General features: G+C 35.5%; 2 protein-coding genes across 2 annotated transcripts in view; both read right to left on the bottom strand.

Moving 5' to 3' along the window:
* LOC141438033 (facilitated trehalose transporter Tret1-like) overlaps positions 1-1,564 on the bottom strand; it is a 25,304-nt gene extending 23,740 nt beyond the window's left edge. The window contains exon 1 of the mRNA XM_074101671.1: positions 1,154-1,564. Coding sequence (XP_073957772.1) covers positions 1,154-1,205 — 52 coding nt within the window. The 5' untranslated portion in view covers positions 1,206-1,564. The remainder of the gene's footprint in view (positions 1-1,153) is intronic.
* A 21,006-nt stretch (positions 1,565-22,570) lies between these two features.
* Positions 22,571-50,714, bottom strand: LOC141437664 (facilitated trehalose transporter Tret1-like). Its single transcript, XM_074101115.1, has 4 exons — positions 50,365-50,714; positions 28,898-29,038; positions 27,332-27,588; positions 22,571-27,206 (listed from the first exon to the last, which is right to left on the bottom strand). Exons 1-4 carry the CDS (start codon positions 50,408-50,410, stop codon positions 26,238-26,240), a joined length of 1,413 nt encoding a protein of 470 aa, XP_073957216.1. The 5' UTR covers positions 50,411-50,714; the 3' UTR covers positions 22,571-26,237.
* Positions 50,715-72,089: the final 21,375 nt, after the last annotated feature.

The raw sequence follows: 72,089 nt of genomic DNA, 5'->3' as shown, positions 1-72,089 counted from the left end.
ATGTGCAGAGGACTTGTGTGCTTAAGTCTTTTTATAACAGTTTTATGAAAGTCATTTAAAAAGCTGTTTATTTCTTTTCATCAGTTGTAAATTATGTATGTCAAGTCTATTCGCTACAGGTTAGTATGTAGACAGGTCTATTTAGAATTCCTCTATCAACTATATGATAGGTGGCCCAAGTTGTTTATTATGCTTCAGTAAAGTTTAAGTATGTTTCAATATCTTAAATTATAATGAGTACAGAACTAAAGTAAGTTCCTTTTATGACACTAGATCACGCCAGTAAAAAGTTGGGCTAAAAGCGTGTGAAATCTTTCAAGTTGCTGAAATTTTACTTGAATTCAGGATGTGGCAAAATGATTGGTTCACCAACACATTTATGTTTCTTTCATTGAAAATAAGGAAGCCTTAAAATGTAATAAAGTAACGAGGAAAAGATCAAAACTGTTCAGTTGTTTATGGAATACATATGTATAACTAGGACAAGTACCTAGGTAGGTAAATGCGAACGCATTTTGCAAAAATAATGATGTACGTTAGCAAGATTATGTATCTAAATAAGTAATCGTTATGCTTGATTTTACAACATCATCTGTGCTTTTAAATGTCGGTATATATCTAGGTTAACTTTGTACATCATGTCGTAGTGAGTCGATCGATAACCTCTTCTAACCCTCATTAAAACGCCAAAACCGAAAGAGTTTGACGAATGTTAATAAAATAAGTATCATAGATGGCATAAGTAGCACAACCAAAAATTACCGCGTAAAGTGAAATAGGTACCAATAGCGAAGCGTCCATAGGACCCTACTCCCACCGGCTTGCCCAATATTTACAAAATAGGACAACAGGACATTCAGTATTTGTGAAAAATGTAAGCGATCTTTGTTTCGGCTTTACCACGGAAATATCTGACGCTACACCACTGATGGTACCTACCATGTTGATCTCAGTAGGGTAGTCAATGTATAGTTAAATTACAAGAAGCTTGTTAGTATTATACTTAAATAAGATTAGAAACGCGATTTTGTATTAAGGGCTTGGAACAATGTAATTACAAATGGAGCATCAATAAGCGACAACACGAGCCCCCTGCGTGGCGTGGCGAAAACACCGATAGGTTAGGTTAAGTATTAAGAATAAAACGACTTACCACATAGTGCTGTTGCATATTCCTTCCAATGTGAACGAGTTTTGGCTGTCATCGCGAATGAATTACTTAATATTTCTTGACTATTAATGTATTACTGGACGTTTTGGAATGAGATTATCTTGAGCACTGATATATAAATATATAATATATGTAAGTATAATAAGTATATTAATAATTTGCATCCATTTTGGGGTTATTAAATATATAATTATATTAACGGAAACTAGCTAAATATCACAATATTATGTTTTCGAACTAAAAATTAAATTTGTTTTGAAAGAGGAACGTTATAACTTATTAGGCTTCATTTTGGATGTTTTATGTGTTGGCTTGCTGGCTCATAGCGCGACGAGAAGACGTGTCGTGGTAACGCGACGGTGGCTTGTGAGCGACTGAGCGAGTCGTACAACGTAACGCGGCGCGGCGAGTCCTATGGAATGAGGTAAATCGGCGCGGGCGCACACTTTTGCTCCTCGTTTATCGCTTGACTTGGTAGTCAGTGGGTGGAGTAGCTCTTGTGCTGATAATGAGAAGGTCGATATCGGCTCGCGGCGCCGCGGCGGCGCTCGCCGGCCGCCGCACGCTGCCGCACTCCGCGGCGCCGCGCCGCGCACGTTGCTCGCTGGTGGAACGACCGTGCCTCCGAATGTTTGTGGAGACACTAGTATTTTTAGACATTAGTCCAAAAATAATACTGACAATAGTTTGAACTGTATACTGCACGAGACCCGCTTCATTGGCACATGCATGCAATAATTAAGCAACGGGAATGCCCTAATAACGGGGACGTGCACGACGAGAAGGCTACGTTTTGCGTAAGTACTTTGTAATGGGCAAGGAGCCCATTATTTTATTAATTGAGACTATTTTTTATTTATTTTACTATTGCACCACTAGTAACGTTTTTTGTTTTAAAAACCTTTGCCAGTTCACTAGAAGTACATCACCAACTGAGCACGCATGTTTACATAAAGCATTATGTTATTACTAGGTCATTGAATGTATCATAATAAGTAACCAACGTTGTGGTACAGTTTTAGGCAAGAAAGAATAACAGGCAAGGCCAACTCACGAAAGTGATCAGAAGCATAACTACTTACACGAAGCGTAAATGGAAATGACAGGTGAACACAAGACACAAACAACGCTTGCCAAGACCGATTTGTGTCGTCCTACCCTTACACCTACTTATATTAATTCAAATCTTTATTACCCTTGGAAGGTTGACATTAGCGCAGTGCATCGTAGGTACAACTCTTGACGAATGTTTGCTTGAGTGTTAAATTTCATTTACTTACTATGTAAAATGTAAATTGCAGGCGAAGAATGTCCCTAGATAAATAATGATATTGTACTGAAACTGGGATTAATATTACTTACAGATGTTTTGGCAAATATATTTAAATTTAGGCAGTAGGAAAAACAATTTAAGAAATATCAGGAAACTATTTCTGTCGATATTCTGAGTTTTGGAGTTTCTAGGGGCGCATTTAAGAAGTGAAGAAAGGTTTGATTGAGACGATCAAAGCGATAGATTGTAGATCGTTTTGACTCTGGAATCATTAGCGATTGGGGACATAAACTAATTATGTGATATTGAGTAAACTTATTGCTTTCTAATACGAATGGTAAACGGGCCCGGGGTAGATCTCCTACCATACCGCTCAAATAAAGGACTTCCGAGTCCCCGAAGTTTAGCTTTGTCGTTAGGGCCACGATGGACAGAAACCGATGGAACGAATAATCATTGACATCTATGTACCTTACGGCACATAGATAGATAGATGTCGATGCAAATAATCCATCCCATAGATCGATCCTCAGTCATGAGGGATCAACACAGAGATTGCTTTCTAAATGTGTATTGGTCATGCTTAAATTTTTTTCATCACGCTTCCGGGTTCAGTAAAAGTAGAAAAAAACAAGTTGCAACAATATTTATTACGGCAATTCCAATTCTTATTATAAATTACACAACTAAAATTATCGCAACAGTAATTAATTACACATTAATTCCCGTACATTACTGTTTTTGCCGTTGTCCGCGTGAAAATCATCCAAAAGAATCATGACTGTAGATATATAACGTCAGTGGGCGTTGTTTTCCACAACACTTTTGATTGGTCGGCCGATAACGACCTTTGTCCTAAAATATGTATTTTTATAGATTGAATGATTATGCAATATTTGCGTATGTTTTATAAATTATATTTTATATAGATTCTAATTGCATTTTTTAATTTATTTAAGCTAAGGAGATGAGATGAAATAAGAATAAGTACCACCTTAAATATTTCTCAACAGCAGGTTTTCTTATCAATACGAGTAAAAGTAATAATAATTGAATATCGCCAAAACCAAAATGAGCACCAAAAAATATTATCATTTAAATATGACTGTATTAATATCTTTTAAATACCATGGTTGCAATTAATAAATGAATATGTATATGAATAAAAAGTCATGTACCTTATTGACTGGGTTGGGCCCATATTCTGTGGGCCAAATCAACGAACTATTCTAATTTACTTCGCTTTTACGCTACTAAATGACTCGTGTCCTGCTATGTCTGTGCAACACATATATTATGTTATGTACTTTCCTACTAGCTTTTGTCAGTGGCTTCGTTTGCCATGAATTCGCATATCGCAATCCATTTCCATATGCAATTTTCCGGGATTAAACTATTCTAAGGATATAATATAAATTTGTTATGCTGTAAAATGCACGAGTTACTACTAAATATATCTAATTTACCATAGGTGTCCCTACAATATTTGAAGAGTTCCCTCGGTTTCCTTAAGATCCAATCATCAGATCCTAATTTGATGCTTATGGGACCTAATTGAAAGCATTCCTAGACGAACGCAAAAAAAAAATCAAATCGGTTCATAAACGACGGAGTTCTGAGGTAACAAACATAAAAAAAATACAACCGATTGGTAACCTCCTCCTTTTTTTGAAGTCGGTTGAAAATTACTACACTGCGAGTAGAAGCTCAAAACGCACATTCCTCGTAAGCTATGTATTATTCAAGGCGTAATTTAGGGCTCTATAGTCGCCCTATCTATAGCAATATGTCTCAGCACCCCACCCGCCCTATGCTATACTTCACTGCATCTCAAATATATGCACGACATAAGTAGAATTGCACTCTCTCAGTCCTTGTCGTTTTTGACTTTAGTTAGCCTGAAATCACTCAGATAGCTTGGATTGTGCTAGGTTAAGAATCTGGGTCTTGTTAAGAATTATTAAAATAAGCAACTACATATTATAATTATTTTTTGAGGTGTTGAGTAAGTAATTATTAGTAAGATTCTTTTTGGATGAATACTCGTACTGACGTGAAGATTTTTTTTTTTTTTTTTATTACAGTAAAAGTAAAATTCATAAAATAAAAAAATAAAATCTCTTAAAGAACGTTTAACGTTAAACCGAATAAATAAACAAAGGGTTTTTCCACCAGTTGAACCATTCTCTACCGGAAAAGAACCCTAAATACTCCGCAGCAGCGTGGAACATGATTATAAATTTCCGAAATGTCGATAATAATCCACTCAATAACAAAACCTTACGGAATATTACTGGATATTATCACAATAAATGAAATTAATCCAAGATACCATCATGTTTACACCCCTTGTAAAATGTACGTCATCATCATCGGTCTATCTTAGTCCACTGCTGGACATAGGCCTCTCCAATTGCACGCCACTGAGCACGATCCTCGGCCACTCTCATCCAGTTACTGCCAGCCATCTTGCGAAGATCATCGCTACACCTAGTCTGAGGGCGTGCCATGCCACGCTTGCCGATTCGCGGTCTCCAGTCAAGAACTCGTTGAAATAATTGAAGAAATGTACGTAGGTACTCTTAATTAAAATATTACATGATTCCTACTATTAAAAGCTACATTTTATCTCTGATATTTTAAAAGATGTTTCTTGAATTTCCTGAATTCAGCCTGTTGGTTTGGATTTAATTTAACAGCTATCCCCAGATTACCTATGTCCTTACAATAAAAAAAATGACGCGACATTAGGGTGTATTATGGATTAGGCCGCTTCCAGCTAAATTAAATTATGTATGGAGCCTTTTAGAACAAATGTCTTAAGGACATGGAAGATAGTGCACACTTTACAGAAAGTTAACTTTGAGAATCGACTAGACGAAAAATGCGGAGCGTGGATGCCAAAACCATCTGGTGTGAAATTGTTGATTTTCCTTCTTTTATTTCTGTTAATTATTGTATATATATCTTGCTTGTTTATAAATAAATTTATACCTACTGATTTTCCTCACTCGTTGAACAACTTACAAGCATGATATTGAATATTTTTGACTAGGTAGCTGACGCAATGTGAAATGATAGTAATGTTGTACTACTATGTAAAAAGGTGTACCACATGTCATTATTTCAAGTTGGATTGGGGCTTGTTTCGCATTAAAGGATACTTTGATTTGTTAATATTTTTGATATAATTATAGGTTAATTTAGTTTCCTTAGATTTATGTAAAAAGGTTTTTTTGGGACAATTATGCCTAGGTTTACTTATTGCTCTTAACAATGTGGAATTTTTTGGCGCATTATCAGCCGATTTAAGTAGCTTACGCGGGCATTTTGGCTAGATTTAAATAATACTGGTATTTATACCTAATCAAAACGCACAACATGAACTAAATATTTTGTCACTTAAGTATATGTAAATTAAGTGTTGTCGTCTAAAATGTATACTTCAATGACTAGGTACCATATTGTAGCTCGATTACCTACTACGCATTAGCATTCAGTACTAATTTAGATTACATTAAATAATTTAAGATTCTTATGTCACCTTGCCGAAAAATATGATGTTATCTACTGTCAAGCAGGATATGATACCTACACTTTACTTTGCTTTTAACTGCATAAGAGCACCGCTTTGCACTGTCCGCTATGTTTATTCTCCGCTACGACTACATAAGTAAACAAATAAAACCAGCATAAATATTATGAGACTAGTTCGCGAAAGTTTAATTTCTAAATGATACAAACTGCAAAAAGATATTCAAGTCTGCCGCTTCTAAGTTATACATGTATACTTTCTCTAGCATGGCTATTTGCTGTGAATAATTTATAAACTTCATGCATGATAAACTACGGTACGAAGAAATTTTGACTTCGTTAAGAAAATAATAACATTCATAACTTATGGAAACTCATTAAGCTGAACGCAAGTCCTTGGGAGGTAATTTTGAACCCTAATCCTAAGATATTTGCAATTTCATAAAGTAATAAAGTGTAAATCTGAACACAACCGCGTTACCCAGGTGACTATTAAGCATAAATTTACTGTTATCATAAATAATATGTAACTGTTTACAGTAATGACAATACAAATGGAAAAATTCTTTGACAATTTCAGAAACAGAAGACGGAAAGTCGACTTTAGCCTTGTTTGTTCGCAACGCTTTATTTTAGAAATGTTTGTTCATTTTTATTAGAGTAGGTGTAATTCTTACTTAGTAATGGTAATGGTAGGTGTTTTCTTGGTAAAGGAAACATCACTGGAAAATCTTCAGCTTATACCTTTATTGTAGATATACGATGGTAGGTACTTCGTCGTCATCGTAGTTATCATCAAAATTTTAAAAGTGTACTCTTGTCGGTGGAGATATTACCATCCTTTTCTTCTGCCAGTCTTTTCACTTCTTGATAATAAAATGACCTGGCGTTAAAATTTTCTTTAATTTGGTTGTAATAACTTAATCTTGGCCTTCGCCTCTTCCTCTCCTCCTCCCTATAACTTTTTCCTCCAAAACATTTGTAAAAAAAACTGTTAGGGCCGAATTAGGTTTGTTATCATCTGTCCTCTTCTTATTCTAAAAACTTTTAACAAGTATCTCCTTTCCCCAACAAATCACAATCCTCCTCATTGCTTTTTCTTTTGTTCAACTTATCCAGTCCATTCTCCTTTCAGCACCACATCTCAAAAGCTTCCAACCTATCTCTATATCTTTGTGCCAGTGTTCATATTGTTCAGTGTTGTTGTGACATCCAATATTCCTCTTATATTTTCTCGGTGCTCTCGCAGCTCTTTGACTGAGCCCGACTGCTCGTTGGGGAATAGAAGACTATGTTGAAATGAAGCAATTACAACGAGAGATTTGTGCTCAGGAGTAGAGCGGACAAAGCCCGCAAGAAGATAGTGATGATGAATGTTATCATACCAATTTAGAATAGAATACACAGTAGTAAAGACACTGAGCTGCACCCCAAAAGGCGAATCGCTGTAAAGAGAAGCAAAGACTGCTTAGTTAAAGCGGGGCTGGGCAGGACATGTTCTGTCGAATGAATCAGGAGCAATGGACTGTATAGCAAGCACAAGTGTGCCATGGGAAAACGTGCCACAAAATAGGGAATAAGATTGCCACAGTAAAAAAGCAGCTTGTAAAAACTATATGATTGGTCTTCTGATTAAACTTATAGAATCAGTTACTTATTACTTTCCGAAGCTCAAAGGTCCACATTTGAAAACTCCGTGATACTAAGTGCAAGATGTCTGTGCGACAAATGCATTCCATTAAATCACATGTACCTATATGATAGATGGATTTATTTATTATCTTCTGAAAAAATACATTATTAATAGATGTCAGGTAATTTTAAGAAATTCACAAAGGACCGTCAAATGTATACAAAAAAAATATGATAGGTAGACGAATTACAATAAAATGTCAGCCAAAAATAAAATTCACAACGTCAAATTTGAATTAAATTACAAAATAATAATAACAATATTTAAAAGTAAAACCATGAATATAAAATTAAAATGACAACACGAAACTCTGATTGTATCGTGTAAAGTGTCTTACTGTGTTTCAGCCTTAAGCGCGAAAACGTGACAGACATACGGCCAGACAAACGTAGACTAAAACGTACTTTCAGCAAGGATTTAGTGCATGTTTATAACAAATAATAAAAAAAAACTTCAATCTTGTTAATGTGTTCAAAGCTCAGTACAATGCACTAACTTTTTTTTAGTAGTATTTTATAATATAGGTACCTATTGAGTCCATACTTTGAGTTTGTGATTTAATTTCAACATGGTACATATGAAAAATCTTTCGAAAGAAAATAATTTCATCTTACTAATTTAAGCAATTAAAGCCGCGGGTTCACGGTGGATGCAGGCCGCTTCCAACCCCAGCAACTGGAGGCCTATGATCCTAACGTGGACGTCCTACGGCTGATAGTTGATGACATGCATTCTACAGTCCATTAACAGCAAAAACCGGCCAAGAGCGTATCGGACACGCCCGAAGTAGGATTCCGTAGCCATTACGAAAAAAATCAGTCATATTTTTCTAAGGATTTCGTATATTGTACGGAATATTCCAAGTTTAAGTACCTATATTATATACCTTAGGCTGCTATTTACTCACTACTAATAATTCTCAACAAAACTTCACCGTTATAGTTTTCCTTGTAAGTTTGATATACTTTCTACCATCCTGATTTTTTTTTATTTTTTCCACCCACCAGTTTAGATTTTAGAGGGGACGACGACGCTCGATTTTAATGAAAATTTGCACTTTCATGTTTAATATTTCGCAATCGAATCACTGAATCGAAAAATTATCTTAGCAAACCCCTAATAGTTTTAAAAGACCTATCCAACGATACCCCACACTACAAGGTTGGATGAGAAAAGAAAATCACCCCCACTTTACGTCTATGGGAGGTACTCTAAAAAAATGCTTTCTAGCATTGATAGTCCCTGAGCAAAGCCGCGGACGGACAGACAGACAGACAGACATGGCGAAACTATAAGAATTCCGTTTTTGCAATTTTGGCTACGGAACCTAAAAAGGGAGAAAAAATAAGGTTAGTTTGGTTTAATCAGGTGTGAGAAGAGATACTGCTTCAGAAATAAAACACATTAGGTACCTATAAAGAATGAAAATTAGTAGCAAATTATACATTCTCAAAAAAATAATTGTATCAGTCAATATAGGTCCCTATAATTTACATAGAGTAGATTGGTACAGAAAGCAAATCATGTACACCGCTCGCATCATAAATATTTTTTCAATGATAAATTTTTAGAACTGTCGCATGAAAAATGAAATGCAAAGTCTTCGGTACAGCAGTTTGAAGCACGTTGGAATGTCGACATGTGATCAGCAGGCCATCGCGTGAAGGCGCACACAGGCTCACTTTTACATGTGGGCCAAGCCGTGTAAACGCGTTGGCAGCAGCACAAGTGTGAAACATTTTATAGAGGCTCGAACGCACTACACACTAACGAACGTGTAGTGAGGACGAGCCGCGATTCTCAAACTCAAAACTAGTCGAGATAAATATATCAACCAATTAGTATGGATTAATTGTCGCTCCTCCATTTTAAATGAACGTAAATCTCGCCCGAGGAATAGGTTTAAGAATTTGTTGAGCAAAATTAATAGCTCCACTTTGGATTTATTGATTTACTTACTTTTAAAGCGGTCTTAACGCCTCTGTATTATGTGTCTACAGTTCTTGCCAACAATTAACTGTTTTGTGACCTTAAGAAAGACGAGTTATGCAATTATTATGATGTGTAGGTACGTCACTATATACGAGTATGCCACAGGATACAAATATATAGAGCTAGGTATTCGAGGGACATTAACAAGTGTTTATTATCCTAAAAGGGACTGGATTAATTTTACCCTTGTCTAGGCCACAATGGTGGGAACCAGGCTCATCTTATGCCTGGTGTAAGCCCGGGTTCGAACCCACGACCCTTTGCTTGAAAGGTCAACAGGCTATCACGACGAGTAGGAATTGCTGGCTGTGTATTGGACGGTGACGTCCTTGTGAGTCATTTTAAATACTAAGCCAACAATTTTTGTTTCTACAATTAAGCCGAGGCCTTTCCAATAATCGAAAAAAGATCATAAATGAAAAAAAAACAAAGAAAAAATAACTGTAATTGTAATTGACGTAAGTAAATATAAAGTATCCAGTAACTAGCCATCTGTCGCTTTTTTTATCAATTTCATTTCAAGAGGTGTATTTTCTAGCCTGATATGTATTAAAACGTTGTCGTACTAACTTTTTTTTTTTCAAAAATTGGTAGGTGTAAAAAATCATATGCTAGCATTTACGTTGATGTTTTTTAATTTTTTAAAATAAAGTAGTTGTTAACTAGACCGCAATGGGATTTTAGATGCGACATTTCTGAATAGTTTTTCAGCAATATCTTTTTAAATTTTAGATTGACCGTTAACAATGCAATTCGCCTTCCGATATACATATATAGTTAACAATGACTACTTTGTCGGACCTTTCTTAGCGAAAGACTTTAAAAACGACCGCTAAACTTTCAAAATTTATGTGCACTACCTACTTAGCACGTTGACGTCATTTACCGTTATTGATAGTTTAACCGAGAAAATAAAAATTATGGCAAGCTAGCCTTTCAGGGCAATCCGTACTACGCAATATATATTTACTCTACGAAGCTAGCAAGGCAAGTTGTGTGCAAAATACGGACATAAATTTCATTGATTGCAAAGAGGACGGTGAATCCTGCCCTTCCGTGATACAGTTTTAACTAGTATTTACCTACGGAGGGCAGAGTACGCTTACTTGGTGTAGGTAGTCGGCCTGTATTTATCTTGATAAGCATACTACTCAATACTGTTAGTTTTTGATTGACATAATGAGCTATCATTTGACTCAGATAACATCTAACGAGTCACGTAGATCATTATTTATCTTGTTAATATACATTGTCAAAACTGTGTCTAATACTTGCCTAGCTCTATTTCATTTAGATTTTTTTTCCCCTGCATTGAATGTGGTTATTCGTTTGTATTTTTATTTATTTCTACACTGTTCCCCATTTTACACTATCTATTTTCCTACTTTCCACGGAGTAATAAACATACTCATACTGATTAACTACAATTTTAACTTCTTTACTTGTTTATTTTAATTGACCGTCATGACTGTCTCCACTCTTTATACTCGTGTCGTTCATGTAGTGCGCGTATCCTTTCCCTTTATCTTTATTGTTTTTCCTCAATTTATGCATATATCTATATACCTACTCTGTTTCGTCTATACGTGTTCCACAGGTCTGCCTCAGTTGGTTCTGGCAGAATATCCGCAGCTATATGCTGAGTCAGCACCTTTTTTATCATGACACTTGGCTTGATAGCTTAGATACAGCAATTTTTTTTACATTATTTCACTTGTTTGTATCTGTGTGTGCATGTGTTGTGAAAAAATAAAGTTTTTATCTATCTATCTACTCTTATAAAAAGCATGTATTCAAAAATATATTGAAGTGTCTTCGTTAAAATAAAAACATTATTTTTTGCATAATACTTAACATTAGTTTGTAAGGCGAAAATGTTACTAATTACTACAGGAACCCCCATCTCAGCCCTCTAGGTTGGCAACGCATCTGCAAAACCCCTGCTGTTGTAGATGTTTATGGGCGGTGGTGATCTCTTACCATCAGAAGACCCACTTGCTCGTTTGCCATCCAGTCGAATAAAAAAAAGGAATTGTTTTGAAATAAAATTTTACTATTATTATTTTTATTATACTGTGACGCTAAAAATGTCGATCAATGGAATACGAATAGTCTCCTTTGAATTCTCGATACTCTACGCTTACTGCTGAACACATCGACGCAAATAAAACTTAAATGTATGTGTGCCATATTTACATACATGAATGAGTGTTTGTGTGTGTACGTGTTGATAAACGTAGACGCTTATCTAGACACAAGTACAAACGATGTTAAACAATCATGACGTTCATGGTACACACCCACAGCTCACAGTATTAAAGATACTCGGACAGGGGTTCGGATAAAATAGGCGTGTGGTAGTGATTATCATTCTTTATTGTCATATGTCCTTACAGCGAATATTTTAATTAATTATATCAGTTAATTATATCACTTTGATAGCCGCTGTAACCAATGGAATTGTTGCATTTGCGAAAACTATTTTTCTCCACGTGGCGTATTCACTAATAAAGAGAATGCGATTGTGTTCGTTTATTTTATTTATTAATTGTTTGTTCTACTAACCGGCTTCAGAGACAGCCAACTTCCAATGCAAAGGAAAGTTACCGATTAATTTTATGGAAATTGTAATAAGAAAGTTAATATTTTACAGGCAGGTATGCTAAAGGAAAATGCTACCATTTAATGGATTTTACAGTATTTTAATTCCATGCGCACACAGTTTAACGATAAGATCTCAAGGCGTCGTTTACGGAAATATCTTTTTTAGGGTTCCGGAGCCCAAATGGCAAAAACGGAACCCTTATAGTTTCGCCATGTCTGTCTGTCCGTCCGTTCGTCCATCCGCGGCTTTGCTCAGGGACTATCAATGCTAGAAAGCTGTAATTTTGCACGGATATATAGGTATGTAAACTATGCCAACAAAATGGTAAAATAAAAAAAAAAATTTTTAGGATACCTCCCATAGACGTAAAGTGGGGGTGATTTTCTTTTTCTCATCCAACCCTATAGTGTGGGGTATCGTTGGATACTTAGGTCTTTTAAAATCATTGGGGGGTTGATAAAACGATTTTTCGATTTAGTGATTTGTTTGCAAAATATTTAACTTTAAAGTGCAAATTTTCATTAAAATCGAGCGTCCCCGTGCTCTAAAATCTAAACCGCTGGTTGGAAAATTAAAAAAAAAATCAGAATATATCAAACTTTCAAGGAAAACTATAATGGCTAAGTTTGCTTTAGAATTATTAGTAGTTTAAGAGTAAATAGCAGCCTAAGGTATAAAATATTAGGTGCGTGTTGCGGCAGCCGCCGATTCGCGTGCTCCTGAGAAGAAGGGCTACGAAATAGCCCGAAACATGTCGAGCTAAACTCGGTTTAAGACGTGAGTTATCCGTTACAATATCATTTAATATGAGTGAGTCTCACGGTAGTTTCATGTTCAAAATACGAAATCCTTAGAAAAATATTACTTATTTTTTTCGTAATGGCTACGGAACCCTATTTTGGGCGTGTCCGATACGCTCTTGGCCGGTTTTTTTATTTTAAAATTCAAGTACTTAAAAGTAAAATCCACGTGCACAGCTACGAGTAGTGTATTGTAGACTTCATCCAAAACACAAACGGAGACATGGATGCACAGAAAAACCAGAAAAAGAGACCGGCAATGGGAATCGAACCCAGGTCCTCAGCATTCCGTGCTGCGTGCTATAACCCCTACACCCCTACACCACTGTTGGACAGGAATCTAGACACGAAATTTCGGAACCAACCGCTCACCTAGACAGTCTCAGTTGGTATTTTCGATATGGTCGAGAAAAAAAAAAAAAAAAAGTAACAAATTTGGAGTTGAAATAAGAAATACAAAAAGACCCCAAAAAACAAATCATAATTTTAGACTTCGTCGCACCTGCGCGTCAATGTTGTCGTGGTCATATTGTGAAATACCTACGTAGATGTTATCATTATTCTCGCGAGCATATTTTGTTTACATTAATATCATCGATAAATGTATTAGAGTTTAGTGATAGAGTACTTATTTTAGGGCTGTGATTCAACTACACGAAATCATCGTCAAGATATAACTGTGACAAGAACTGACATATTTATCAAGCTGACAGGGACAGGTGAAATTGCGCGTGACCACGCGTGACCATTTCGATCACATTTCACATTACAGCATGATTTAGCAAAAGTTATTTCTTAATCCTTATTGCACAATTTTACATCATTAAAACCAGAAATTCTATTTTAATTAGATAGTAATATCCAGCAGAATGCAGAAAAGATTAATTAACCTGTCCTCTCCCAGAGGCACAAATTTGTGCCCAAATTCCTTTGATCCTGTTATCCTGGGAGATGACAGATTAAGTGACTTTTATGATGTTTCATGCTATGATACCAGCGGAGTCTCAAGCTTGACGTCATTCATTTACATTGTGGTGTTTCCACAATTATAACATTATTAAACCAACTAAACATTATTTTTTTATTATAACCGAAATTTTATTTCATTTATGTTAGTTAAAAGTATAAGTAAGTATGGATTACTATAATAAATTAAAATTAGACTAATTAAAAAATATTAATAGAAGTAAAAGAAACTTATTTTTATAATTTTGATGATGATGGTAATAATAATAATATTGTTGAGTAATTGTGACGCGCCACCACACCTCCACAGGTGACTATGACTTCAAGATATGGTTTCGGTAGAATGGGTGTGGCTGCCACTCACCGCTCACATGATTATCATGCTCCACTGCAACTAATAAAACAATAAATGATTTCACTTTGAAATGCACTAAGGACAGATAGGCTGTTGGAAAGTTCCATAAACGTGATGATATACAAATATTAAGCCCTCGGCCACGTGACTAAGAGGCTCTACTCGCAAGTTAGAGATTTCCAGATGTTCTTCAACTAATTTATTGAGTAACTAGCTTTTTCACGCGACTTCGCCCGTGTGGAAGTCGATTATCGCGCGCTGTTCCCACAGGGATTGTGCATGTTTCCGGGATAAAAAGTAGCCTATGTCACTCTCTAGCCCATAAACTATATCCTAAAATCACGTCGATCCGTCGCTCGACGTGAAAGACTGACAAACATACAAACAACTTTCGCATTTATAATATTACTATGGACTATTTATGGATCTAAAAATAAAAAAAGTTTTAGTGTTTGTATGGGGATAAGAAATAACTATTAAATGATTTTAAACTGAAGATGTTTAGCGTAGAAAGTGATGTCTGTGATAACTTTCAAGTAACATAATGTAGAGACAAAGCAGCAGAGGCATATCTACGAGAAGAAGCAGATTGTTATGATTCTTAGGATTATAGTTAAATAACGTGGTTGACCGGTTGCACACCATGGATACCAGGCATGGATATAGGCATAAAGAAACATCTTAAGTATACTTCATTAGCGCGGTGTCAGCAATATTGAAGTTTTGTAACTATACATAAAATGTGGCGTTATCTGGGAAAAGGTACCTTGTTGTCGGTATTGAGTTATTGATATCCCCATAATCTACATACATTTAGCTATCAAACCATGTAAGAAACATGCATGTAGGTTTAATAGATATTTAAAAAAAAAATGTTGCACCTCAAAAGCCAGAAAAGGTGATTATGAGAAAATTGAATTCAAACTTATACGCCCAATAAAAATCTGTTGTTGTTGGAAGTTACATAGATAACATGCTATTTGAGGAGTAGATTGTACGGGCTTTCAGGTTTCAAGAAAAATTTTGTAATTGGACAACTGTTTTCATATAGTTTACCTTGCCAAAGTGCATAAAGTAAAAAAAAAGGTTGATCGATTTACTTAATTTTCTATTTATATTATATTTCCATTAGATTTTATCGAAGGAAAAAATATTATGCGTAATTGGACACTAAATAAGAACTACGCCTGTTTTAATTAACGTTGTTTATTATATAAAAACAATACTTTAACAAAAATAACTTTGTGGTTTACAAATGTAATTAAACAGTCAAAATCAACAAACGTTTATATTTAGTACGCTAAAACATAGCCCAATAAGACCAAATTAACTCAACAAATCTTAAAAAACTAGTTTTTTTAGTCTCAAAATCCAAGGTAAAGTTTAGTAAAAAGTTGATATAATCACTATATATTTTCGAAAAAGTACCTTATCGTCGGTGGTAAAATATTTAGTGATTATGAAGTGATATAACTAAATTTTGAACAGTTTTTCACAAACCTCGATGGCCCGCCATTTGAAGAGCACATTTTGAACCAACGTCGTTATGTTATTCGTACATTCGGTTACTCGACTCGGTAAACGAGAGCTGCAATACTTCGGTCACAATGGTGGTAAAACGTCCAAAAATTGGGAAAATGGATGGTGATGGGTATATTGTAAGGTAAATAACCCAGAGGGAGTAGCCCGATGATATGGTCTGACCAGATCTCCGAAAATTTAGAGATGTTAATCGGTGCAGCGATCCACTGCGCAGAAAATCAGAGCATGTGGAAACAGTCTGTGCATGAAAGTTTTTAGGGCTACGATCCTGCAAGTACGAAGATCATAGAAACGTAAGCACTTTAAGTGAGCGTGCCTAACAGCTATAAAATATAGAACCATAGAGGAACTAGGTCAATGTGAAAATGTATAGGTACTCGACGAGTTTTCAAACCAATGATATAGACGCAACGCTTACTAGGTAAGTATATTTTCCATCTCGTCTCTTGATAACATTTTAGAGCAACCTTACAGCCGTTTTCAATATCTCTGAAATTAACAAAGAAATAAAGATTGCTTAGATACCTACTTCATTGTTTAGATATTTATTTGACATCAGAGTTCGCAGTTTAAGTCAGACACAAAAAATATTACGAATGCCTTCAGACAGAATTAATTTAATGTCACGCGAGCTAACAACGCATACACTGAAGCTAATAGGGTTTCTTGATAGGCCAACTACCACTAGATGGCGTTAGTGTCGAGACGTCCATTTGACGTTACACATTTTCTCGCGACTGGTTCATTTAGTTATTTAACCAATTAAGGCCGCCATTGAGGGAATAATAATAATAATATTTAACCAATGACATACGTGACACAGATGTCAAAGGTATCAAAGTACCTCACGTTACTAGCGCCGACTAGCCTGTCACAGAACAGAAACCCTCAGAACTTTTGGTTCAAAAAAACTAGGACTCGAAACGTATAACGAGGGTTGAAACTGACTAGGTCTAGGTACCTGTTTAAGTTCATGAAGTACCTATACTATACAGCCTTTGACAGCCAAATTACAAAGTAAATCCGTTTCCGAGAAAAATTAAAACTTAGTAGTTTTTAATTTTCTCTCAGAATGAGAGGGCTTGGGCCATAATTTCCACGCGGGCCCAGTGCGGATTGAAAACTTCACACACACCATTGAATAGCTTCGCTTGTTTGTGCAGGTTTTCTCACGACAGAATATTTTGAAATTTCCACTGCCTATAATATATAAAAGACTAAGTATTTATAACGTAATTGACTAGCTATTATTATGGAGACTTGGTAATTGGCATATATTTGTCATCCTTTAGGATTATAGAGGTGCTCTAAGAAGGGATTCTAGGAATGTCCTACGTATGTAAGAGAACGGGAGTTGACCATAAATTTTATCTCAACGCAAACGAGGTCGCGGGCAAAAGCTAGTGTTCATGAATTCCAGAACGAAGAACTGTCTTTCATGATAATGTCCAACTTTGTGTGTCGTTTTTCACATGACTTAAATCATTCATTGAATATGCCATATAAAAAGCAAGAGAACCAGTTAGGTCAAAAGGATATCACATGGATGTTGGTATGTGTCGCTGTGAGAGGTCTCCTTAATGATTAATTAAATTGAAGTAATGCGTAGAAGTTTGAGAATATTTTGATAAGTAAACAGAGTAAACAACATATTTATTTATCTGACTGCGAAGAAGGAGGGTTATGTGTTTGACGCGTATGTATGTATGTATGTAAGTATGTATGTATGTCTATTCCTATGTCTTCTCGTAACTACTCAACGGCTGAACCGATTTTGATAAATGATACGTCACTGGATTCGTCTTAATGACGCGAGTGACACTGGGTACACGAAATTCTGAAAAACATCAAAATGGCGGATTTTTGCCGCCAAAAATTAGTTTTCAAAAAATGGTTTTTATTCAAACCTATCAAGTGGGGCATCAAATGAAAGCTAATAATTATCCCATTCTAAATATATATGGGTTATAATCGTTTTAGTATACCATTTTCACAGAGAAGTGTGAAATAAAACAATAAATTTAAAAAATAAAAAAACCTGACTGCTTTAAAAAATACTAAAAAGTAGAAAACAAGTCTAGTGGGCTAGAACTTTGTTAAGTAGCTAACTGTAACTAACAGTCGGGACCCATTTAAATCGTGACGCTCAAAAATTCTTACCTACTGGGTAATTCTTATCTAAGTACTTAACAAAGTTCTAGCCCACTAGACTTGTTTTCTTCTTTATAGTATTTTTTAAGACAGTCGGGGGTTTTTTATTTTTTTATTTTAATCGACAATAAATTGGCAAGCACTTTACATCTGTATAAAACACAATTAACTGCAGCAAAAAATCTAGTTTTAGTCAGCACGTACGGCACAGTCTTTTACCTTGCTACTTTGCCACTCCAAGTGGAAGACAGCTACATACGTGTGTGCAATGGTCCGTCCTCCACTGCCACATAAATCGTCATAGTCTCACAGACTGAACTATGACGAACAGTACACAAGGCGCTAACGGGTTTCTTCAAGAAAACATAAATATGATTAACAGCTGTTGTAAAACACATAAGCTCTAAGTCAACGTAATCAAAAGACACAGTCATCAATAGAAGTGCTTCCGTATAAATTACCGAGGAATCAAATCTATCGGGTACTTTTAGTTGACCTACAAACTTGAAATTTCGTATGAAGGCAGCTTTCATAACACATCCCATAAGAAATATCTAAAAATGTTAATTTTTTATTCTATACCTATTGTATGGAACCCTCGGTGCGCAAGTCCGACTCGCACTTCGTAAGTCGCCTTTGAGCCTACGGTGAATACCTTTTGTAGGTATCCACGCGGGTTCGATTTCCGGTTCAAACAGGTGATTATTCATAAATCATTGAATGCAGTTAGCATTCTTTTTAAAATCAAAATGAAGTCGCCTTTCAGTAAAATTATCTGTTTATAATATTTAAGATACTTTCCCTCCACATGACATTTTCTTCGGACATATAATACTTTATCAGCCTTACAAAATAGGTCATTACCTTCTTCTAAATTAATGAAAATTACCACTTACTTAATTAATAAATTGTGATATGCAGATCATTTCGCTATCACTCTTAATCGAACCAATCTTTTAAATTATCTACAAATTATGTTTCGAGAAGGTTTCCCGGACGCGTAAGTAAACATTGATACTACTGTAAGCTAAGGATCCCGATAAGCTATCAAATGTGAAGAATTTTCCATTAGCGGAAGTGTACCTATTCTCCAACTATGTACAGTCACGATCATTAATATAAATATACACATTAATTCAAAATACCTTAAGCTAAAGTGAATATAATTTGCTTATTTTTAACCAATTATTATTTACATATAAATATTAGACCCCCTCATTGTCTCAATTATAATTGTAACTAAGCTTTGAGCATTTCCACTATGATAGCATAGATAAATTAAGTAAGTATTGGATAGCTGTTATTGGCATTTCTTTATATACGAGTATTAAAGATTGTGCGTGACCGTATACATACATGACGACCGAACAGCCAAGCTAGTCTTTCAAAAGTTACATTTACAAACAGTATTATAATTGAAAACACACTATTGAGGACCACTGATGGTTTGGCCTAGTGGTTATGACCCAAATGATTCGAAATCCCTGTTAGCAGACATTTGAATAAGATAGTGTTTTGTTTGATTTGAGCCATGGATGTCATAATAGGTATGTATTTTTAATTATAGCTTTATCCGTTGTCTAGCACCTATAGGGCGAGGTCGATTGGCGTAAATGGTCCGAAGATATTTACCTGCTTTTTTATATTGATTATAAAAAGTTTCAAACATAATCATATCATGTTATGTCTATGTCTAGTAAAGGCAAGTCTGTAAGTGACCGATAAGGACAAACGAATATTTAGTTGCCATAAGCTTAACAATCATTTAAGAATAGGGGAAGCAGATAATAAAAATAAAGCTTTGCTACATTGTTGGAGCTGCAATTAATTGTACCACAGCAGATTGAAATGATTTATGAATTTATGAGTATGTACCTTGATCCATGTAAAACTAATATTTTTATGTAGCGGATTCATTCCTGTACTTGAGCGGTATGATTTACCTAATGCAAAATTACCAGGCTCTAGATTAAACAACATCCTGTAGATTTTAATGTGCGAGTGAGTCAGTTGCAATAGAAATCATTTTTGGCAATAAGTCAACGTTTTCTATGATACAGTGAGTCGCATTCTCACTCCGTGAGGAAAGTAACTTTTTAATTATTTTTTTAAATGAGAGTACAGTATACATGAATTCCAAATATTTGAACTTTTTTGATCTGTCATTTCACTTCAAAAAACAAGAGATAGGATCAAATTTGTCGATTTTTTAAATTTTTGGTATTAAAAATATATCAATTATTTCCAATTTGTAAATTTTCCCGATCTTTTAATAATGTATGCAACCTCTTGCCGAAAGCCCTTCTCTTATTTTTTTTTTGTATTAAAAAAAATCCTATACTGCCTCTAAGTATAATTATTAGTAAATTGAATTATTTTTTAAAAATCATTTATTTTATGTAATGAAATCTTATAAATCATATTTAAAGGTTTAATTGTCAACCACAATTATCCCAGATGAGGCTTGCAGTATTAAAAAATAAGTGTGACATTAGTTGAAGTTAAATTATGCTTGAGTATGCATTTGTATTTAGCTACTGGACTCAGGAAATCCTAAATAATGAAAATAATCTCTGCATCGGAAAAAGCAATCTTTCATAAAAGGTGACGAGCAGTTGATATTAAACTATTGTATCTTAGATTATTTATTCTTATTATTTATTATGGGGGAGGCCTTTGTCCAATAGTAGACGTCCTACGGCTGAGATGATGATGATGATGATCTTAGATTATTTACACTAAAAAGCGTGAAAAAAAATATTACAAAAAATTGAACCAACTACAAAAAAACATGAAAATATTTTTTTACCAATCTGAAGTCGATCGGTGCCTCAGCACGAGCCAGCAGAAGTGATTGAAGTCCAATATAAAGTGCGTAGGTGAAGTAGATGACTATAGGTCCACTCCTGCTGGCTCGTGCTGAGGCACCGACCGACTTCAGACTCACAGAGTACATTATTATAACTGAAATAGAGTTGTCACTCACGGTACTTGAATTGCGCCATCTATATAGTTATGTTCAAACTATGAGCCCAAAGTATAAATGCATAGCTATAGATAGATGTGCGCTGTCGTGATTTTTAGTACTTTTGTAGTATAGTGGTTAGTTTGATATTATGGGCGTAAAAAAAAAACATTTACATTTAAATCATATTTAATACTTTAAACCGTACCATAAAACATCGAGCATGCCACAGTGTTGCGCAGTCCCGTTTTGTTCGGAAAAAAGGGAGGGTTTCCGAAAGACAAAACTGTCTCAAAACACAGACATTCATTTCCCCGTAACGCATATTTGCCATAATTAATTTCAGGTAGGCGCGTAGCTCACCCAAAAACAATGATATTTGACATTTCGGAGACCTCTCGCTACACTAGCGCCTCTAGCGGCGAATTCATACGCGATAGCCCTCATTGGTATGCAATGCGGTATGCAACATTGCTGGAGAGTTTAGCGGTCTATCAATTTTTATTTTGTTTTCATCACACTTCCTCGTCAATGACGTTATTCCAGGCCTATGTACAAAAGGACAATGGCCTCTATTGTTCCCGCGGGAATTATGGATTTACGTATAGTTTTCCTACCCGAAGGAAGAACAAAGAAATTTAATTTTCATCATTTTTTCCCTCGCAATGTAATGAAAATCATTGTGTGTATCACGGGCCGTAAGGGGATTACAAACTCGGGTCATTAAAACCCCTCCGACTCCGGTGTCGGGCTTCTAATAGACTCCCGTTAGTAATCCCCTTCTTACGCCCCTTAATGCACAATGTACTATTATCTACACCCATGTAATACATCCTCCAGTATGCGTGCAATAACTATAGATAATGACCAGCATTACGACATTGGATTCTATTATGAACACGGCTGTATCATAATGGTCATTACTTACATTACGATACAGAAATCTATATCGTAATGAGATTTCATACATCAGTACAGTACCGGGGCGCGCACAAACCGGCGCACTAGGCGCAGGTCGTCGGGCGCGTACCGGGCGCAGGTCGGGGGCCAGACATAGTTCTCGTTGCAATGCAGGTCACTCTTAATGGTTCGCGGAACACATGATAGAGATGGAAATGGATGCAGATTAAATATTGTATGCAACTGTACGTAATTAGGCCTTAAAACACTCATGTGACCCTCTCGTGTTTTAAGTACCCCTATTACCATACAGTTGCATAATAGTATTTTTTCTAATCGCGTAGCACAATGTGCTACCTACTAACGATAGCGCTATCGGTAATCCAATGACGATGCACTGCAAATGCGGGGAATTAAAAAAAAAAACTTCACCGGTATATTGTCTAATGGCCAACAGTCATCTTACTTTACTTACCTAATTGTTGTTCTTACGAGATAACATTGCGAGTAACTTACAGGGGTCATGATATAATGACTTAATGACTCTACCACAAAGGAAACGTTGAATTTGCGTGGGTGACAGAAAAATAAATAAATATAAAATTAATAAAACACCAGTAAAGTAGGTATAACTTTTTTAATATTCAAGGCACTTTGTTTACGAATTATTTTGACACCATTTGCAACTAAACAAATTGCTTTAGTAATTTATCCGTTTCCTTTACATTTGAACGTTTCGTTTACAGAACAGGATCATTGTATAAATTACAGGAATGTTTCAAGATTGACATCACAGCATTAAATGCTCTTAAAACTGTTAAGACATCAAATGATTTTCAAAAACTAAGCTTTAACCTATGTATATATCAGTAAGTACAGTTAACAAGAGATTGGAGAGTTAAGGACTCTGTAACTTTAGAGTCTAAAGTGACGGTGTATTAATCATTAGTGTATTATTACTTTTTTTTATTCGTTTTATCGTAAGGCACACAATTTAATTTAAAAACAAGCTTATATTATGGTCCATTTCGCCGCAATTATGGTTACCTAAGCTCTTATACATTGCAGTAATTTATTGAACGAATAGAGTTATCATTAAACCGCGATGAGACAAGGAATGGAAGTGAGAGTTATTATATACGCTTACATCAAATAAATGAAGTTATAATCTTTGAATCCTACTCACATTGCGGTTTGGTAATAGTACCAGGGCGACTAAGGTTTATGTTGGACTAAAACTCAAAAAACAGAGATAAGACCAAGCTAGATCGATTGTTCGCCCCTTAAAACCCTCATAGCAAATTTTGCCAAAATCGATACAGCCGTTTCCGAGATCCTTAAAATTAATAAAGATACAAGAATTGTTCGTTTAAAGGTTATTAGGTTATTAGATAAATTGATAGATATACAGATTTAAAAGACTTCGAGACTGATTAACACTCGGGAGAAATTATTTAGTGTTTCAGTCATGTAGATAATTTAATATTGATTATATAAACCTAGCACAATTGGAAAATTCCTCTCAAATTTAAGTGTGAGAACAGTAATAAAATAATAACAATTTCGAATACTGAAACAAAACAGGTTCCATAATAAATGCAGGAATTGAGTCGTGGGTTTTATACTACCCATTCGTTTATGCGAAATCGGCCGTGTTACCAAGCAAGTATGATTACCGTACCTCGTACAGCATCACGTGATATTACTATATTCCATGGGTAGGTATATTTCATATTTATAAATTTCCAACGCGTGTGAGGACCTTTGAACTTGGAATGATTTAAATTATCGGCATTATCTGTAAGGGGGACTCGTGACGTCATTAACACTAGTGAATATGGTAGGTACAGAACTGTAGCAAAACGGCCACAATTTACGACCGGCGGTTAGAAAGCCGTTTTCGTTGTTCATTGCGCGGCCGAGACACTCGTTGTACAGTGTTTACCTGGCAGTAGAAGCAATGAAGAAAGAAACGCTAGCGTCATAGTAAATAAAATTCAATCATCAACCACTTATCTAGATTAGGTCCATAATAGTGTTGTATTCTGAATAGCAACGCAGACTATAATAAAACACAATTGTATCTTTTGTAAGTCCTTGAGTAATTCAGACTGTTATAAAATGGTCTCATTTCTTCGTGCTCTAAAGTATACTCGTAATACAGCTCGTTATTCGAATCTATTAAGCCAAATAAAAAGTTCCATAGGTACTCTTGAAACGCGAGAGGTCGATGAACTTGCGTAAAAACGGACCACGAGCTCGGAGCGTGAGTAATATAATCACACGTACCTATACAAAGGTGGACATTACAGATTTTTGGTACATTTCACAAACCTAAAACTCTCAAGTCACTGATATTAGTAATGTCGATATCAATGAGAGTTAATTTCTACCTACCTTATTAAGACCAAATTAGTCGCCAGTCATCATTATCTAGATGGAGGTCAAAGAGTTGCATTTTCACACCGGTTTTTAGAAATATTTCGAAACATTCTGTCGTGAAACCATACCATACATTTTTCCGCCCGTCGTCACTTTTTGAACTCCATCCATTTGCCTTTGCTATTTAACGGGTCACAACTGGCTCATATATTTCATACAACTTAAAAACATAAAACTATATCAAATAATTATTTATAAATTGCAATAGTTAAATTATGTATCTTAATGTAAGTACATAATTACTGGTAAGTACAAAATAATTATTATTCTTTAAATTCGTATCGGATGAAGAGATTCGAGATTTGTTCGTCAGCATAACTGAATTGAAAATTGCAATCTAGTGAATTCTATGTAGTATATTTAAATAGTAGTATCTAGTGTATTTAAATCTGTAATCATTTATTTATAGTGCCATACGAGGTATTATAATATAAGTAGGTATAATATATGTAAATTTAAAATACTTACAGTTCGAAACAAAGTTAAAATGCTGAAACTGGAAATATATAATGTCTAAAGCTCCTCATTAATCTCGAGGGATTAAGAGCGTTTATACCTGCTGAGCTGACAACGTTGCATTTTTGTTAGTTTTTCTCGATTATCTCATAAAAAATTGAATGAAAAATAATAATGTTGTCTGATAGAACACTTCTTAATATATATACGTTAATGTGTCTACACCAATAATTATTCGTTATAGACTTTTATTTTCTTTATAAACCGGTCATAAACATTAATTCGTTTTTAAGGAATGTAAAAGTCTATCACGAATAATTATTGGAGTATACACATTAACTTATATATTAAGAAGTGTTCTATCAGAAAATATTTTTAATTTTCATTCAATTTTTATGGAATAATCGAGAAAAACTAACAAAATGCAACGTTGCCAGCTCAGCAGGTATAAACGCTCTTAAAGTATTTTTTTTAATGTACTTTGGAAACCCCTAAACAGCCAATCACGGTGTTTCTGAATGGAGGCGTCATTTTCAGTGATTGTGTAGGTATAGAAAAATTTTAGGGTGTGGAAATAACCTCATAATGACAACTGTGCGAACATATTAAAAAAACACGATTTAATTTCGTGAAACACAATGATTATATGGTATATAAACATCTCGTGTCGTTATGGCTTATTTTAGTTCCTTGTTGAACAATCTACTATTATTATTAGTAGGTATATTTTCCTACTTTTATGAATTAACGAGGTTTGTAAAATTTGCTGTTCAACTATTCTCACCCTAATTTAGGACTTCGTGCCTAAAATTATTTATTAAAACACAAGTAAGTATTGAAATGTAATCTTAAATATCACACTTGCTGAGAACGCCTTTATTAAAATTATATTTTAATAATGAGTACCTAAATACTGACGAAAACTAATTTAAGTAATTAGCTAGTGGCGATGGTTTCGCCTTCATTGGGAAACTCCCTATCACGTGAGATTTTTCAAAACTCATCTTTAGTGCTCGTCTGCATGACAATATGGATAAATAAAATAAAGCTTTGTGTAAAATTTCCAGCTCTGGGCTTTTCGATTAGCCCGTGCCTCGATATCCCAGTCAGTCAATTGTTCAGCATCTTTTTTTATACAAACAGGTTAACAACAATGATTTGATTTGTTATGTTCTGAAATACAACATTTTATTTCTTGTAATTTTGTGACATTACACAAATATATTTCTTGATAATTAAAGCAAGCCTGCAAGCGAAGAGTGTTGTTGAATTTTGATGCAAAATCGCTAATACTATTCACTTGTATTATTTTATGTTACTGGGCTCTGGTCTTGAATGAAAATTAATTAAGTATATGTTTTAGTAACAAATTATGTATACAATTAAGGTAATTTAAATGCTCAGCCTTACTCTATCGAAGTGATTGTCTCGCTTTTCATAAACAACTTTTTCACTCTTGTACAACCTATCTTGAATGGCGGCGAACGATTGGCCCTTGGTTTCAGGAAGTAGCACAAGAATGAACACCACTCCAGCCACTGACAACGCTCCGAAAGCCCAGAATACTACGTACAACCCCAATGAATCCTCGACCACTTGATACAACTTTGTAACTGCGAATGTCATTAAAGCAACAAATATTTGTATCGCACACGTAGCCTTGGATTTTATATTCGTGGGAAATATTTCCGACGTTATAGCGAAAGGCACTGTAGCTAACCCTATAGTGTATGAAAATATAAATATAGGTATCACAACAATAGGAATGAATTTAATATTAACGACATACTCACTGTTTTCCTGTTTCATGAAAAAGTATGCCCCTATAATAATGTTAGCTAAGCCAACGCCACACGAGGACACAAGAAGGAGAGGTTTTCTCCCTAATCTATCGACTAGCTGTGAAGAAATTGCAGATGTTAACAACTGCACGGCACCGAAGAGAATACAAGACTCCTTCGCTCCCAAACCACCTTCGGCAGCTCCGAAGATTTGCTGAGTGTATGATATAATCGCAGTGCTCCCGCAAAACTGTTGCGTGAAGTATATCCCGTATAGAATTATAAGACCTTTTCTATTCCCACCAACTGTCAACAAGTCCAGCCACCGACTTTTATCTTTCATGTTCTCGTTCACCAGATGTGTCATACTGTCCAGTTCTCCTCTCATATATCCTCTACCACGGAGTTTCTTGAGTGATCTCTCGGCTTGATCAGGTTGTCCTGACTTCAAAAAATAATACGGAGATTCTGGCATGGTACTGAATGTTACCACAAATAGTATTGGTATAGCGATATTGAAGCTCGCTAGTCCCAGTATAGAAACGTATGGTCCAATGGCGTACTGCGATAGGATTCCGAACTGAAAAAAAAATATTTTTTTTTTAGTTATTAATGGTTATTTGTTTAAAATAAACAAACTATACGCACAAATTATTGTCAGAAAAAATGAATATATATATATATGAATGTAACGTCGTTAGGTACCTTTGACATGACAGTGATGAGAGTGGTCATTGCGCCTCGGACCTCATCGGAGGCTATTTCTCCCAAGTACATAGGAGCGGCGGTATACGCGATACCATAGCCCAGGCCGGAGATGAGGCGCGACACGTAGATCGTGGGTATGTTCCCCGCGAACATCACCAGGACCCAGCCGATGATATACGGAACAGCTGCCAGTAGGAGCGTCTTCTTCGTGCCGATTCGGTCGGCCAGGTATGAAGCAGGGATCGGACTCACCGCTGAAATTAGAAATAGCAAAATAGTTTATATTTACTTACTTGATGCGAATCCATGACTATTCTACCTATCACATTACTGACTACCGTAACAAATTTCATGTTCACGTGGTGCGTGCATATTTGATCAGCCTTTGTATTTTTATGGTTTATTTGGGGAACTCATGCGTGTGCCGTAGTGTGACACTTATAAATAGAACAGGGTTTTTCATAACACGCTTGTACAAGCATCCGGGTAAAGTTTGGCGTTTGCAAGCGAGATCGAAATTAGCATTAGGTATGTGGTCCTAAATATTTAAGTACCTACTAGGTAGTTCTTTGTAAGCTGAAAAAGGTCACGATCCTTGGATACGTATAGTTTCTTGAAACTATTAGCCTTGCTATGGAAGGGCTACGGATTAGCCCGAAACATGTCAAGCTAAACTCGATTTAAGACGTGAGTTATCCGGTTCAATATATTTAATACTATTAGCCTTCTTCAATATCGGCATAAAGATGTGTAAAACTTATGCAGACTCACTCAACGTGTAAATAAGAACATAGATATAATGCAATACCAAATTGATTAACGTAATAAGGTAGAATTACAAACGAAATGATATGAAAAACTTTAGTGGCCTAAAGATCACGTCTACTGATAGTGATAGGATTAATAACTCTTGATTGTGATTATTAGTTTCATTAACTACATACAATTTTAGTGTCATTTTCAGAATAAATTGTGAAATCGATGAGATGCTTCTGAATTTAGATTTGTCTGGCGAAATATGACTCGCAGATTTTGTAGGCACGCGAGTTGTTTGTTGCGACTAATGGGCTAGTTACAAAATGTGTCAGAGTTTATTGTTCTAATTATATCTTCAATACCTACTTATGAAGCATAAATTACATTGATCACTGGTATATTGTGTGTGAGACAATATGTGAACTGCATGTAATTTTTGGCGAGAATACATAAACTTAAAACAAAATTTTCCGTTTTCGGAATTCAAAATTGATCTTGCATTTCTAAAAAAATATTCTATATGTGGTGCTTTCTTCTGACAAATCTGCTTTTATTTATTTTATTTTATTTGTAAAAACATACTAGCATTGATAGGTATATTCAAGGATAGAGTGAGAAGGCAGTTATGGAACCAGTAGGTTACATCTTCGGCGGCTTTATTTGTATTTACCAGCGAGATAGGAGGTATGATTTATACCTATTCTACCTTATGGAAATTACATTTGCAAAAACATAATTCTGAGTAGATATTTTTTATTTTCCGAAAAAACAGCGAACTTCGCTCGGCGCATCAGTATATTGCTGTACCTGAACAGAGGATCATAATCGAGGCGATCCATGAGCTCTGGTCGCGGGAGGTCTCGATGGGCGAGTCGGGCGCCAGCAGGATGGGCAGCGTCGGTGACGTCCAGCCCACCGTCGTCCCCGCCGCCGCCGTGATCAAAGTCGCTGGAAGATGCAAAGTGTAAATTTAAATAACATTTTTTGACGTTTTTTGTTAATGTCTAATGAATGTTGTATAGATGGTACGGAACCCTTCGTGTGCGAGTCCGACTCGCACTTGGCCGGTTTATTTTAAACATGATTATCATTCATATAAATATCATGAGCTGTTTTTACCATAACAATACCATGTGAAGTATTCTCAAGGACCGTAAACAGTAAAATATTGTTTTATTTTTCAGTTTAAAAGAAACCGAAGAACAATGGGTATTAGAATTTCAATTTCCAGGTGTAAAGAATCCTTCGTTTATTTGTTTCTTGTGTATGACGTGAGGTAAGCGAAAAATTAATTTCACAGTAGTACGAGTAAATAAGGAGCTTGTACGCATAAATCACTGAAATAGACGTAGGTATTTTTGTTATTGTTGCGGTACGATAAATACGTGGAATTAAGTACCTAACATGTAATTTGTGAAATTTGCTGTTTACAAGTTTGTTCATAAAATTATATGCTATAATTATTGTCTTTGTGTTACTTTACCTGCTCATAATTGGTGATGTGGTGACAACATCAATCGACTACGGGGTTACCAGAGTGTAAACATAGTATTCCGAAGAAAGAAAACTAAGTGAGTCATGCCATGCACAATGAGAACATCCCCATACTACAAAGATTTTAAATTCCTTTGGGCAGCAGGTACCTAAGAGTGCACTGTGCTCAGGTAAATGTTGAGATAACATTGTCACAAGAGCAAATAATCGAGCTCACAGTACACGGAATTGGAGCAGTAGAATTATGAAGGTTATTTATTCGTAAAAGTTTCTAATGTGACGACATGCACCAGCCCAGGATATTTAGCGGGTCATACATACGTGATAAATTGGCAATTTAAAAATACAAGAATAAACGACGGGCGTTATAGATTGAGATTATAAAAGTTGGACCAGCTTAACGGGTTAGTTAACTACACAAAGCGACTGATTGTATTTTTTCGAACTGCTCTTTTGACTGTATCAAAAGCATAATCATCATCATCATGTCAGCTGTAGGACGTCCACAGTTGGCCATAGCTAGGCCTCCCCTATATACCCCAGTTGCTTTGGTTAGAAGCAGCCTGCATCCACCGAGAAACCGCGGCTTTAACCAGGTCATCCGTTAATCTTGTTCGTGGACGCCCTGCGCTGAGCTGGCCGATCCGCGGTCTCCATTCGAGAACATTTCGGCCCCAACGGCCGGATAATCCCACTATCTAATATTATAAATGCGAAAGTTTGTAAGTCTATTTGTTTGTTTCTTACCTACAGCACGTCTTAACCGATTAAAAACCAATTTAGATGAAATTCGGTATACTAGAAGGACATAGGATATTTTTCCCGGAAAATTGCATAGTTCCTGCGGGATAGCGGTAACCGAATTCTATGCGGACGGAGTCGCGAGTAATGGGTATAAAAATAAAATAAAAATAAAAAAGGCTTTATTTCTTCCAGAATCTAAGTTTACAAAGAAGTGGTGTTAGTTAAAAAAAAAAATACTTAATTAATTTTAAATTTAGTGTTAGTATGTTTTCTTGTTTTTTTTAACAAGATAATATTTAAACAAGATTAATTTTATTCATGCTAATTATTCTGCAAGAACCCCTCTGCAGGTAAAGGCCTCCTCCAAGGTAAGCCAGTCTTCTCTGGATTTTGCTGTATCCATCCAATTTAGACCCGCTGTGCGTTTTATTTAATGGGCAGTGGGTATATTAAATTAAAATTTAAACTAAATAACTGATTTTCACTACCACCACTGGCGCACTAACTCTGATTGCTTGCATTATTGCATGCACATTTGAGCCTATGCTTGCTTGATCTGCTATGTGCCTGCTTGCTTACATGCTTGATTGCCTGCTTCTTTGAAATGTTTATGGTACACGCGAGCGAACTAAGCTCACTTGCAAGCTTGCTTAGATGCTTGCATGTTTAAATACAGGCTTGAATGCAAGGTTGCTTACACTTTTACTTGCATAATTACATGCTTACTTACATGCTCACTTACATGCTTGCTTGATTGCTTGCTTCTTTGTAATGTTTATGGTTTACGCCAGCGAAGCAGCGGGTAAAAGCTAGTATTTATTAATTATTTCTATTTTTACAATTTATCTTTCAACCTGGACGTGTATCATAAGTAAAATGCAGAAAGTAACAAGTCGTTAACATAACTATATACAGTGACTTACTGTTATAAACTCTACCAATGTACCAGTTCCCGGATTGTCGCATTATTTCTCACTCAAAACAAAACCATTGTCAACTTATCTATTGAGAACAACAATTGTTGACAATTTAACACAGTAATGCCAATGTAGAAACACGGGCATTTTTTTTCGCTTTTTACAATTACAGAAGGACATTGTCATCGAAGCTACAGTTATGTGTGTGTAGAACCGCAAACGTTAACGGACTAGGATAAATAATAATAATAATAGTTAGGTATATTATTTATGAAAGGAAATGATTATAGTAACTTGATATTAAAACTAGAAAAAACTCAAAAAACGAGTGCAACATAAACTACGTAAATTAAAATTTCACAGGAATGATAAAATCCATTCCATTTGCATTAATTCTTTAACCACTAATCACTTTGACAGGATGGCCCCGAAAACCCTATCATGCTATCGACATTAAAAGTATAGCAAGGATACAAAAAAAAATGTTAAAGCTCTTGGCTTTAGAACTGGCCACTCACTGTAGCTATGAGGATTCATTGGCATTACCATAAACTTCATATAGGTACGCACAGCGATCGTCGGGATTGCGTAGATTCAGTTTTACTCTTTAAAATGTTGCACAACAAATTGGATATCCCCTCATTATTTCATCAAATTGGCTTCAGAGTCCCTCGTAAATGTCAGCGCCAGTGCCGAAAAAAAGACTTGTTTTTCCCTCCTCGAAGTAGGACGTGCTATGCACAAAATGCATTCATAAAGCGTGCTTGCGAATTATTCAATGAAAATGAAAAAGTTAAGGACGTAGATTTATTTAATTGTACTATTAACTCGTTAAAACGTGCTTTTTGATAATCACTAATGTATAATTTTTGTTTATTAATGTATGTGTAGATTGTTCAGTCGAGGTCATGGATGTACGTAAGTTATCACGGTGTCAAAAATGCCCATACACGTATTTGACGCGATAGCCGCATGTATGTATATATTTGTGCGAGATTTGTGCCCTCGATTGTTCTTTGACGCGTATTAGTAGGTCATAGTTCCATTCTTGTACAATCACAAAATGTTAGTAAGTAGTATTATAACTTTATAAGTAGGTACTTATGTAAGTATTCCAAATTATTTCAGCCTAAATGTAAAAAAAAAGATTGTTATCTCAGGGCATGTGGTTTCGTTAGATATACACTGCAATTTAATGTAAAGGAAACTCTAGGTCTAAACTATATTTAAGTCATAGTTTAAAAAATGAATGTTTGTAAACGACTGTGTTCTGAATAAAATAAATAAAATAAATGAAGAATATTCTTCATCTGAAGTATCTTATTCGTATTCATTACATGTATTTATCTGTTGTGAAAATGGAACACGTACCTAACCTTAGTACCTATTTGCCTGGTATACCTAGGTACTATTCTAGAAATATGTGATAAATAAAATTGTGTCCGTAATTGATTTCTTGCATTTCAGCTTCGCGTCGGTGACATTTGCATCACTCATTTCGGCTGGCTATTTATTCTGAGGTATTTATCGACCTACAAGGTCAATCAAACAACACTAAGTGGCTATTGTTTCAAGAAAAAATGGGTGGCCTACGGTGATAATATTAAGTAATAGTCTTAGTTCTGAAGATACCTAGTTACATGCATAAAAATCTCATATTGGGCCAGAATACGTTTGTTTGTCGGTTCAATTAATAATCTGGTAGGTATTTGTTATTTTTCTTTTGTATAAAATTTTATATTGTGTTTTTATTCCTATAATAATTTAGCAATCAAGGCTTTTTGGTGTAGGTAAACCTCATACTGTGCACTGATTAAATAAATAAACAAATATTTGGCGTTCTATTCTAACTAACATTAAAAATGCAAAATTTTGACGGATTCTGGCGAAAATTAATTTATGTATGTATGTATGTAGCTGGAACTCTGAAATAACACACAGGCTACTTTTTTAGGGTTCTGGAGCCAAAATGGCAAAAACGGAACCCTTATAGTTTCGCCATGTCTGTCTGTCTGTCCGTCCGTACGCGGCTTTGCTCAGGGACTATCAATGCTAGAAAGCTATAATTATGCACGGATATATTATATGTAAACTATGCCGACCAAATGGTACAATAAAAAACAAAAAAAAACAATTTTTATGGTACCTCCCATAGACGTAAAGTCGAGTGATTTTTTTTCTCATCAACCCTATAGTGTGGGGTATCGTTGGATAGGTTTTTTAAAATTATTAGCGGTTTGCTAAGACGATTTTTCGATTCATTGATTTTTTTGCGAAATATTTATATTTAAAGTTCAAATTTTAATTACCTAAAATCGAGCGTCCCCCCCTCTAAAATCTAAACCGGTTGGTGGAAAAAATTTAAAAATTCAGGATGGTAGTAAGTATATCAAACTTTCAAGGAAAACTATAACGGCTAAGTTTGCTTGAGAATTATTAGTAGTTTTACTCTTAAATAGCAGCCTAAGGTATAAAATATAAAATATACCTAAACTTGGAAGATTCCGTATAAAACACGAAATCCTTAGAAAAATATTACTCATTTTTTTTGTAATCGCTACGGAACCCTATTTTGGGCGTGTCCGACACGCTCTTGGCCGGTTTTTTATTAATTTCAATATTTCCACCGGATCAGTTTTTGCACATGTACAAGAATTAGTAATAAATAGTGTTTAGTTTCATAAAATTTGATGGTGTCGGCATTAAGTACAGTCGCTAACACTCTTTACTCGAAAGAAGGAGACGTCGCGTTACTATGTATCCTCAGTACCTAACCTGCGCTGAGTCGTAATGATTCATACATTCGCTTAATAATGATGATTTTCACTTGTGGTGAGGTGAGACCCAATGCATAGGGCAGGGCGTACCTAAAAATAAAATAACTTTCATGTTGCACGGAAGAATTCATAGTAAATCACATTTTTGATGTTAAATAAATAATTGATTATCATGATTACTGTTGTATAAAAAATACTACATATTTACCTATATAATGATTTCTGTTCGGTGTATGCTGGTAACTCAGAGCCTAGCAAAAACTGTTTACGAATAGCCGCTTTTTTGTTGGAATGACCAATTACAAATTCATCAGAACAATTTACCTTGATCGTATTTGTATTGTTGTTCTCAAAAGGGATTAATGCGTGTTGAAACATTTTTAAATAAAAATGTTTTTATTACACACTTCTATAATACTTATCAACAAACATTCAGGTCATAGTAATAACAATTCATTATCATATTCGTTTTGGTAAACTTGATCTTCCATTTGAAAATTATCTGTATGTATAATCTATACTTATAGACGCCTACTTAGGCGTGAATGTAATTTAATATAGGTATCAATAAGTATGAGTTTTGCATTGTGTTAACAAAAAATAAATATAAATATGATACCTAAAAGATCGACGGATGACAATGGAAAATGATTACGATTAAATGACAATAGAAGCACGAGCCTTTTGCATACAAAGCATTCTGTTCCGCTAGCAAATTTACTATTACATCAAAGTAAATCACAAAGCATCATATACGAGCGTCGTAGGTAGGTATAATATAATTCTGAGTATATCAATGCTGTTTTCTGTAATATCATGTTACACACCATGATGTTTATATAAATATGGGAATACTGATAAGAACATAAGAACCATACATTTAGCAGTCCCACGAGTGATAAATGTGGAATATTCTTGCGGTAAGGTCTAGTTATATGTAAGTTAAAGATGATAAAATGCGTAAGTAGATTATGATTGTAGCCTAGGCTAGGGTCAGGAGCGTTAATGATGATGTTACGACATTGGAATCAAGGGTGTCACCTGTCAACCTCGAAACTGTAGAAGTTGACCTTAACCGATGCAATTCAAAATGGATTGAAGGGTGCGCCTGCCCGTGGGCGAATGCACAAAAAATAACAGTTATGCATAATAATAGTATTTTATGCAACAGTTGTGGGTTCAAAAAAGGCGAGTGGCGTGAGTTACGATGTGAGCTTTAGCGAACATCGTAAGAAAAAGACGCCACGAGCTTTTTTTGTCTTACTTATACAACGTTGCATACAATACTTTTTCTTCGACTTGGGTACTTATTAATTATAATACAAAATTACAGAAAAAGTAAACTTGAAATGTTTTCATACTTTAGTAAAAAGTATCGCAACCGCAAAGAGAAAGTAAACAACAATTAACAAGTGAGAAATATGAAAACGTCAAAATATGTCTAAGTTAAATTTTGTTTTTGATTAACGTTTATTTGCCTGTGTCGATGTTAAAAATACGCATTACTTAAATGTTGGCAGGCTATGGATTAGTAGGTTCGGAAAGTTTTTATCTGTATAAAAACCATATAAAATATGTAACTGGCACCTTAGCGTATCCGAACGTACGAATTAAGAAAAAAAAAGTAAGTGATTGCAGCATGGCTACTACGAAAGTCCGTCTGACACTTATACTATTTAATATGAGAGCGAGAGGGACGGTACGATACGAACTTCAATTTTTGAACTTCAGAGTAGGCCCTCAGTATCGTTTTAGCAACATTACGATACAGCGCTGTTATGGGGAATAGACAATATAGACTTTTCCAGAACCTTGTTATGTATGTTGTTATATTACTGTTCGTGATTAAGTAAATCACATTAAGTAAATCACATATTACAGTATAGGAGTAGAAAAACATAATAACAAGTTCGTCTTAAAAGAGACGTTGGTAGCACTATGTTTCTAGGAATTGGCACAAAATAAATATTGGTTAACAATATTGACTGGTAGTTAATATCGGTTATAAGGATGGGTTATTATAAATTTAACAACTTGGTTAGTATGTGACAGATAGAAATTGAAACGCAATATTCTTAACAATATTATAAATGTGTAAGTGAGTGTCTTTGTTTGATTGTTACGCTTTTACACCAAAGTACCTACTTAACTGATCGTGATGAAATTTGATTTGGAGATAAGTGCATAGTTTGAAACCCTGAGAAGGGCATAGGGTAACAAGAATGAAAGCTCATGAAGAAACAAAGGATGAAAGATCATCCTGTTTTAAAATTAAAAAAATCAAAAATCCCGACAGCCTTAAAAACTAAAAGGAAGAAAATAAGTCTAGTGGTCTAGAACTCTCTTAAGTAGCTAATTTAAAGTTCAACAGTGGGGACCCATTACTAAGATTTTTTGAGCTGGTCACGATTTAAATAAGTCCCGAATGTTGAACAAAACATAACCCTCCTTTGGGCATAAAAAGTCAACTTACTAATACTCTGATCAAGGTTCACATTATTATGTATTATAATTTAGACAAAAATGTAATATGTAAAATGAGTCAAAACAAAAAAAACAATCCGTATTTTGATTGGGGTTCTAAATACCGTTTTGTATGTCACAAAGTAACTACAGTAATTCAATATACAATGCAACCAAGCAAGCTTGAAAGTGAGCATGTAAATTTGCAAGCAAGTATTCAGGCAAACATGCAAGCCAAAATGCAAGCAAGCATGCTTTTTAACACATTATTGAAAAAACGTTTGTGTAATTCTACATTTATAGCGGTCGGTCAGCGGTTAGAATACAAAACACAAGGCACAAGGTTGCCTGGAAGAGATCGCTCATAAGCGATAAGGCCGCCTATTGCTCACCTTGTAATATTTTTTTTCTGTGTATCTGTTTTCTGTATCGCTTACTATGTCTGGTGTACAATAAAGAGTCTTTGTATTGTATTGTATTGTAAAACGAACTTTTGGTCATCCCTTGGGAACGGCAATTTTTTCGGGATAAAAAATATTCTATTGTTTATTCTGGACTTTAAAAAAAATTGTAAGGATATATAAGGAGATTCACTTTGGAATGAGAGAATAAGCTGAAAAGTCGTATACAGCTTCATTTTGTGTCCTAAATGTTGTTTCAAAATACATACAGTATGGCTGAGCGCTGCGGGCTCTCTGCCCTCTATCTCAATAACGTTTGGAAGTACGAAATATTTTTAACACAATATTTGTTCCAAATTTTATGCTCTACAATTTTTTAAGAAACCGAGATAATCGTGAAAAACTGACTTTTTTGACATTTGACCTTGAATAACTTACGACGCGGACACGAGATTAAATGTGACTTTTGAGACAACATTTAGGGCACGAAAATGAAACTGTATACGAGTTTCCAGCTTATTATCTCTCATTCCGAGATTGACCCCTTCTCATTCCTTAATTGACTGAATTAATAATTTATTAATCTACTTACAAAGCAAACAAAATTATGACTTCATCTTATTACTTCTATTCATCATCATCACAAATAACTTTACAAAAAGTGTTTAGAGCCTCTTCTTCTGTGACCTTCTAGAGTCCAATGTTATCCTGAATGCACTATAGGTACACCGATACACCTACACCGATATGCCGAACCAACAATTAATAACATTTGATAATAGAAATGTAATACACAATGTTGCTTAATAATTAAATATCGGTGCTATCTGTCCTCAGTTGTTGCTATTTTCAATACAATATTCCTTGTTTTGAAATACAGAGTTGCCACCAGACTGGGTTTACCCGGGTTTGTTTTAGTTTTGCAGATCCCACTAATATTATAAATGCGAAAGCTTGTATGTCTGTTTGTTTGTTTGTGACCTCATCACATCTAAACTGCTGAACCAATTTAGATGATATTCGGTATACTGATATATTTAGTTTGAGTCCCGGGGAAGGACTAGGATAATTATTATCCCGGAAAATTGCATAATTTCCGCGGGATAGCGATAAACGAATAATTAATCTACGCGGATGGAGTCGCGGGCATCAGCGAGTACTACAATAAATTGTCAAGTACTTGGGAGACCGAGTTTTGCTCGGGGTAAAACTCAATAATAAGCGTTTCCCCAGAGATAAGACCAAGTTAGATCGATTTGTCATCCCCGTAAACCCCCACATACCAAATTTCATCGAAATCGTTGGAGCCGTTTCCCTAAATCCCTGAAATATATACAAGAGTATTAGATAATAACGGTGGGGGAAGCACCAGCCATTGCCCAAAACGTTGCCTGCGTCCCGCGGGAACTTGATAATTTTCCGGGTTAAAAGTACTGAAGCATAATAACTTTATAGGTACGTCATACTAAGCGGACGTCATTAGCGAGTATGAGGCATAATCTTAGGCAACGATTTAATCGAAATTACATTTTGAAACCACCGAATAAACGCTTGAGCAACATTTTCCTGTCATGATTTTTTAAGTCTCTTCAGTTTAAAAACTTTTTAATTCAATGATGCCTTAATCTGATTTCTGTTTTCAAAATTGTTGTAGGTAAATCAATGTTTGCGATAATGGTTGCAAAATAATAAATAAATTTTGTAAAAAGTAGGTCATAATAACCGACATGTCAAAATAAGCAAACTAAGTGAAGTCATTATTTTTAACATTATCATTATCATAGAGAATTTTATATGAAACCAAACTTGCACCGTGTGTGCTTCATTTGCTTGTTGACTTAAAATTGTAGGTATATATTTAATTTGGACCTGTGTTGTCCTGGAAACAAGTGAATTGTTATTATTATTACATCATATTATGCGGTTGGTCATTTTAGGCGGATTCATAATATACGAATTCCACTGTACATAATAAAACTGTACCCTAGGTGTCTGGACGGTCAAGGACTTTAATTCGTAAGTCACCATAGAACGATTTCACAGTAAACGTCATAGTGACATCGCATTAATTCACAAGGAAATTCTTAATTACGTTTTCTTTGAAAAGGTTCCATGGTGGCACATACATGAATAATTATAGTATAGCCCTTTCCTTTACCGTACATAGAAAATATTTGTTTAAATGGTTCTCTATCTACACGTTAGAATCTAAAACAATATTTTACGCTAATTTCAGCATCGAATTAACTGATGAGGATGCAGTTTTCATTATTGTTTTGTGGTTAGTGTTTATTTAATTTGAATCAATTCACAAATAAAAGAAATACAATTTAAAAAATGCATGTAAATAAATCATAGTAGGTAAATACTAGCTTTTGCCCGCGGCTCCGCCCGCGTGGTATTCGGTTATCGCGCGCTGTTGCCTCGGGAACTGTGCATTTTTCCGGGATAAAAAGTAGCCTATGTCACTCTCGGGCCCATAAACTATCTCTATGCCAAAAATCACGTCAATCCGTCGCTCCGTTACAGCGTGAAAGACGGACAAACACACAAACATACAAACACACTTTCGCAATTATAATATTAGTATGGATAGTTTGTTTGTTACGAGTATTCAATAAAATCAGGACAAAAATTATGCATAACACACACTACGATGTACGATTAATTATATTCTCAGTTTATGTCATTTAATTGGCATTGCTTTGCAATAGATAACCGAAAACCATCCAAGTGCGTGTCGGGCTACGCGCAATATAGGGTTCCGTACTAATTTGCGGCCAATCAATATTGAATTTTAATTTTTGATCGACTATTACTCGTTAACTTTTAAAGTTTAGTGTGATAGCTTAGTTTTATTTTTAAATTCATCTTAAACACTATCATCATAACTTTTTCAGATTTTCAAGCTCACAAAAATGAGCACTTTAAAAGCCTACCTATTATTTTTCAAATGTCTTAGCAAACTGATAATATTTTTCAAAGAACTATCCAACAGTTTCGATATAACCGAGGAAAAAAATCATCCCCATTTTACCTGTAGGAGAGATACACTATTAAAAAAAAATCTAGCACTGTTTTATTGGCGTAGTTAAGTTACAGCTTTCGATTAACAGTGTCTAAGTCTCATAACAATTTTAAGCTATGCCACGGTCGGACGGACGGACATGACGAAACTATACGATAGGGTTTCTTGTAAGACTACGGAACCTTAAAAAGGTATGCTTATTAACTATACATAAACACATTTAAAAGCCAATCCACACGGCACTGACTTTTGATACGCGTTGTGATTGTACCTAAGTCTACTTATAATTGAAATCTGTACTATGCTTGTGAATTTTTCTATCACAAATTAGGTATGCGTCTGATTTACACTATTCTTAAAGTCTGTGAAGTTACATAAACAAGGCTGCGTAGCAATAAGACGTAAGTAAGGAAAATGACTATAATTTATGGAAAGATAAACAGTGTTCACATAAATATTCGTTTTTAGATATTTATGGTCCGCTGACGTCATTTGGGTTGTGCAAGCATTATGCTATTTAAGTTAAGGGTTCCAAAATTTGAAGAAGTAGTAGCTGGTTTTTGTGGGTGCTTCCAGTCATTATAAAAGCTTTTTGTATGGTTAACAACGTTCCGGCTAATACAGATACAGTGAATAGGTAGGTAATGTATTTTCATGGGGAAAAGTCGGATTCCAATGGGAATACGATGCACCCTATACTAAAAACTGGAATTCAAGACCAAAAAATCTACGACAGATATGTCACTGTTAAATCTCTCAACCTTTTTTAACAGTGATCACAAAATTCTATATTGCTCTCGTGTCTAACATTTTTTAATCCGCAAGTGGTCTCCGCGTGGTTTCTGAAATTTTGCTTTCAAGTTGCAAAAACTACAATCACCGTACAACGTGAAGAAGAAGAATATATTTATCTTTAATTTAACTGACATTGGCCTAAGCCTTAAGGCCGCCATAGAGGGGAATAATAATAACCTTTTTTAATATGATTCCTTGTAGTGTTATTAAATAAGGATTTTGTGAAAAAAATATATTTACTTACTAACTTATTATCAACTCTCAACTAACATTGAGACAATTTTATTCTAAGGAACATAAACAGGATAAGGTTGCGTTGTTCTACCACAGTGTAGTCCTGAATATTTATTTTATTCCGTTTTTTCGTATTTGTTGTTATGGCCGCAACAGAATACATTATCTGTGAAAATTTCAACTGCCATGGTGTATGTTATGAGATACAGTACAGTCTAATGATAGACGGACAACTGAGTCTTAGTAATAGGCCTCATATTAAATCACAGGAAAGGAATTTGAAAAGGCTAAATGTTTTTTTTTTTAACAGTTTTAACCTCCATATTTAGCCACCATACACCCCATAAAGCGCGCTACACACTATTACTCTGCAGTTTTGTTGATTAGCTAAATATTATGTAAAAAAATAATTCAAATATTAGTTTGATTTTATCTTAATTGTAAATTATTGCACCAAATGTTATGAATACCTGAAGAAATACAAGCACAATACCAGTTTTTCAACCAAAAATTACGAAATAATTAAGTTTTTATTCAGGCGTCTAGTATTTATGTAAAAGTAAGTAAAAAAAATTACTTCTTTAAATTATAGAATCGAAATTACTAATAAAAAGAATATTCTATCGTGTGTTTTAAAAAAAAGGAATGTACTATTGTACACACATTTTATTTCAGTGGCAACATTGTCGTAGATTTTTTAGTCTTGAATTCCAGTTAGTATAAGTGTCAATCAATTAAACGAGTAGTATTAAATGAGTACCATTTTCATATCTATACTAACAGATGCAGCATTAATAGTGTATCGGCATACTTTTCGGTCGTTTTCCAGCCGTTTTAACAGCCAACACAAAATCGGCCAGTGAAAACGACCGAAAAGTACTCGTATGCAACACGATACACTCATGCTGCGTTGTAATGCTGCACAGAGCTTTATTATTGAACTTTATTATTTACCTAGTGTCAAATGTCAAAACGGCTGTACGATGGATATACTGAAGCTAATGAGAGCTAAAAGACAGGCGTAATATCGCTAGATGGCGTTAGTATCGTGAGGTGTTTTTGACGTTACGGTCTTGCTTGCGATTGGCTAATAACTAAATGAGCATTATCCGCTTACATTTGCGACATGTTTGCACACCAGTCTTCCTTGCCAAAATACGGGTCCGAAGCCATTCTATGTGTGAATGTGGCATGGACGAGGGCACCTCGAACACATGTTCTTTCATTGCTCCAAAATTACCACTCCCATAAATGACCGGGAGGAGTACTGGAATTCCTCGCCCTGTAAACTTAAATTTCCTTCTTGCAATAGCACACACCCGTCTTATAAATGTACTAGCTTTTACCCGCGGCTTCGCACGCGTAAACTATTCGGTCTGGTGTTGCAATTGAAAATTTGGGGATTTTACAAAATTCTCCTGGAAATTTCAAAATTTATATCGTGGTCTTCATTGAGGTTGTGTTGTGAATAAATGTACAAAATTCAAAACTCTAAACCCAGTGCTAAAATTTCAAATTTTTTCCATATCCAAATTCAAATTCAAATCATTTATTCAGTAAATAGGCCGCAATGGGCACTTTTACACGTCATTTTTTAAAATACCAGCGCTTTCGGAAAGACCATCATTGCCAAGAAGAATGCGCCGCAAGAAGCTTGGCAGAAAGTCATTTTTCAAAATAAATAACTACAAATAAAATACTTAAAACTACAGTAAGTATACAATTAAAGAAAAAATTACAAAATAATAATAATAATAATACACGGATGTATGGGGTCCCTTAGTTACAAAACTATCCCGTGGAAATATCTGGATAAAGTAGCGTATGTGTTATTCCAGACGTCCGGCTACCTACATACCAAATTTCATGCCTCTAAGCCCAGCGGTTATTATTTCGAGATTTTATCCCTATCCGTGGGAATATCGGAATAAAAAGTAGCCTATGTGTTATTCCAGAGGTCCAGCTACCTACATACCAAATTTCATGGCTCTAAGCCCAGTGGTTGTTATTTCGAGATTTATCCCTAGTTATCCCGTGGGAATATCGGGTCAAAAAGTCACTTAAGTATTATTCCAGATGTCCAGTTACCTACATACCAAATTTCATGACTCTAAGTCCAGCGGTTATTATTTCGAGATTTTATCCCTATCCCGTGGGAATATCGGGATATATAGTACCTATGTGTTATTTCAGAGGTTCAGCTACCTACACACTAATTTCATGGCTCTAAGCTCAGTGGTTGTTATTTCAAGATTTTATCCCTAGGTATGCCGTCGGAATATCGAGTCAAAAAGTTGCCTATGTGATATTCCAGACGTCCAACTACCTACATACCAAATTTCATGACTCTAAGCCTAGCGGTTGTTATTTCGAGATTTTATCCCTATCCCGTGGGAATATCGGGATAAAGTATCCTATGTTTTAATCTAGGTTATAAACTAACTTTCCGCCAAATTTCATCCAAATCCGTCCAGCCGTTTAAGCGTGAAGAAGTAACAAACATACTCACTCACTCACTCACTCACTCACTCACAAACTTTCACATTTATAATATTAGTAGGATTATTTAAGTTTATAAAAATTAACAAATTATATTTGTAGGTAGCTTAACAAACTTTATGTTTGTGTTGTTTATTTTAGGTTCTCACTCGAGTACCGAACACCGCAGCTACCCTACAACGGCCAACCGATGGTGTCTTTTTCAACCTCGACATTGGCAGAATGGCAAAATTAATTGACCTTATGAGCCAATTCCAAGCAAGACCGTAACGTCAAAAAACCTCACGATACTAACGCCATCTAGCGATATTTCACTTGTGTTTTAGCCCTCATTGAAAGAGCACGATAAATACGAACTTTCCGATAAAATACGATGGAAAACCATTATTCTGTTAGCTTAAACTTGGCTTGATAAATAAACTACATCTATAACCTAATAGTTAACAATAAACTACATAACTCTTGAAAGGCATAACGTTTGAATTACGCAACACTAATTTAGATTAACAATTTGTGTCATATAGTTTAATTATGTTTGTTTTTAACAATAAATCTACCTTACATACAAAACATGGCATAATGCAATTTTGTACAGGTAAATTAGGATTGAAATGTATACTACTTACATAAATAATTGGCGAACTTATTGTTTTACATTTTCAGTTAAACTAGGTTGTTATTACACCCGTGACTTATACGCGACACATTTATTGCAAAATTTACATCGATGTATCGATATTTCATTTATTTTTATATGCCCATGTATGACGACCACATATGCTATATGTCCATAATATAAGTCCGTATAGGGTGTAATACCTATTGAATAAGACCGAGTTTATTATAGGTACCTACCTATATAGTTAGGCATCTATGTATCCATTCATAGTTACTAATATTAAAAATGCGAAAGTATATCTGTCTGCCTGTCCGTCTGTCTATTTATCTGTTGCCTCTTCATGCTTAAACCGCTGAACCCATTTAGATTCAATTTGGTGTGGAGATAGATTGTACCTAGGGAAGGATGCAGGATAGTTTATATCCCGGAATAGTAATACTTAAACGAATTCTTTGCAGACGGAGTCGCAGGTAACAACTGGTTCAATATAAAGGACATAGTAGCCATAGGTAGCACTCTAAAATAAGACTCCGGGGGGGCTACTACGAAATTCGAAAATCGAAGTTCGTATCGTACCGCCCCTATCACTCTCGTTTTAAATAATACTACCTAAGCGTGAGCGGGACGGCAAGATACGAAGTTCGAATTTTGCACTTCGTAGTATAGGGCCAGGAACTACGATAAGGCCGCCTATAATAAAAGATTTTATTATTATTTATTGGTTTTTCTCAGCTCTAGGCTGGTATTAACTACATTTACGGGTTATCCACCAAGTAAATGTAGCAAGAGTTGTAGAATAAATATTTTTTAAGAAGATTGCTGACGGCTATTTTCAGGGTCTAGTTGCATGAACTTTGTCACTATTCAGCATGTATTAAGTATTGCGGCTTTTTGTAAAATTGTGTAAACGTGTGATTTTATGCCTAATAATTTTAAGCTATGGTGTAGGTATTATTATTATTATTATTATTGTTACTGTAATTTCTTATTGCTTACTACGAGTATTTCTGGTGTACAATACAGAGTCATTGTATTGTATTGTACATTTTGACACGTTGTTGCGCACATTGGATTAGTAAGTTAGGTAGTACCTACTTACTTCAAAATTTAGAATGTTCTGCCATTTTCGTGCATTACCATTATGGTGTTTATTCTCCCACGAATCTATATTCGTGGTATTGTTAAGCTGGACATAAGAAAAATCTATGAAAATTAAATGGGGGAGGCCTATGTCCACTAGGGCCTATGCGGTATTGGGCTTGATGGCAATACCGGTATTATTCCGGTATTCAAATTTTGAAAACGGTATCCCTATTTCGGTAATTTTCGGTATTTCATATTTTCCCTTATTTTTCTTTCTTTCTGTATAAGTCTGTTGTTTTGTTGAAAATATAACCAATATACATGAAAAGCAAGATTAATAAACTTCCTTTTAATGAGCAAGTATTAAAATAAAAAACTTAAGTTTTAATTGTTAACTAATACTTATATAATATGGAATTGGATTCTCTAATTCTTCGGTGAAAATTGTTTCACCGATTATTAGATCCCAACCAAATTTTCGCATAATTTCTTTCGCTTGTACAAGCCTCATTAAATATCCAGTTCAAGCTTGAAAGGTCTCTACTGATGAAATCTACACTCCGCCCGGAACAGCTCAGCTCCAAACCCGAGAGCTTCAGCTCAAACTTCAAAACCATTTCGAATGCCTAGGTAGCGACGTGGGACGATTACAACGACGGGTTTGTAGAAGCTGTCCATACGATCGGATCTAACTTCTTCAAAACCTCGCGCTCTGGGCTTAGGCTCATGGAGGTGAGGCGTGAGATGCTGCTACAGTCTTCTGGTGACGCTTAATTGTCGCTATCAGCAGTTCAATAGGCAGATCTCAAAATCTCTGAAGCGCGATGTACGCCGATTTAATACTAATAAATAGCATTGAAGAGGCTATTGAGCGTATCAGAGGCTCTAAGGTGTTTACCAGGGATCTGTCTGTAAGTCAAGCCGGTTAATGAAGTTGAAGACCGACGACGGCAGAATCATTTCATCCAAAACCTGAGCTGTTGGGGGAAAACGAGAGGTTTTATGGATAGCGACACGACAACCGAACACCCGTCGAAAATCTAGCTAAGACCCGAGGGCTGGATTACCCGACACTATCACGAAGATATCCCAGACGTCAGCCTGTACGAGATTAGTATGGCCCTTAAATAGCTTAAGAATGACAAAGCCCCGGGTGACGATGAAATTACAGCCGAACTCTTGAAGGCGGGTGGTAAATCAGTCCTTAAGGACCTTAAGACGCCGTTTAGTTCCGTCCTACACCAAGGGGAACACCGAAAGCATGGAACAGAAGACAGTGGTGGTGCTCATCTTCAAAAAATGTGATAACACCTTGCTGAAGAATTATAGACCCATCTCACTTCTGAGTCATGTTACAAGCTGTTTTTCAGGGTCATCACAAATCGTCTCGTAAGCAGGTTTGACGATTTCCAGCATCCCGAACAAGCCGGCTTCCGAAAAAACTATAGTACCGTAGACCACATGTACGTTGCGGCAGGTTATACAGAAGACGAAGGGTAAACTTCCCCTTTGCCTTGCATTTGTGGACTACGAGAAAGCCTTCGATTCGATCGAGACTTGGGCTGTGATGCAGGCTCTCCAGCGGTGCAGTTGACTACCGGTATATTAAAGTGTTGAAGTGTCTAGTGTCTGTACAAAAACGCCAATGTCCGTCCGATTACATGACCAGACATCGGCCGTTTCTCTGCCAGCGGGGACAGCCAACACAAAATGGGCCAGTGAAAACGACCAAAAAGTACTCGTATGCAACACGATACACTCATGCTGCGTTGTAATGCTGCACAGAGCTTTATTATTGAACTTTATTATTTACCTAGTGTCCAATGTCAAAATGGCTGTACGATGGATATACTGAAGCTAATAAGAGCTAAAAGACAGGCGTAATATCGCTAGATGGCGTTAGTATCGTGAGGTGTTTTTGACGTTGGCTTAAAATGAACATGGGCCCGACTAAAGATGTTATTAATTATATTATTGCTTACCTTGTAATTTTCTCTCTGTGTAGGTACCTGTTTTCTGTATTGCTTACTACGAGTATTTCTGGTGTACAATACAGAGTCATTGTATTGTATTGTACATTTTGACACGTTGTTGCGCACATTGGATTAGTAAGTTAAGTACAACCCAAAATACCGAAAAACCGGTTTTCGTGCATTTAATCGGATTAAAATAGGGGAAAAATATTCCGGTATCCCGTTTGGTAATACCGAAATCTATGAAAATTAAATGGGGGAGGCCTATGTCCAACAGTAGACGTCAAACTGTTTATATGATGATGATGAAAATTTTAATCATTACACCCTGGATATTAACATACTGGGTATTATGAAGCACAATCAGCTGTACCACGTTGGATTATGAAACACAATCAGCTGTACCTACCACGTTGGATTTCTTCGAGAAATCTAATCAGGATAGCAAATGTTCGATCAATTTGACGACCGGATAGCCGGATTGGTTAGAGAACCTGACTACGAAGCTTGAGGTCCCGGGTTCGATTCCCGGCCGGGGTAGATATTTGTATGAATAATACGAATGTTTGTTCTCGGGTCTTGGATGTTTAATATGTATTTAAGTATGTATTTATCTATATAAGTATGTTTATCCGTTGCCTAGTATCCATAGTACAAGCTTTGCTTAGTTTGGGACTATGTCAATTGGTGTGAAGTGTCCCATGATATTTATTTAATTATTTTTATTAGCAGTCGTTAGTTAGATTTAGCGCATTTTTTTATACAGCGATTAGATTACAGACATCTATTCATCATGAGATTTTATATGTAGGCTTATCTTTTAATTTAGTCTTCTGCTCATATTTTAAAAGATAACCATTGATCGAGAAAAATATGGTGTGAAAATATGATAACAACATACAATTATAAATATTTGAACGATATACTTTTGTATGAAGATATTTGACAAACAGAAACAGAGAAGACATTTTTTTGCGAAAACAAGCTTACCTACAGAGGACTGATTTATTTGGCACATTATTTTGTCAGTATCTACCTATCTGTCAGTCAGTGAGGATATTTGTCATTTAGGGGCTGTTTCACCACCCATTGATTACGGTTAAATGTGATGCCGTCTGCCGTCTCCATTTGTTTTGTTCGAATAGACGGAGACGGTACTCGTATCACATTTAACCGTCAGTTAAGACTAATCAATGGGTGGTGAAACAGCCCCTTAATGACATCTTATGAACATAGGTACTATTGGCATTCTAGGGAGGATCTTAAAACTTTATCTTTATATCTATTGTTAATGAAGTACTTAAGTAAATAGATATTGCCCCAAAATAAATGCCTACTAGATTTGTTTCTGGTTCTTGCAATCAAATTAATAAGTATTACACGATTATTCACGCCAATTGACCTAGTCAAAAATAGGTATCTAAAGCTTATACAGGTATTAGCATACATAAACATCCAAGACTCGTGAACAAACATTCATGTTTTTCATACATCATTCCGGGGATGGAACTCGGGGCCTCAAGCTTGGCAGTGAGGTTCTCTAACTACGAGGCTAGCTAGGCTATCCGGCCGGTCATCAAAGAATTGAAAGAACCGGTCGGAGATTTTTAGTCATCTTAAGAGAAGTTTCCCTGCCGGCCGCGCGGCCGCGTTAGGTATTCGTTTGGGATATTGCTGTCTTTATCGCTCGTGACATAAGTGCTCGCAGCTCAGCCGTCCCCCCCATGCCTTCCGCAACGACGTCCGTAATTTATATCGAGATAGCTGTAGGCTTTTCAAGATTTGGGCGGTTGAATTTTGGGTCCTCATATTATACGAAATACATACATATATTACATTTGAAATTTACCAGGAGCTTTGCGGTGAAGGCAAACATAGTGAGGAAACCTGCGCAAACCAGCGAAGCAATTCAATGGTGTGTGTGAAGTTCCCAATCCGCATTGGGCCTGCGTGGGAATTATGGCCCAAGCCCTCTTGTTCCGAGAGGAGGCCTCTGCCCTGCAGTGGGACGTATGTAGGCTGGGATGATGATGATGATGATGATTATACGAAAAGTATAGCACAGAAATCAATGATATTTTACAATCAAAATATTCATTATATTTTCTATGCCTGTGGTGTTTTCGATTTTTGTAAAAATGCTTTATTAGTCTGTAATTCTCGTGCAAAGTTGAAATCTTTTTTTGTCGACTTTTGAGCTCCCGTAATTCTAATATTACACATTTATATGAAAATCTGAAAAACCACAGGCATAGTTAATTACGTCTAGTCCATACTAACAAAAATTCATCTATTTCTGTTGCCTAGTTTTCAAATGAGACCGGGACTACGTTTGTATGGAGAATGGAACGAAGAGACCTCTTAACAAGATTGATAAGCCATATTTACAATAAAAAAATTCGACTAAAAATCAACAAGTCGCTGATAAAGTCAACAAATACAGACAAAAACATTTTCTGACATCTAGGTAGGCACTTTGTTTGTATTCGTTTACAGTACGTACAGAAACATGGAGCACGTTTATTTGCCATAGAAAAGGTTTTCCCTCGAGATATAAGTTTAACTGTCAGAACAACACAAACATTTCGACTGAAGTTCAAGTTGAAATATCTAGAATTATTTCCAAGAAGAATAAAAAATATATTTACTCAAATGTATTAGCGTTTGTAGGTTAGGTACAATTTGTCTCATGTACAAGGTTGCTTCCGTGATTTAATTCGATGACCATCATAAACGCCGTGTACTCTGAAGAATTAACTTTAATTTCCACAAGATAACTACCTACCTACAATACACACTACATACTCACACATGTCGCAAAACAATTTGTGTTGACAACTACTTATTATAATGAATGACAAACACAGTTTTGCATTGGTTGTCATGGGCTTTGATGTATATAATTTATTGCTGTTATTTTAGTAGGTAAAAAAAAATATATAAGCTGTATTATAGTAATGTCAAAGAGTACCAGGAAAATAAGCTAATTCCCCTTGATACAAACAAGCACTTTTATCAACGTAACTTTGTAAAATGATAATAGTGAACCGTCTGAAATATGCCACCATAACATATCAAATTGTGCAAGACCTGAGCGTCTAATTAAAGAACATTGTTAGGTACTATCAGTAAGCTCAATTTAGCCCATACATTATCAGATTTGCCGAAATGCCAGCTAAGTATTGCCAGCGTCGTTTCAAAGTCCAAAAAAAAATAAATGCGAAAGTAAATAAATAAAAGAACTAACCACTGAGTGCTGCCACATATTCCCTCCATTTGCGGCTGATGCTCATTGCTTGTGTTCACACGAAATTTTGAAATAAACATTTATAGTAGTTTGTTTTGAGTGGTAAGTACATGCGCGTGAACACTGTAGGACTCCGTGCCGATACTGGAAGCGCGTACCAGCCGTGTGCTAGCCACTAGCTGGCAATGATGCCGCGATAATATTAGCTCGCCACGTGTTGCCGGCGTTTCGTCGTGAGCGTGAATGGTTACTGGCTGCTCTTGTTGTTGCAGACGTTCCCGTTTTGTTGACAGTACATTGTCAAGTGGACCGGCCGACCGCAGCGAGGCGCCACCGGCTCGCTTCTGCTCCCTTGAGCCAATTATTTGCTTTATCACTCACTACGTAGCGGTTGTCAGGGCTGATAACGTCATTTCACATTGTACCAATACCAACACGCCATGGTGGCAATAAGAGGATCGGTACACAGTCGGCTACCGAATTCGGGTAAACAACTTAGCTACTTAAGCGGGTATAGCCATTATTGGGGTTTTTGACATAACAATTATAACTCGTAATTGCTGTTTACTGTTCCTACATCCGTATTAAGTTTATTTAATTTATTGCAGACAGAGTCCATATAAGCGTTAGTACATTATTCACTTAAAAAAAAAACTACTATTATACCACGTGGAATCGTGTCTTATTCATGGGCAGTGGGGGAATATGATACCAACGTCACGTAACTGAATTACCGCAGTGGACAGAGGTATATAGTCTATCTGTTCTCAGTTAACCATGCATGGAGTTTGCAACTCATTGAATGAGACACAGAAAAAAAAACAATCTAGAAGAACCAGGACGATTGAAATTAATTATTGCTTGTACTCGTATATTAATACGCACGTTTTACATAAATTATATACCACGAGCGTCATCAAGAACGGATAAATTTAAAAAGTCGGTTTAAACGCGTTCGTGTAAATAACTATATGTACCAAATTATAACTCACTATGCATTCAAGTTTATGCGTTTAGAACTTATGTCAAATAACTTTAAATATTTTGAAGCATTATATTTTATAATTTTCGGTATTTCAACTGTATGTATTTCAACCGATATGTATTTTAAATTTATACATTATAATACGTACCCCTTCTAAAAACGTCGAAGCGCAACTGACAAATACAAAATTATGAGCGTAGACTTAGAAATGAAGTAGAATTACTGATTTAGAAAAACACACGGATACCTATTTTCCCAAATAATGAAAATATTCCAAAACAAATGAAATCAACTAACTTAAAAAGAAAAAAACTTTTGGAGTGTCCGAGGTTTTCAGTTATTTAATTAACACTTTGTTTGTATAAATGAGTTACTACATTATTTTAGAAATAATTACTATTCGTACCTAGTTACCTACTATAAAATGAAGTGAAGGGTTTTTTCTATCAAGATTATCACAAAATTATTCCAAATAATGGTGTTATAATTTTAACTCAGATTGCGAAATTAATAAGAAAAAGCGCCGCACTTGAGAGTATTTGCAAGCGTTTAATTATTCGCTTTTGTTTCTACGAAGTTTTGAAACTTACATTTGCCATAAAATACACTCACACACACACACACACACACACATACAAATAAACACTTTAGTTAGCGTCATCACATCACTGCGGTATCCATTAAAATTGTTTTGGATAATACATTATAATGAGTACCAAGGCCATCTAACATAATGACGTCATTGAACATCTGTAAATTGTGAAAGAAGCGGTTGTTTTATTAAAGGAATGGAACGTACAGCTCTGACTAGGCTAAATTGTCTATGTAAAAGCAGCGAATAGGCACCGAAGCGTACGACTGGTATAAAGCTAAAATCAAAATGACAAAACTCCTCGAGCGACGAATAAATTAATGTAGGTAATTCGCTGTTTTTCCAACATTACTTCTTTGGAGCACATAGTATACTTCCTTGACGCTCTGGTATCTAACACCTCGCACCACCTACTAGGTACACATTATTATTAGTGATTGGAATAGGCAGTTAGTTTACCTACAATTTGGGGAAACAAGTAGATATGGAGTTGTTAATGCCGATCCTGAATCTTAATACTAATTTTTGAGATGCGAATTCCCGATTTTGCAATACTCGATCTTCTTTAATAAAACCCGTATCGCAATGCTATTTGGACACGATTGCAAGAAATTCTTCGCAATTTATTACCCATTCCACGAAATAACTGTCATTTTGTGCCTCGAACTCATAAATTTAAGGGACGTCGAAATTGGCCATTCATTGTTTTATTGGGTGACATACATCTAACACGAAGTAAGTACCAACCTACGCAAGATTCAATAAGATTTTGCTCGAAATGTGATATTTTCGTGTTAATGTAGCTACAAAATTTCTTTGTGAAAAAATATAATAACATGAAGAACACCTATTTTATACTGTAAATCTTTGGATCAAACGCGAAACACGAAACACAATCCGTAATTCTCACGTACAATATGATATAAGTACGAGTATAATGAGAATTTGAAAGGGATTGATCTCTAAATCTTTTTGATCAATTATCACTTTAACATAATTATAGAAAGAGTGTTTGTATGTTTGTCGTATTTAATTTCCTCGCAACTGAAGTGAAAAGTAGAGTGTTTAACTTGTTCATACAACTCATTTTACCCTCGGCTTAACTATCAACCTTTGCCTGCAGCTCGGATTACTATAAACGGCTCGGGTAAAATGGCGAATTTTATGCACTCGTTGTACAATCTACTAAGTATTATTATTAAATTAAAGTACAAAAAGTAACTATAGTTCTACTTAAGTCGTCACTAACTTGTCTATAATGTATGTAGGCTGAATAAAAATTCTGCGTACTGCGAAGGTTCTACATAACATTAGAGTACGTTTTACCTTTCTGAACGGGCACATTGAGGGAAGGAGCGTCCCTCGAGAGCCTTAGCCAACTTTCTAGATCCAGGCGAGTGTCCATTCAGAATGGAAACATTCGTATCTATTCCTTCACTTTCTTTTCATGTAAATTGCCTTCTCGCACTGAAAATGTGAGCCGTTGACGAATGTATCCTGCTTGACTGTGTATTTTCTTTTAAAAATTAAGTTACGTTGGACTTCCTGACTTTCGTTAATACGTATTTTATTTAACAATTTAAAATATATTTTTGTTATTAAAGAGTGGGAAACCTATTATGTATTATCAAATTCTAATTAAATAAATGATGAAATAGACTTAGATCAAATCTGCCGACAACCCAACAACGTTGTGTTATGCTTAACTTGCTCTATTTATTAGGACACGAAAAACTCATGTAAAGATGCTTCTCTTAGACATTCGCAACAAATTATCAGGTTTAAATGATTCACATTGAGTAGATATATTATTATTTTCTACGGGACATTGAACACAAGGACCAATAATCCCGATACTTCGATGCAGTTGCATGAAACATTATCTATTGCAAACATAAATATCGAAAACTTATCCAGGTAATTATGGTCCAAGTTCCATAGAAAACTATGCCTAATTCAGAAATCATGTTCTATTTTAAGACAAATAAATAAATATCACGGGACACATGACACCAATTGACCTAGTCCCAAACTAAGCAAAGCTTGTACTTTGGATTAGGCAACGGATAAACATAATTATATAGATAAGTAATAAATACATACCTACTTAAGTACATATTAAACATCCAAGACCCGAGAACAAACATTCGTATTATTCATACAAATTGTATGTATGTATATTATGAAGAAACAATGTATAATGTAGAAACATATGAATAGGAAACTGCCGTGTGATTCAGGCGTAAGTAATTATTAATTAATGCCATACTGATAGCGAATTATTCACGTACTAATATATCAGATAATCACCCGACAGTTTTGAATCAATCCATTCTTAGTAGTGCAGTGCGTCACTGAATCTGTGAACTGTGCTTAATACTATATGACTTTTATTCAGTATATTAATACGATAGTTATCCGGTGTAGCGTTAGTTAATAACAAATTATGAAAATACGAGGTTAGTTTAAAAAAATAAAATAAGCCTGTTATAAGTTTTTATTGTGATGCTAACTGGGACTCGACCTTAAGTACCATGCCAAAAGTAGGTAGGTAAATGAGCTAAGTTTGCAAAAGAAATATGAATTGGATTATGGCTTAATCGATCCGCCTTATGCGTCCAATGCCATCCGAGACGACGCGTTATGCGTTCGCGAGGCGCGATCTGCGATCACGGCCGCCGCAGCCCCCGGGACCGGGATACATTACAGTTTATCCTCGTTCTTCTCGAACAACCTCGTGACGGATTTGCATTTCTCCCCCATTATCGTTTAGTAACAGATTATTATGTTAATGCTTGTTGTCGAAATAATGTGGCCCCGTTTTATTGTAATGTCTGATTGTTTGCCAGGAACTCGACTGCTCCACGCGGCGCGGGTCGTTAGATGTTATCGTCAGATGGGCAAAACGACAGGGATAGTGTGATATTTGCAGTTGTAATCGCTTCAGATAAGGTATATACTAGGTATATATCTATAAGTATATATAAGGTGTATATCTTAACGATACTTAGAAATTAGAATCGATAGATCCAAAATAAACATTAAGAGTCGTCCATAAGTTCAATCGCATCCAGAAACAGATCCTACATTTTATTTTCTCTTTTTGAACTCGTATTTCGTCGTTTCGTTTCGTCGTCAACAATATCGCATTGATATCTCGCGTGTTAATGAAACAAACTAAGCTGCGATATGGTTTAAGATTTTATAACTCAGTTAGGCTCTTTATTAACGAGCTTGAAATACCAATACTTTTTCTGCATTTTTTTTAAATCATTTTAACAGGCGATATTATATACCTAGATCAGATATCTTAATACTACTAACCACAGAGTAAGTAGGTACTTAATCAATCCGACTAATCTTACAAGAAGCAAATATCAAGAAACAAGTAAACAGCATTCACGTAGCATGTGAAAGTACATTGCTACATACTCGTATGTGTAAGGGAACGGGCAAGTGGCCTATTAGGCGGTTATGTGAGGGCTTCCACCCGGCAGCCATAACAGGAAAGCGTGGTTCTTATAGGACAACAAACACTTTAAAAATAATGAGTACCTACGTAATTAAAACATTCAGTGTTTATAATTATTGTAGGTACCTATATTTGAGTCAGCGCGAAACATCTCATCCTTTTCAATAATAGTGAGCTTTCGATATTCAATATTTTACCTTTAATGAGCTCCTTTCTTACATTGTGACATCTCTACCTACATCCACAAGCGTCATGATCGCGGCTAAACAAAAGACACAAGAAAATACAGGTAAAGAAAACGTTTACATTACATCCCATAGAAAAAAATGTGTAATTTAATCAAATGCGAATCATTTAATCCATGTGTTTTGTTATGGTGTATTACATCTAATATCTTTTAAAAGAAAGAAAGAAAGAAGACATTTATTCACATTCACAAAGACACACAAATACAACAAAATTTAAAAATAAGAATAAACAACAAAAATAAAAATAAAACAAAAAAAAATAAACATTAAAATACATACACGATTTTGTGTGTCCCCGCAAAAGTGAAACGGCCGCTGACTCAGCATTATGCTGAGGCGTTAGACGCCTGCTGCAGCCTGAATTTCCTGATTTTCTGTCAGAACCGTAACTTTTAATAGTAATTCGATGAAGGGAATGCCTTAATGTCACTGGATTTTCGATCTCTTTGTAATTTATGAGTTTAGTACCTGATTATTAATTATCTACGTAGGTGATGTAAGGTATAATCTCCCCCCGAGGACGCACGCGACGCACGCGCGCCGATGGTCGGATTGAACAGCAAATTTTCGACTAATACATAAAAAGTTTATAGTAAGTACGACTTATCATTAAAGAGGCACTTTCCGATAAAGCCGTCGTATATGTCGTTTATGCCGTACGCTTTCATGGGAATAAATTTCGTTATATTTTGCCCTGATATTGTATTGTTGGAGCCGTAAATAATGTATTGTAAAGGGTTTATGAGAGCGCTATGAGAGCACACAAAGAAGATTAGATGAACGCTCTATATTGCTTGTAAGAAGATAGATATTTACTCCACACAAAGATGGCACGACAATAGCTAAACAAGGTTATTCATGAAAGACGTAGGTACCAAAGGAAAATATAAGAGCAACATAAGATACACTCATATATATTCATAGAGGTACACAAATATCATTTGACTATTGTAAAATAGTCACGTGTTATGTGGACAAAGACTTCAATTGTTTAAATATCGATACAATATCCTTCATTGTGTTGTTAGTTATAAAAGACAGCCGAAGTCTTCGGTAATTATTATAAATTGGTTGTACCACTTCGTTGAAAAATAAAATTTAAGTCACAGACCTGTCCTGTCCTGTCCTGTCCTGTCGTACTTTAAGAAATAAGTCGTGCGAATCCCGTAAAGCAAAGAGATACCACCCGAGTGCGTAGGTACAAAGGGTATTCCCTATAAGAATACTCCGGGAATACCTACGTTGAAATGGTTGAAATCATCTTTATCTGACGATGATGTCGAATTTGAGATTGGAATAAAAATAGTATTCGAATACTGTCATCATTTTAGTAAAAATGTATGTTACATTTTTACTACTGTTTGCTCGTACACCTATAGTAGCATTTTATACTCGTAGACCTTAAATATTGGATGGATGGATGTCATTCATGACAAGAATTTGTTCGCAAAAACTCGCACTATAAATACTTGACGTAACAAGCTACTGAGTAAAGTTACGAAGAAAATTTATAGACAGTGTTGCTACAAATGTGCTCTATTTTCCACTTATTAGAGTAGTGTTGCTATAATTTCCCGTTGCTCTTTGGGCAAAGATCCCCCTAGACTGGAGGCAAAGTTGACGTATATTACGGCATTAGGTTGGAGAAGTACAGTTTCACATGCTTTTACCACACTATGACATGCAAATTTCAATGTTTGAAAGAAAAAAAAAACATTTATCGAGTAGAAACATTCATTTTGAAACAATTTTAAATGTTCTTTGAAAGAGTTGCTGTGATCATGTTCCCCTCTGGGGAAATATTTTGTTTAGTCTTAGGTAGACATAATTATAATAATGATACTTAATGAGTTTTGGAAGGGACGGGTGTGTGTGCGTAACAGCTAACCATGGCGCTAAGACCTAACCACATTTTAGTAACTTATGATTTTTGCGGCCACGCTGGGTTAGCCTTAGCCATAATTAAAATCCTAAGTATCTTTTGTCGGCGGTTCGACCTCTGCATCCATTATATTATTTTATTTAGCCAGCGCCGTGGGACCTGGCTTAATTAAATTACCTTCCTATTCCATGCACCCTGGAGTTCACAAATGAAATTTTAATTTGAACGTGTGAGTGGGTACGGTGGAGTGTGCTGTCGGCTCAGCGTTTGAAGTTTATGGTGATTGGAACAACGCTGGAATACTTGCGTCCGGTCACCCGCTTCGTTACTGCGGGAAACAGTGTAATACGGATTTCATTTTTACACCCTTATCTACATAAACATTTATTTCATAGAAAGTGTGACAATAGTATATTTTTTATCGACGGACTAAAATAAGCCAATATGTACCGGAGGCGGTTAGCCACCCGAGCTTCAGCGAGGGTGTCTTTATCCGAGGGTTAATATTGACTTAGTCTCGAGGGGAAACCTCTATTTTTCACTTCGATTGCGAGAAAAAAATAGTCACTTTAGTACAAAAATATTTAATAAAAAAATTAATATAAATCTTTCTAGATTTCGACGGCAAAAGATTAGGTATCAATTATGTCTTTTGCTCTTTGCTCGACATCATAATTTTCACTATCACTTGACGACATTGTGAGAATAATTAATTTATTTTAATCGTTTACGATTTACGCTCTACAATAATTTCAAAGTTTTCGAGGTAAGTATTTTTTTCCAACCAGACACAATGGTCCATACACAAACTGGAAAAAATAGAATGGCGCCACCTTCTATGCGGTAAAGACCACGTAGACTAAGAACGTAACATTTTCGTCATGAAAATGGTCCACACACAATTTTATTTTGTGCGAGTACTGGCAGTTTGAGTTTATAATAGTCACTCGAAGTAAATTAAAAAATTAATTACTTTTACTCCCTAGGGACTAAAGTACTCACTTTACTCCCGCCTCGTAAGGCTATATTGACCTACTTTTAGAGCATGAGAAGTGAAAAAGAGGTTCTCTTTCAAAATGATTTTCTTATCAAAATTTGATTTAGCGTAATGTCGTCTATCGGTTAATTTGCCAGCAAAATTTCTGTAGGTACAACAACACAAACGCAATAATATTAGAGAGAAATCCTTTTTTCCTAATTCCGTTTTAAATCCTTTTAAATACCTATTTATTGGTTGGAAACAACGTTGGAAGCAATCCATTCCTTTTGCTTCCATTATCCCCAAATTGCATTCAGAGGAAATTAAACGAAAAAAATCGCAAGCGCTAGTCGTTGTTACTTTTTAGGCAATAATGTAGCTCGAAAAATAGTGGCTCGGGAGTCGGGACAGAGACGCGAACGAGCAAAGTTTTGCCGTGACACTTAATTTTGCCGCCAGTGTTGTTTTGCGCCTGAAAGAATTAACCCCGCATGTATTCTGTAAGCCTTTGCGTTCAGCTCATGATATTTGCAACATGAAAGGAAGCCGAGGGACGTTAAAAATTCGGTTAACCTAAAACAACATTTTTATATCCTACACAAACAGTTTGCTCAACTAAAACGTGCGCGTGCGGAACGGTATTAGACACGTTGGCTTTCAAATTGCTTGAACAGAGTGATCAATAAGTAAATATTAGCACTGTCAAATCAAATTATTCCAGCTTAAAGCCGTGGCAGAATGTTTGCAACTGTTGGATCCGCACGGCTATCATGATTCATGCACTCCAGCTAGTCTGACAGCTGCCAGCGAAATTTATTTGTTCATAAATGAAATGGACAAATGTGGACGTTGTGTACGTGAGTCTTACTGTGCGCTATTTCGAATGTAAGTTTTGTGTTCATAGATGTTTCACCTAAAATAATTTTCTAATAAAATTATATTCTCACATTCTACCTATTGTTAAATACTCGTAGGTATTTAAGTACTTACTTAACTGCAGACACAAAGATACGGTTTTTGGAGGTATTTTATAATAATAATAATAAAAATATTATATACCTATAGTAGATGTTTTTTTTGGCAGCGAAATTTTAATGGTTTAAATGTTTAAAACCGTTCAGCTTTATGATGATTTACACAGGATAAGCCTTAATACGGATAACTTGCCGAACGATTAGTTTCCGTAGGATAATAAAAACATACCAGGGTCTGGAAAAACCACAAAAGACTAAAGGCAAGAGTCCGTCGTTGGTATGGTAGCCGATTATGTAAATTGGCAATCCGAGATGATAGGCGAATACTGCCCAGCCAATCCGTTCTTTTCTCAACGACCGTTACCTTCTTTTACAATTCGTCCTGACTTTTTCTATAATACAAAATGTAGCATTGAATTGGGAACGTTTCGTGCTTGTTTTGTACAAAGTAGAATAAATAAAATTGTTCCCAGATCGCAGAGGGCCGGGCTTGAGCGGGTATGATTCGATCCAAATCCAATAGTCGGAATAAATGCAAGACTCGCCGCTCCGCTACTACATCGCTTTCGGCAACTAACTTCGTTTGCGCAAACACTCCGCTCGAGAACTCTTTACCCACTTGCCTCTCGCTTCCACTTGGTTTGTAGAACCTACCAACTTTTCTATAAGAAGAGTATTTCACTGCCGTTTTAGTACCTTACCTACCTACTCTTAGTCTTAATTAAAAACTTCGACTTTGAATAGGTTTTTTCAATGACGCCCGTTTCATTTTTCCTGATTTGGTTAAGATTTTGCAGTTGTCATTTTGAGTTGCTCATATTTTATTAATTATTCCGTTCGTTCCTGAAATTATACTTGCAAAGTTCCACAACTGACATATTATTCATTTATATAGTATGTGTTTACCTACAGAAAAATCCCTATGCACGTATGCCTATGTAATGTAGAATCCGATGACTCTGCAGGAAGTAAGACAACGTGTCAAACAAATTGTCAAAGACTCAAAACGGCTACTCGAGTCTCAAACTCTCAAGCTGCAATTGGCAATAAGTCGCTAAAATTGGTGTTTTTTTTTAAACATTATATTGTTTAACTTCTACATACTGAAATGAAAATACAATGAAAACAGAAAACAACAAGAAGAAAACTGTAAAAATAACAAAAATATTAACTTATCAGCTAGCGCTCGTGTACTTACATAGGTACGAGTTTGTTTAAGATCGTTGTTTTCGGGTTCAAGTGTAGTTTGTGTACAACACACATGATTAGTCAACTTTCAATACATAATTTAAATGCACTCCTAGCACTGCTAACTACAGCATGAACTTTGGAGCAGAAAGGACAAGGGACTTCAAGTTAGTTAATTTCCTATAGTGGTTGGTGTTCAACAAACTTTATCAATCTGTGTGCTCCGACTTCGAACTTTATAGTGTGATATTAAAGTACAATTCAATAGAATCTGTCAATTTTCTACATATTTAAGACACCCTATCGTGGGCACACTTGATTATATATGTCCCTGTTGTTGCAATTATCATCTAAAAGGAATCAAAAAATAATAATAGTCACATCACAAAGCCTTAGGCAGCCCGGTGTTTATATTAGTAGGCTGGAAGTGTCTACAGGATTGTCAGATTCTATTGAATTGGAGTTTAGGTACTGCACGTCTTATCTACCTACGCTTAGTCAACGCGAAACTATTGTCTGTTTTCAGTTTGCTTTATTATTTTCTTTACTAAACAAAACTGCTTAAAAAACTTCAACGTTGCAGTGCTTTGTGTTCTCTAGGGAAAAGCTATCAAAAGGCAAGCTGCTTCCTTTAGAAACGGCGTTCGTTTGCTGTTACAATAAGAAATAAACACATCAACTGCGTAGATACTTGTGCGCTCAAAATGTAGCATAAAATAGTGGACGAAGCGTATAAGTAAAAAGTCATTGTTAAATGTTTATCTAACATAAAAGTTTCAGATTTAGTAAACAATATTACTTTCTTCCTAAAAATACTGTCTATAGATTGAATCTACTTTAATATGTTAAGTGACGATAAAGAAATACACGAAAAAGGCAAGATTTACGATGCGAACATTTTTACATAGGATACCGGATCTGCTTACGAAAACGGAGCAGCATATTTGCATACTCCAAGCGATACCGAGCCGTCTTAGGCAGCAAAATTTTCCTTTTACTCGTGTGTGCTCAGAATGTTATGACCTTCGAATCAAGCTTGCTCATCGAGACAAAAAGGTGCGATGGCGCTGCGCTGCGGAAGACACGGAAGGTTAAATTAAGTGTGAGACGTCACCAGATTGATAACGCATATCGTTAAATTACTCCTTAACTCACCAGCCTTATATATATGAGCTAAAACCTGAGTTTGAAGTATAAAAACAAATTGTAGGTGGTTTTTCGGTTTCGTTTGTAGACGGCCAACAATGATGCGCGGTCGGCTCCCACCCCGCCGCGTCCACTTCGCTACCTTTGAGACTTATCACACAATTTATCTCCGACTTCCCGCGACGCTATGATTTTTCTGAATACTCTCTGCCTGTCGCCAATCCCATCTCGGCCGTGTGAAGCGTAAACTTTATTCCCTTGCCCGGAACGTGGAATAGTCAGTCAACGAAATGTAAAAAGGTCCCAAATTTATCTTTTCTCTTTGGTGGAAAAAAAGCCCTGCCGCATACCTCTAAAGAAGACTTTATTGATATTGCCTGCGCGCGGAGAAATTTTACAATTGTAAATCCTTGACTTACATTGGTACAAAAATAAAAATAAAAAGCTGTGTACTGTGCTATGTAGGTTTTTTATTCGGCGAACAAATTCATTTGGAAAACTCGACCCTGTTGCTAGTAAATATTTTACACGATAATAATTATGTAATTATGTTGTTAGTCTGTAGCTACCTAGTTATTCTAGACAGTATTAAACCAAGGATTCGTCATAATTCGCATATATGTTAATTCTCGAACTATCTCACTCGGTTTTATCGTAGTTTGATTTCGCGAGCAACTTGCTGACGAATAGAAGTTGGTCGGTGACGTGAGTTCGGTGGGCACAACATAGTTGTTATTATCTACGTATAGTAGAAACAAAGGTGCCACCTGCCCGCAAACTGCTCGCAACTTGGTACAGTAATACCTTATCGTGAAATTTGCAAATTTCTGGCTTTGAGTTCAGAAACTTCTGCGGTTATTTTAATGTGTATTTCCAAACGTGGTTGATATTTAGAGTTACTTCAGTAGGTAAGTTTGATATCTGAATGCGTTAAGTTGTATTTAGAAATGTTCACACCTAGGTTTAGGTAAAATGCGACTTTACTTTTTGGGATAACTGTACCCAAAGAGCAGATAATAAAAGGGGATAAGTACCTATTAACTGAAATATTTTTAATTTCTTTTTGATTCAGTTCTTCTCGCATTTAGAGTTCAGTTAGCTGATATGGCTTTAAAAGTTTGAATACATTTCAAAGCAATTACGATCCATTTTTGGAGGTCTCGTTGTAGCCAATTACAATATTCAATCAATTAAACCAATTATTGGCGAGATGTACGGCGTAGGGGTGCGTTAAAAGCGTAGCTCCCACCACTCGGTCATTTATTTTTGAATGATAAAAAAAAAACACAAGGATGTAATCCTAAAACAATTACATTATCGACATACTGTACTTATGTCTGTTAATATTCTTTCTCACAGAAACGTGTGAAGATAATAATTTGATATTAAATACTTATATGAAACACTTGCAGCTATGGTCTCTTTACAAACTTCAAAAACGCAGTTTCTATGTTCACGTGATCAAAAGCCCAACCAAACCAAACCAAACCAAACCTATAGGGTGTTATCTATAATAGTTTATATAGGGAATTTTAGAAAAAAAGAAAGCTACTGTAAAAATTATTTTGTTTTTCACAGAAATTCTAAGAAGTAATAAAACCTACTAATTTTTTTACGAGTTCTCATATTTGTACAGAACCCTCAGTGCCCGAGTCTAATTTATAGTTGGTGGTTTTTTGGGCAATTTAAATTCAAATTATTCAAAACTCCAAAATTGACAAAAAAGTGGTAAAAAAAATCAAAGTTGATTGGTTTTAGGAGTTTTCATCCAACATGCCATGAAAGACAAGACCGTACTTAATGTTGTATAAGTATCCTCTATCTAAATAGCAATGCAATGACCATTTCAATAATATAAATAACACACCACCATGGTGCCCATACCTTTATACCATAGTGTGGGCCTATGTATGGGGGAACCCTATGTCCAATAGTGGACGTCCTACGGCTGAGATGATGATGATTTCGATAATCACGATATTATTAAAATAGGATCGTGTGCGACTGTCAAATGTACCACTAAGCATTTGGCAACATTGTCCAGCGATCAGATAAAGTTTGAAGTGCTTGTCGGACGGACGGGGAGGCTCGTAAATTCGACCATTTATGTGCTTTTATTGCGTACCAATGCGAAGGTTACATAAAGATTTACTGCCAGATCCACAAAGAATCTTGAAAACGTGATCGGTGCGATGAAAACGTTACGACTGCAATAGATTTTTTTATTCTGTAGCAAATTTGAGAAAATAGAGACAGAGAATTTTATTTGCGAGTATAGTATTCCGATTTCGACGTTCGGCAAAGTAGGTAGGTAATTATGTTTACTTTCATTATAACTCAACATATATAATACTCGTAGACGCAATACCGAAGCACATTTCATCAGAATGTTATATTTATATTTGCTTTTTGTACAATAAAGAGTATAAACAAACAAAAAAACATTAACAAATAACAGACGGCCGGTTGGCTAAATAACTGGTTAGAGAACCTGACTATGAAGCTTGAGGTCATGGGTTCGATTCCCAGCCGGGGCAGATATTTGTATGAATAATACGAATGTTTGTTTTCGGGTCTTAGATGTTTAATATGTAGTTAAGTATCTATATATTTATTTATATAAGTATGTTATTCTTTGCATAGCATCCATAGTACAAGTTTTGCATTTGGGACTAGGTCAATTGGTGTCAAATGTCCCTTGATATTTATTATTATTTATTTATCATACTCGTATCTACGAGTATGATAAATATGTATACGAGTATATTAACAACATATCTATGTTGTTTATATATTACTGCAGTAGCGAGTCGCTCAGTTTTTTTAGCTTTGACACATTTCATTATTTTACCTTTTTGTTGACTGAGCCGCGACAGCAATTCCTATGGAAATGAGAGAAGAGAATCTCTGAAACTATGACCGGATAGTCTAGTAGTTAAAAGAACCTGACTACGAAGCTTGAGGACCTGGGTTCGATACCCGGTCGGGACAGATATTTGTATAAAAAATATGAATGTTTGTTTTTTTGAGTCTTGGGTATTTCATATGATTTTAAGTATGGTCTATATATTTAAGTACATATATTATGTTTATCCGTTGTCTAGTACCCGCATAAGACAAGTTTACTCAATTTGGGACTAGATCAATTGGTCTCAAGTGTCCCGCGATATTTATTTACTATTATTTATGAGAAAAAAAAAACATTATTTCATCAGTTCACCGGCAATATGTAATTAAGATTTCACTGACTAGTAATTATCAAAGTATCACCATGTTTCAGGTTTCAGGCGCCTGAAAACGACGGCAACTTGGGTGAAATTTTGATAAACTAATATGTGATAGAGCATCCCCTGAAACGGCCTGAAACCGTATTCCAGCCTACTGAAAACGCCTCCAATGGGTCGAAAAACACAATTAAAGTCTATCACCTAACCCACCGTCGTAACACTATAAAACTTATTACCAAGAAAAACATTTCATGTGGTGGTAGTTTCTAAACGTTTTGACTTGCCTGAGACAAAATGCATACTCTCCTATAACGGTAGCGACTCGCTTTCTGGTGTCATCACAGTTCTAACCTAACCTTACCTTCTTTTCTGGTGGCGATTCGCTTTCTGGTGGGTTCACAGTTCTAACCTAACCTAACCTAGTTTTCTGGTAGCGATTCGCTTTCTGGTGGGATCACAGTCTAACCTACTTTTCTGGCAGCGATTCGTTCGAAATAAATGCATATAAAACTCAAATTGCACACACACACACACTTGCAGCACAACAAAATAAAATCACCGATACTTTTATTATTTCGTTGCACAAAAAATGATTTGAAATATGGACAGCATAACGTCTATTTATTCAATTGTTAAATAAAATAAAACATTATAAAATTCATTGAATTATTTTTTCATTAAACATGTTTCATTCAAGTAATTAGTAATTGAAACAATAATATTCGAGGTAGAAATACAAGGACTATTATATGAAACATTTTCTGCGAAACGAAATTCTGTGAAGTTTCTGTCTGTGAAAGAAGGGAACACCCAATAAACGACTCAACCAACCTTTAACAACCAACCGTTTATTCCGTAAGAATAGACCGTGTTTTAGTAAAATTGGAACGAAAAGTAGGTATAACGGCGTTTATTTTTTGTTGTTATTGCAGCAGGTACGGGCAGCGGCAGCCAATAAATTGCGGTCTCCGGGGCTGCTAACAGCAAGTTCCCAGTTTTGTTTATCTCGTTCGAAGACGTTTTCAGAATAGTGAGAAATCGTTTGCATGGTTAGCCAACTCAGTACTAGAAAATAAACAAATCCTGCTCTGCTCTTCCTAAAATAAAAGCGGTTCTTTTTTTAACACGCTTATTCCGAGTGGGCCCTGTAACAGGAAAAAACAAAATTAAAACACAGGTTCTGCTACTCAAATGGAACTACTTTAGTTCTGCAACTTTCAAAAATTAAGTAATTTTATCATTATGTTTATTACAAAAAAATTAAATGGTATTATTCAATCAATCAAGCAATCAATTTTAAGAAAAAATATAGCTCCATCGAAACTACCGATGATTCCGCCTGTAAGGAGGCGATCGAGGAGACGAGACAAACTCACGAATGATGCGTAAATACTGTCTATTAACATAAATGAATTCTTATTATATAGGTTACATATTGGGAGAGTGTGCGTGTGGCGCAGCTCACACTACACCTCTCCCCTGGGAAAAGAAAAAAAATAGTTAGATTTTTTTTTTACAAAGTAGAAAGTTTCAAAATAAAGCAAACACTTAAGTAACAAGTTTTTTAAAAAATATATAATTATATTAAGTAGTAAATTTGTACTTGAATTATGAAATTCAAGAAACAAAGAAATAGACTTATCCTTTTTTTTGACAATAGCTTATACAGGGCGCTAGCACGCTTATGACTAAAACGAAATGTAAAAAAAACTTTTGCTTAGGTACTTCTAAATTTGCACTCTTTGTTGACGAGACTGATTATTGTTAGTACAAATTATAATGCAGTCACTATAAAATCAATGAAACTTAACGTTATTAGTAGGTACTTTATTTTAATAGAAATTATCTAAATGAAAAAAGTTATGCTTAATTAAACCTTTCTTTGCACTAAAAAAAGTTTATCTTATTAAGTTCTTAAAAATGTCACTGACTGTATGTACTTTTTCGAATTTTAGGTACTATTCGAATGCTGGGTACTGTGCTCTCTGATTACTTCTCTTTATCATAAATACATAACATAACAACTTAAAAAAACTTTTGTCTCGTAAATTCTTCGTTCTGTTTCTACCATTTTTTTTAAATGTCTTTTTCCTTATAGACTTTCTTACATAATCATTCTGTACTTTTCATATCTTTAATTATAACTCATTTCATACATCTTATACTTCATTATTTATCAGTGTTTTGCATCACTTGTCATTCAAGGTCAAGGTCCACAACACATTTATACATTTCGTGTCCGGCCGGACTTTTCTTTCATATTATTTATTTGTTCAGGATATAAGGATATTTTTTTTTTTACTTTCGTGCGCGCACATTCATAATTCATTATACATTTATAACAACATTTACTCAGGTAGTTCATTTAACACTTCCTTTCTTTTTCAATCATACCATGTGTCCAAGAATCGTCACGAGTGGTAGCTCGACCAAATCGACCAAATGTCGAGGTTGAAAAAGACACTATCGGTTGGCCGTTGTATGGTAGCAGCTTCGGTGTTCAGTACTCGGATGAGAACCTAAAATAAACAACACAAACATAAATTTTGTTAAACTAAGGTATTATTCAATGTACGGCATCCAATAGCCTAAATGACATCGCCTGTCACGTAAAAAAATGAAGGATTTCGCAAAACATTGCTCGTCCAGCTACAAACTTTAAACTATAATAAAAATCATAATAGAAGTTATTTTCAAAAGTTTCTGAACTAAATTAGCTCGAAATGGAGAGTGGAAGCTGTGGTTTAAAATTTTGGTCCTGTTACAGGGCCCGCCCAGTATATTAGCTTTATTTCTACCTACATAACTATGTACAATCGAGGATACTGAATCTTTATCTTAGGTACTTGTCATGTTGAAATCCCGTACATTTGCCAAAGAAATCCTAGCGAAATTGATTATGAAAAGGCTTCCACCCGGGCACGTGATTCAGTTTCCTCGACTGAATATTATGTAACTATTATGTATCTATCTATCATTATCATCATCATCATCATCAGCCGGAATACGTCCACTGCTGAACAAAGGCCTCTCCCTTAGAACGCTAATGAACGACAACTCGCCACTTGGATCCAACGGTTTCCCGCAACTCTCACGATGTCGTCAGTGCACCTGTTGGGACCCGATCTATCTATGCTGTAACAGAATTTTCAAACATGATTTTCACCTACTTCTTGTTGTTTTATTGATAAGTACTTATAAAAAAAACTACCAAAATTAATCAAAATAGTTGCCGACTCAGCTTTTGAGTTACTTTTATTAAATAGTTTACGTTAGTGGTTTAATCTGCTAGGCAGACTTGACATCCCACACTTCAGTCTACTCGTGACCACGGCCACTGTAATGTTACCGAAAAGTGGAGGTAAATATGACTCGTGTGTGTTAGCGTGATAAGTCCCGTTCATGGTATTTTGACTAAGAGCGAAAATCACGAGAAATTTTAAAACGTTATGTTATGTTATAGTTAACGTTGTCAGTCATCAGAAGTTTTGAGAAGGGGTTGTTTTGTTTGATATGTAAAGTCACTTGCATATTATGCAACGATCTTCTTTATGTCATTCGAACTTAATGACTGGATACAACAGCATAATATCGGCAAAGCTTCGGTAATCTCATAGCAGAATGGAATCGGTAATGAGGAAACAGTCACGAGGCCAGCGATTACTCCGCTAAGATCCGATAATGCCGTCGTTTCTCTCCGATAATCCTGAAAAACTGATGTGCCCCGAGCATTACTCGCGACGCCACAAAAACGTTTTCCTTTTTAATAAAAATAAAACCTTTTAGATCTTGTTTTCGAATCCCCAAATCCGTATCTTTTACAAATGGTTACCATGATTATTAGAATAGGTTTCATAGAGCTTTTTCGAATTTTGCCGCCTAAAAAGGTACGTTTGCGTCACGTTATCTCATTTCCATTGAAGTTCACAATTTTACCGTCTTATTACAGCTAAAAGGATTTGTGTGTATCAAGCCCATTCCAATATTGAGGTCTTGTTGAATAATCGATTTTGTTCTTCGAAGTGCCTGTAGGAATTTAAAAATATTCCTTACAAAATAGGTAAGTTTGGAATTATTTCGGTACTTACTTTGGTGGAAATGGGGGCTAGGCGCTAGACATCGCCTATACTTCGTTTTTTTTTAGCATTAGAAAGAAGGTAAGCAATCCTGACGTGTCCTTTTAATGATGAACACTTTTGAAAAATAAGTCACAGCAAACATGTAACTATTAGCCAGGACATATGATCATTTACATTCTTTTAGTATCATAAGTAATAGTACTATTTTTTAAACACGTTTTTCAATAAAAAGACTCGTCAATATTTTTAACCTTTTTGTAATGGTAAACGAGGTATAATGCCCTCCAAATATCGAGAGAGAAGCAAGAGAGTCGCTGACAGTACTTATTAATCTAAAATAGCTACCTGTAGATACAACAAAACAATTATTTTTCGTAAAAGACTACTTAGTTACAACTTTACCATCCTAGGAAATGTTTTGTGTGGACAGTGTGAACTTATAAAGCATTAGCTAATATCGTAATCACCTAGTACGAGTAATCACCGGATGTAATATAAATTAGATAATATCTTATTTATGGTCCGGGAATTATTTGATTCCCACTTGTAGGTTCAAACGTTCATAATACATATGATACATATGAATATTGCTTTGGGAATAATACGGCACGATAATAAGAAGGGAACGAAAACTTACCTTCATATTTAATTTGTCTTGTTGTCTATCAACTCAAAGGTCACATCGCTGATATTCTCGTTCATTTATTCATTGGTCTATTTTAGGGGATTTATCATATTTATCCTTGTTTTTCTTATTATTATGTGATGATGTGAGGCCCAAGTACCTACGCTCGAGTGCTTGGCCAATATACTACCCGATTTCTAAGTAAATTTTGTGAGAAAGGATGTAATAAAGTAAATATTTGGAATATATTTAGAATGTTTCTTTATATTTTGTTTTTGTGATGTTTCGAGAATGTTAGTCCTCTGTTATTTAAGAAGGAAATGCGTAGCTCAGCAAAAAGCTAAATAAGAGTTTACGGACGGCCGGAATGTAACGAATGACTAAATCGAATTGTGTTTATTGCGAATGGCCGCATTGAATTCAATATGACAATGCATGTAGGTACACAGTCCATAGTTAGAAAAAGAATAAGACAGGTATAAAAAATGATTCCTAGTAAAATAAAATAAAAACCGGCCAAGTGCGAGTCGGACTCGCGCACGAAGGGTTTTCCGCACTATACAATATTATTATAGGGTTATTTATACAACATAAGACATTGGCAAAAAAAGGCAAAAAAAAACAAGTTGGTTGTATGGGAGCCCCCCTTAAATAATATTTTTATTTTTATATAGTTATTTATTTTTAAAGTGATTATACAACTAAATATTCTGTGAATACTTCAAGCGTCTATACCTGTTGCCGTTATTTATATCGAGCAAAAAACGGCAAAAAAATCACGTTTGTTGTATGGGAGCCCCCTTAAATATTTATTTTATTCTGTTTTTAATATTTGTGTCCTAGCGGCCATAATAATACATAATCTGTGAAAATTAGCTATTACGGCTCAAGAGATAAAGCCCTGTGATAGATGGACGGACAGACAGACAGACAGCGGAGTCTCAGTAGTAGGGTTCCGTTGGCACCCTTTGGATACGGAACCCTATAAATGAAACCCTTGCTTGTAGCATCACTCTGGTAGGTATCGGTTTGTGTGTCCACCTACGATCTTTTTCAGCAACGTGATTTTCATAACTTTACAAGACTGGGTTCAAACAGATAAAATTTCATTTAACTTCAAGCGAACAAAACGCACTGAGAGTGACCCTCACGCTCGCACACCCCCATTACAAGTCGATTCAGATAACGAATTGACAAAGTAATTCGTTCGTAATAATATCGTCGCCGTAAATTAGTGCGTGCCGGTGCTCGGGCCGCGGTTGCCGCGGCCGCCTAATGACCGATGCAAGCGTAACGTACCGAACCACCCGCTAAGCAATTTATATTCGTTAACGAAATAAATGATTCAGCATATCCCAGTATTGTAATTGTGCTACCCAATTAACATATTGTTTGGACAGTTTTGACTGCAATATTGGATATTTCAAACAAAGTAGGCCAGGGGTTCGCAAATATTCGTACTTAACAACTGAAAATAAAAAAAATTGCAATTCAGTAACTGTGCTTCGTCAGCTATTTACTTTCATACTTAAATAATTTTAACCGACTTTAAAAAGGGAGGAGATATGTTCGACTGTAAGTATTTGTTACTTAATTAAACAATTTCTTTAATAAAAAAACAAAACAGAATCCTGTAGGTACTGAAATATTTTAAAACTAACTCATGTTCGCTATGCCAACTGCAGCTACTTAGATAATTAAGCAGCTAATAAATTTAGGATTAATATGTTTCGTATGACCTTGTACTTCTTTTACAGTTTGGACCCACTTAGTTAATTCTCTACCTAATATGACGTGACCTTAACCGTCTGTGACGTTCTTGAATTTCACTCGAAACCAAATTACTTTGCCTAACAGCCCACATCCTTCCATTCCAATACTTCACTTCTATCTGAATTATAATTTGGGTGTATGTAATATAAGTTAGCTCGTTATTTCAAAGCAGACTCTGAACTACAGATGTGCAAGTTGCAAAATCCAAAAAGTTGGCAGTTTTCGGAAATTTCTGGAAATTTTCACAAGAAATACCTATAGGAAATTTAAATTTAAGAAACAGAAAGTTTCAATCCCCATAAAAAAATTTGAGAAGTTTCCGAAATTTTCCCATATGAAAAATTCCGCAGCAGTCTGAACTGGAGCAACACGCACGCTATTTGTATCGTGCTGCAGAACGTATTAGTTGGCCTCACATAACTAATAACCCACAACCTATACTTTACTCCTACTCAACCAAGTAGGTAGTACAGTCACCAGCACCAATATATGACACAACAATAATATAAAATATCTGATACGACTCTATTTCTAAGGCCGAAAGGACGTGTCAGA

The sequence above is a fragment of the Choristoneura fumiferana genome, chromosome 18, assembly GCF_025370935.1.
Source record: "Choristoneura fumiferana chromosome 18, NRCan_CFum_1, whole genome shotgun sequence".
Taxonomy (NCBI): Eukaryota; Metazoa; Arthropoda; class Insecta; order Lepidoptera; family Tortricidae; genus Choristoneura; species Choristoneura fumiferana.
Note: the sequence above shows the minus strand (reverse complement) of the source record. Positions and strands in the feature narration are given on the sequence as shown.

What these genes read in the sequence shown, in the direction of transcription:
- LOC141437664 (XM_074101115.1), bottom strand. Translation starts at nt 50,410, where the DNA reads ATGAGCATCAGCCGCAAATGGAGGGAATATGTGGCAGCACTCAGTG. An exon ending in ATATGTGGCAGCACTCAGTG is followed by an intron (nt 29,039 to 50,364) that starts GTTAGTTCTTTT and finishes TGCATCTTCCAG; the next exon opens with CGACTTTGATCACGGCGGCG. An exon ending in GATTATGATCCTCTGTTCAG is followed by an intron (nt 27,589 to 28,897) that starts GTACAGCAATAT and finishes TTCTAATTTCAG; the next exon opens with CGGTGAGTCCGATCCCTGCT.